The 54610-nt window shown below is 44.8% G+C and overlaps 3 protein-coding genes across 3 annotated transcripts; all 3 read right to left on the reverse strand.

Annotated features, from left to right (window-relative positions):
* Positions 1-16384: 16384 nt before the first annotated feature.
* LOC123996515 (ictacalcin-like) lies at positions 16385-20356 on the reverse strand. The gene is made up of 3 exons (XM_046299910.1): positions 20262-20356; positions 17070-17212; positions 16385-16817 (listed from the first exon to the last, which is right to left on the reverse strand). The coding sequence occupies exons 2-3, from the start codon at positions 17205-17207 to the stop codon at positions 16677-16679; spliced, it is 279 nt and encodes a 92-aa protein (XP_046155866.1). The 5' UTR covers positions 17208-17212; positions 20262-20356; the 3' UTR covers positions 16385-16676.
* Positions 20357-25145: 4789 nt separating this feature from the next.
* Positions 25146-34250, reverse strand: LOC123998218 (ictacalcin-like). The gene is made up of 3 exons (XM_046303250.1): positions 34202-34250; positions 25836-25978; positions 25146-25583 (listed from the first exon to the last, which is right to left on the reverse strand). The coding sequence occupies exons 2-3, from the start codon at positions 25971-25973 to the stop codon at positions 25443-25445; spliced, it is 279 nt and encodes a 92-aa protein (XP_046159206.1). The 5' UTR covers positions 25974-25978; positions 34202-34250; the 3' UTR covers positions 25146-25442.
* Positions 34251-49508: 15258 nt separating this feature from the next.
* On the reverse strand, positions 49509-50341 carry LOC123996811 (ictacalcin-like). The gene is made up of 2 exons (XM_046300538.1): positions 50199-50341; positions 49509-49946 (listed from the first exon to the last, which is right to left on the reverse strand). Exons 1-2 carry the CDS (start codon positions 50334-50336, stop codon positions 49806-49808), a joined length of 279 nt encoding a protein of 92 aa, XP_046156494.1. The 5' UTR covers positions 50337-50341; the 3' UTR covers positions 49509-49805.
* Positions 50342-54610: the final 4269 nt, after the last annotated feature.

The following is a 54610-nucleotide window of genomic DNA, read 5'->3' on the forward strand; positions in this document are numbered from 1 at the left end:
TCCCTTGGCTCCCCTAATCACATTGAGATATGGATAAAGTTGCTGATCCCCAACAATGATGGATGGTCTATACAACTGTCCTTGTCGATCCAATTGGAGTCAGAGAATGATGCGTGGTGAGTGTCAGAGTGCCAGGACAACAACCTCTCCTCAATGTGAGCAAGACAAAGGAGCTGATCGTGGACTAGGAAAAGGCCCAGGCCCCCATTAACATCGATGTGGCTGTAGTGGAGCGGGTTATAAGTTCATTGGTGTCCACATAACCAACGAACTATCATGGTCCAAACATATCAAGAAGGTTGTGAAGTGGGCATGGCAAAACCTTTTCCCCCTCAGGAGACTGAAAATATTTGGCATGGGTCCCCAAATCCTCAAAAGTTTCTAGTGCTGCACCATCGAGAGCATCCTGGCGGGTTGCATCACCGCCTGGTATGGCAACTGCTCGGCATCTGACAATAAGACGCTACAGAGGGTAGTGCGAATGGCCCAGTATATCACTGGGGCCGAGCTTCCTGCCATTCAGGACCTATATAATAGGCGGTGTCAGAGGAAAGCCCATAACATTGTCAGAGACTCCAGTCACCTTAGTTATAGACTGTTTTCTCTGCTACCGCACGGCAGCGGTACCGGAGCGCCAAGTCTAGGACCAAAAACAGGCTCCTGAATAGCGTGCCCAGAGTGAACTGCCTGCTACTCAGTCCCAGTTGGTAATATGTGCATAGTATTAGTAGATTTGGATAGAAAACACTCTGAAGTTTCTAAAACTGTTTGAATGATGTCTATGAGTATAACAGAACTTATATGGCAGGTTAAAACCTGAGAAAAATCCAACCAGGAAGTGGGAAATCTGAGGTTTGTAGTTTTTCAATGCTTGGCCTATCATAAAACACAGTGTCTATGGGGTAGAATTGCACTTCCTAAGGCTTCCACTAGATGTCAACAGTCTTTAGAACCTTGTTTGATGCTTCCACTGTAAAGGAGGGGCTCATAAGGGCTCTTTGAGTCAGTGGTCTGGCAGAGTGCCACAAGCTCGCGACGCTCGTTCACGTGAGAGATAGCTAGCATTCCATTGCATTTCTGAAAACAAAGGAATTCACCGGTTGGAACATTATTAAAGATTTATGTTAAAAACATCCTAAAGATTGATTCTATACATCGTTTGACATGTTTCTACAGTCCGTACAGAACTTTTGGACTTTTCGTCTGCACCTAGTGATCGCACGTCATGAAGTTGGATTACTGGGCTGTTCTGCCTTACTATTATTCAACCATGCTGGTCATTTATGAACATTTGAACATCTTGGCCACGTTCTGTTATAATCTCCACCCGGCACCGCCAGAAGAGGACTGGCCACCCCACATATGCTCTCTCTAATTCTCTCTTTCTTTCTCTCTCTCGGAGGACCTGAGCCCTAGGACCGTGCCCCAGGACTACCTGACATGATGGCTCCTTGCTGTCCCCAGTCCACCTGACTGTGCTGCTGCTCCAGTTTCAACTGTTCTGCCTTATTGTTATTTGACCATGCTGGTCATTTATGAACATTTGAACATCTTGGTCATGTTCTGTTATAATCTCTACCCGGCACAGCCAGAAGAGGACTGGCCACCCCACATAGCCCGGTTCCTCTCTAGGTTTCTTCCTAGGTTTTGGCCTTTCTAGGGAGTTTTTCCTAGCCACCGTGCTTTTACACCTGCATTGTTTGCTGTTTGGGGTTTTAGGCTGGGTTTCTGTACAGCACTTTGAGATATCAGCTGATGTACGAAGGGCTATATAAATACATTTGATTTGATTTGATTTGATTTGAACGCGCTAAAAACAAGGAGAAATTTGGACATAAATTATTAACTTTATCAAACAAATCAAACATTTATTGTGGAACTGGGATTCCTGGGAGTGCATTCTGATGAAGATCATCAAAGGTAAGTGAATATTTATAATGCTATTTCTGACTTCTGTTGACTCCAACATGGCGGATATCTCTTTGGCTTGTTTTGTCGTCTGAGCGCCGTAGTCAGATTATTGCATGGTTTGCTTTTTCTGTAAAGTTTTTTTGAAATCTGACACAGTGGTTGCATTAAGGAGAAGTCTATCTTTAATTCTCTGAATAACACTTGCATCTTTTATCAATGTTTATTATGAGTATTTCTGTAAATTGATGTGGCTCTCCGCAATATCACCGGATGTTTACTGAACGTAAAACTCCAATGTAAACTGAGATTTTTGGATATAAATATGCACTTTATCGAACAAAACATACATGTATTGTGTAACATGATGTCCTATGAGTGTCATCTGAGGAAGATCATCCAAGGTTAGTGATGAATTTGATCTATATTTCTGCTTTTTGTGACTCCTCACTTTGGCTGGAAAAATGGCTGTGTGTGTTTTTGTGATTTGGCTCTGACCTAACATAATCATATGTTGTGCTTTCGCTGTAAAGCCTTTTTGAAATCGGACACGATGGGTAGATTAAGCGCTTGTAAGTAAGCATTTTATGGTAAAGTCTACACTTGTTGTATTCGGCGCATGTGACAAATAAAGTTTGATTTGATTCACAACTATCACCACTTCCTGGAACCCATCTCAGCTCTAGCCCTTTCACATGTACCATCACACGGGTGTGATCATTCTACAGTTGTCCCTGAAGCCTACGATCACACCTGGGTGATTAGAATACTAATTTAGAATGGACAGTTTCGAATGACGCAGCAATCAGCATTTGAGCTGGCCACACTTTTTTTCAGAAACTATTTACACAAACACAGTCCTTACAAAGTTATGTCCAGAATGTGAGCAGTTTATTTTTGGATACAATGTTCAGATATTCACAGAAGTATCTATAGCATAACACAATCATCCAAACCGGAAAAATGTAGGCTACATTTGTCTTATCGCTAACTGAGGAAAGATTGACTCAACAACACAAGAGGTCATATTTTTACATCTCTCAGCTGACATAAACTACAATATGAATTAGCTAATAGCAATTACTATTTATAGTTAATCACATCACGGGTGAGCTCACCATTGATCTAAATAATTGCGTTAAACACTTTCTAGAAATCGAAAGCAACCCGAGGAGGCTTTTTTCCCCTCACAGAAACCAAAGATAATTAGAGAAGACATGATGAGTTTGGTCTGTGTATATGCACTTCCTGAAATTAGTGAACCCTTACTCACCTCATTTTGTTATAGCATATTTGGTCCGACAGACGATTATGTGAAACCCAGAATGCATTGTATGTCAACAAACATGGCTCCACACACATAGCTGGAATTAGCTTAGCTCATCATAAAAGTGTTTTACACACATAATATGTGCCCATTATAATCTATGCAAGAATCGGAATGCATGGTTTATCACCGTTACTTGAAAACGTGAGTAAAACAGTAAATATATATCAATAATTACCACACAAAACATTTTCTGATAGTGATTTATTGATACAAATGGCATGTGCCGGCAGTCAATCACATAACCTCTCACTCCCTCTCTGAACCGTTCAGTGTTGTTTATGTATGTAGTTAGTGAGATAAGCTGTAGCATTAGCAATGTCTTTCTAAAGGAGACAACTCACAAATGCAGAAATTCTGGATATTTTTTACAATTCTGACAATGAGTCTGAGTATGAAAGTCAGGAATCAGATTCTGACAGTGACAGTGAGGAGCTGCCCCCCAGCCATTGAGCACCCTGAATCTGAGGACCCCTTGTCCACTGACAAAGTTCCAGTTCCCTTTGAAGATGCTGGTGGTGATGGAGGCAGACTGACAGTGGATGAAGTACAGGAGCTCTGTGGTAGCTGGAAGGCTGCCAGTCATTTCACCCCTCCTGGCCCTGCTGTTTGCTTTGATGAGACCCAGTCTGGAGTGCAATGCCCCTTGCCACTTCCATCTGAGGCAGAGTGCTTAATGTTGTTTCTGACAGAGGAGCTGGTGGGAGACTGTTATGAATTTGATGAATAATGACTAAATGATGTATACATTTAACGTAGAACTATAACTAACAGAATTCTACCCTGTCTCTGTATAATGATGAAGAATGTTTGTCCATAAGAGAAGAGACTCTGTGGCAGAGAACTTGTGACCTCTGTGAAACTGATAACAGGGAAGGAAGTCTCCCCACACAAAGAGGGGAGAAACTGTTGGGTTTGCAGGAGATGGTGCCACCTGTTGCAGGATGTGATAAGCAATGTATGAAGACTTGTAAACTATATTGTCATTGTCTTATAGGAGGAGGGACAGTTATGATGAAATGAGAGGTATATTAACAAATGTACATGTAAGGATGGGCAGAGCTCTCGTGAATCAACATTGCTGACTATTGTAGACTGGCCTCTGTCTGTTTCATTTCAACAAGAACCTTACAAATTCTTGGTAACAGACCGAGTAGTTTAATTGAAGTTCAGTTTATGAACATTGAGAACATAATTATCTTAACAGAGACACAGTAGAGACCAATCACTATGCCTTGTAGCTACAGGAGAAGAGAAAGCCAAGAGTGGGGGGGACAACCACAATTTGTGAAATGTATACTATCCTGGTGACAGTCCTTCTCATGGGGAAAGCAAAGAAAAACTCCATAAGACAATACTGGAGCATAGATCCTATGTTTGCAACTCCCTACTTTGCCACCTTCTTTTCCCAAGACTGCTTCCTAGTTCTGCTGTGATGACTGCATTTTATCAACAATGCTACTGCCATCCTAATTGACCCGTTGTCATGAGAATGTTCAATCCCAATGATGTTAACTAAACAATTTTTTAAGCTTTGACCAATCCCTGAGGTTTGTAAGACCCTGGGTTTAATAATAATTAGACAAAGGTTCGTAAGCTTTATTCAGAGAACGTTCTAAAGTCAACCAAAACTTGAACAGTCTTTATAACCCCCTCTACGCACACACACACACACACACACACACACACACACACACACACACACACACACACACACACACACACACACACACACACACACACACACACACACACACACACACACACACACACACACACACACACACACACACACACACACACACACACACACACACACACACTGTGACGACCCTCCCACTCTGTCTGCCGTATTCTCTCTTTGTTCTTGTTTCCTTATTAGGATGCCGGTGGGCGGAGTTGGGAGGGTCGTCAGCTACACCTGGGCCAGGTGTGTCCCAGGATAAATAGACCTCTTTCACATTCATGGGAGAGACTCTCTCCATGCAGACACCTTTCTAGATTTTGTTGTGTTTCTTGATGGCTTTTTGGTTGTTTGCTTTGGCACCTTTCAACACCCTGCATTATCACATTCATGCATGCAAAACACTCACTTGCACTACTGATTACACACACCATTGTATATTATACTTAGTTACTTATTTGATAAATATATATTTTGTTACTCCTTTTCTTGATACTACCCACCCCGCATGCGGGAGCGTAATCATAGCCTCAAACTAATTAGCATAACGCAGCGGCCATAAATATCCCTAGAAAATGTTCCTATTCATGAAAATCACATTGAGACACAGCTTAGCCTTTTGTTAATCACAGATTGTCAAAATATGCTTTACAGCCAACGCTAGACAAGCATTTGTGTAAGTTTATCATGGCATAATGCTATTCTAGGTTCTGCTACCAGCAGGCAACATTTTCACAAATAAGAAAAGCAATCAAATTAAATCATTTACCTTTGAAGAACTTTGGATGTTCTCACTCCGGAGACTCCCAGTTAGTTAGCAAATGTTCCTTTTTTCCAAAAATATTATTTTTGTAGGCGAAAAAGCTCTGTTTGTTCACGTTTGGCTGAGAAATCGACCGGAAAATGCAGTCATTTACAACGCCAAACTTTTTTCCAAATTAGCTCCATAATATCAACAGAAACATGGCAAACGTTGTTTAGAATTAATCCTCAAGGTGTTTTTCGCATATCTATTCGATAAAATATCCACCGGGACAATTGGTTTCTCATAAGAAGCGATTGGAAAAATGGCTACTTGTGTACTTTACGCAAGATTTTCAGCGGGAGCCATCATGTGACCACTTGCTCAATGTGGTCCCTTACGGCTATTCTTCAACATAAATGCGTAAAAAGATGTCACAATGCTGTAGACACCTTGGGGAATACTTAGAAAGCGTAAACTCATTCGTAGCGCATTCACAGCCATATAAGGAGTCATTGGCATGCAGGGCTTTCAAAATATGGGGCACTTCCTGGTTGGATGTTTATCTGGGTTTCACCTGTAACATCAGTTCTGTTGCACTCACAGACAATATCTTTGCAGTTTTGGAAACGTCAGTGTTTTCTATCCAAAGCTGTCAATTATATGCATAGTCGAGCATCTTGTCGTGACAAAATATCCCATTTAAAACGGGAACGTTTTTTATCCAAAAATGAAAATACTGCCCCTATTTACAAAAGGTTAATAAATATATATTTTGTTACTCCTTATCTCCACGTTGTCTCCCTTTTGTTACGGGCTTTAAGCCGGTTTGTGACACACACACACACACACACACACAGGTTTATCACTTTTCTATCATCCTTGGCAGTTTCTCGCCTTTCTTTTCCTCCCCAGATAAGAGGGGCCTCTTTCCTGTTGTCCTTTGATTTCTCAACTCTCACACCACTACACAACAACAATGTTCTAGTCACACATTTTATGGAATTATGATTACTGACACATTTCATACAATACGATTTCAGGGTGGAATCCTTGAGTCATTACTTTAAACATATAAATTCCCTTATGAATCCACCCTTTGACTAAATATTACACACTTTTTCGTCAACCTTCTTTTGGAATTATAAATGTCACACACAAGCAAACAAAACCAATACATGTATTTACATCATATACTCATCAACGACTGTTCTAGGCCTATATCCAATCTTTATTAAATAGTCTGTCTAAACATTGAAGATAGTCTCATCCAACATGGGCTCCTCATGGTTGAAAGAATCGGAGCCATCTACTTGGCCTGGAGGCATGTAGTTCTCATCCCACCGGTCGGAGCTCAGAATCGGTCCGTACCTCATCATTTGTTGCGTCATTGATCTCTCTAGAGTCCTGGTAATGAAACCTTTCACACACGGAATCACACAGCAACCACACAACACCAACACACTCATACAGGTGAAGCAGCTCATAACACGGTAATTCTAACATTTTTGCAAACATACTGTCGAAACACCCAGTTAGTGAGGTATCCACCCCAGAGTTCTCCGCTAACTCGTTAGCCAATGTGGTTAAACCGGCCAGGGCCTTGGTCACGATCCATCTGGAGCTGTATTATTAGGAGTAACCGACAACAATGAACCCCTATCATTCTACATTCATAAGTCCTCCTGTGCCTACTTTAGCCTTCTATAACTGGCCTCTGATGACTAACTGGAACTGGTTGGACCAATAACACCGGGGCGCAAGTTCCTAACCACCCTTTTGGTAGTGTCTATCTTTGCTGGTACAAGCCCACCATACATCCGTTATAGGTGCTGTGAGGTTGAGAATCTTCTCCTGTACTTCCAAACCTAAGTCAGTCACATTAACTATTGCCTTACAGCCATTAAAATCAACTAAGTTCTTGGTGCCATTATTGTATCTATAACACTGGTACTCATCAGGAGACCAAGGTGCAGCGTGGTAGACTTTCATGGTTTTGAATAAACTGAAACACCGCAACATAATAACAAAGTAGAAAAACGAAAGACCACAGTTCAGTCAGGCAACTAAACAGATAAACAGGAAATAACTCCCCACAAAACCCTAACGGAAAATCACAACTTAGATATGATCCCCAATCAGAGACAACGCTAGACAGCTGCCTCTGATTGGGAACCACACTAGGCAAAAACAACAAAGAAATAGATAACATAGATTCTCCCACCCGAGTCACACCCTGACCTAACCAAACATGGAGAATAAATAAGGATATCTAAGGTCGGGGCGTGACACACGGGCTCTTTCTCACTCACTCTCCAAGATCATAGCCCCAGGAAACATTTCAAAGAGAGACAAGCACACACACACACACACACACACACACACACACACACACACACACACACACACACACACACACACACACACACACACACACACACACACACACACACACACACACACACACACACACACACACACACACACACACACACACACACGCAAGCAGACACACAGAAACACACATGCAAGCAGACACACAGAAACACACACGCACACGCATTCAGGACATTCATGTGATTTGGGGTTGAGACTGGTTGATGTTTAGACATGAAACAGCAAGGATTTGAATTCCAGGGTGGGACCCTTCTGGGCTGCCAGGAACGTAACAGTAGTGGAATACCGTAGTACAGTACCACCCATGAAGTGGTGAAATCCATGGGTTAAACACTTTATGGGTTAAACACATTGAAAACACATATTCCAGCTGAGTTTGTCATGCAGGTGAAAGAGGACCCAAAAGCGACTTAACAGAAACAGAGTTTATTCAAGTCCAAACAGAAAACGACAAATCCTGAATCCTTAACAGGAAATGTCCAAACAGGGAATAACAGAAATCCTCTAGTCTGTAGAGGGGAATAACAGGAGAAGCGGCCACAGACTGCAGGTCGCCTCGGGTAGGCGCAGGCCGTAGCTGACAGAGACACCTGCTCACACGCAGCATCTGATGAAGGCAAAAACACGACAGGACAGGGCGATACACAATCACAGCACGGTGAATTCTAAACAAGGAACCGACAGGACAGGAACGGAACACAAAGGAAGAAATAGGGACTCTAATCAGGGGAAAGGATCGGGAACAGGTGTGGGAAGACTAAATGATGATTAGGGGAATAGGAACAGCTGGGAGCAGGAACGGAACGATAGAGAGAAGAGAGAGCGAGAGAGTGAGAGAGGGAGGGGAGAGAGAGGGATAGAAAGAGGGAAAGAACCTAATAAGACCAGCAGAGGGAAACGAATAGAATGGGGAGCACAGGGACAAGACATGATAATAAATGACAAACATGACAGTACCCCCACTCACCGAGCGCCTCCTGGCGCACTCGAGGAGGAATCCTGGCGGCAACGGAGGAAATCATCGATGAGTGAACGGTCCAGCACGTCCCGAGACGGAACCCAACTCCTCTCCTCAGGACCGTAACCCTCCCAATCCACTAAGTATTGGTGACCCCGTCCCCGAGAACGCATGTCCATGATCTTATGTACCTTGTAAATAGGTGCGCTCTCGACAAGGACGGGAGGGGGAGGGAAGACGAACGGGGTGCGAAGAAAGGGCTTAACACAGGAGACATGGAAGACAGGATGGACGCGACGAAGATGTCGCGGAAGAAGCAGTCGCACAGCGACAGGATTGACGACCTGGGAGACACGGAACGGACCAATGAACCGCGGAGTCAACTTACGAGAAGCTGTCGTAAGAGGAAGGTTGCGAGTGGAAAGCCACACTCTCTGGCCGCAACAATACCTTGGACTCTTAATCCTGCGTTTATTGGCGGCTCTCACCGTCTGTGCCCTGTAACGGCAAAGTGCAGACCTCACCCTCCTCCAGGTGCGCTCACAACGTTGGACAAACGCTTGAGCGGAGGGAACGCTGGACTCGGCAAGCTGGGATGAGAACAGAGGAGGCTGGTAACCCAGACTACTCTGAAACGGAGATAACCCGGTAGCAGACGAAGGAAGCGAATTGTGAGCGTATTCTGCCCAGGGGAGCTGTTCTGCCCAAGACGCAGGGTTTCTGAAAGAAAGGCTGCGTAGTATGCGACCAATCGTCTGATTGGCCCTCTCTGCTTGACCGTTAGACTGGGGATGAAACCCGGAAGAGAGACTGACGGACGCACCAATCAAACGACAGAACTCCCTCCAAAACTGTGACGTGAATTGCGGGCCTCTGTCTGAAACGGCGTCTAACGGGAGGCCATGAATTCTGAATACATTCTCAATAATGATTTGTGCCGTCTCCTTAGCGGAAGGAAGTTTAGCGAGGGGAATGAAATGTGCCGCCTTAGAGAACCTATCGACAACCGTAAGAATCACAGTCTTCCCCGCAGACAAAGGCAGACCGGTAATGAAGTCTAAGGCGATGTGAGACCATGGTCGAGAAGGAATGGGGAGCGGTCTGAGACGACCGGCAGGAGGAGAGTTACCCGACTTAGTCTGCGCGCAGTCCGAACAAGCAGCCACGAAACGGCGCGTGTCACGCTCCTGAGTCGGCCACCAAAAGCGCTGGCGAATAGACGCAAGAGTGCCTCGAACACCGGGATGACCAGCTAACTTGGCAGAGTGAGCCCACTGAAGAACAGCCAGACGAGTGGAAACAGGAACGAAAAGGAGGTTACTAGGACAAGCGCGCGACGCAGTGTGCGTGAGTGCTTGCTTAACCTGTCTTTCAATTCCCCAGACTGTTAACCCGACAACACGCCCATAAGGAAGAATCCCCTCGGGATCAGTAGAAGCCACAGAAGAACTAAACAGACGGGATAAGGCATCAGGCTTGGTGTTCTTGCTACCCGGACGGTAAGAAATCACAAACTCGAAACGAGCGAAAAACAACGCCCAACGAGCTTGACGGGCATTAAGTCGTTTGGCAGAACGGATGTACTCAAGGTTCTTATGGTCTGTCCAAACGACAAAAGGAACGGTCGCCCCTCCAACCACTGTCGCCATTCGCCTAGGGCTAAGCGGATGGCGAGCAGTTCACGGTTACCCACATCATAGTTGCGCTCAGATGGCGACAGGCGATGAGAAAAATAAGCGCAAGGATGAACCTTATCGTCAGACTGGAAGCGCTGGGATAGAATGGCTCCCACGCCTACCTCTGAAGCGTCAACCTCGACAATGAATTGTCTAGTGACGTCAGGAGTAACGAGGATAGGAGCGGACGTAAAACGTTCTTTAGAAGATCAAAAGCTCCCTGGGCGGAACCGGACCACTTAAAACACGTCTTGACAGAAGTAAGAGCTGTGAGAGGGGCAGCAACTTGACCGAAATTACGAATGAAACGCCGATAGAAATTAGCGAAACCTAAAAGCGCTGCAACTCGACACGTGACCTTGGAACGGGCCAATCACTGACAGCTTGGACCTTAGCGGAATCCATCTGAATGCCTTCAGCGGAAATAACGGAACCGAGAAAAGTAACGGAGGAGACATGAAAAGAGCACTTCTCAGCCTTTACGTAGAGACAATTCTCTAAAAGGCGCTGTAGAACACGTCGAACGTGCTGAACATGAATCTCGAGTGACGGAGAAAAAATCAGGATATCGTCAAGATAGACAAAAACAAAGATGTTCAGCATGTCTCTCAGAACATCATTAACTAATGCCTGAAAAACAGCTGGCGCATTGGCGAGACCGAACGGCAGAACCCGGTACTCAAAATGCCCTAACGGAGTGTTAAACGCCGTTTTCCACTCGTCCCCCTCTCTGATGCGCACGAGATGGTAAGCGTTACGAAGGTCCAACTTAGTAAAGCACCTGGCTCCCTGCAGAATCTCGAAGGCTGATGACATAAGGGGAAGCGGATAACGATTCTTAACCGTTATGTCATTCAGCCCTCGATAATCCACGCAGGGGCAGAGTACCGTCCTTCTTCTTAACAAAAAGAACCCCGCCCCGGCCGGAGAGGAAGAAGGCACTATGGTACCGGCGTCAAGAGACACAGACAAATAATCCTCGAGAGCCTTACGTTCGGGAGCCGACAGAGAGTATAGTCTACCTCGAGGAGGAGTGGTCCCCGGAAGGAGATCAATACTACAATCATACGACCGGTGAGGAGGAAGGGAGTTGGCTCGGGACCGACTGAAGACCGTGCGCAGATCATGATATTCCTCCGGCACTCCTGTCAAATCGCCAGGTTCCTCCTGAGAAGTAGGGACAGAAGAAACGGGAGGGATGGCAGACATTAAACACTTCACATGACAAGAAACGTTCCAGGATAGGATAGAATTACTAGACCAATTAATAGAAGGATTATGACATACTAGCCAGGGATGACCCAAAACAACAGGTGTAAACGGTGAACGGAAAATCAAAAAAGAAATAGTCTCACTGTGGTTACCAGATACTGTGAGGGTTAAAGGTAGTGTCTCAAATCTGATACTGGGAAGATGACTACCATCTAAGGCGAACATGGGCGTAGGCTTCTCTAACTCTCTGAAAGGAATGTCATGTTTCCGAACCCATGCTTCGTCCATGAAACAACCCTCAGCCCCAGAGTCTATCAAGGCACTACATGTAGCACCCGAACCGGTCCAGCGTAGATGGACCGACAAAGTAGTACAGGATTTTGATGGAGAGACTTGAGTAGTTGCGCTCACCTGTAGCCCTCCGCTTACAGATGAGCTCTGGCTTTTACTGGACATGAATTAACAAAATGTCCAGCAACTCCGCAATAGAGGCACAGGCGGTTGGTGATCCTCCGTTCCCTCTCCTTAGTCGAGATGCGAATCCCTCCCAGCTGCATGGGCTCAGTCTCAAAGCCAGAGGAGGGAGATGGTTGCGATGCGGAGCAGGGAAACACCGTTGATGCGAGCTCTCTTCCACGAGCCCGGTGACGAAGATCTACCCGTCGTTCTATGCGGATGGCGAGAGCAATCAAAGAGTCCACATCTGAAGGAACCTCCCGGGAGAGAATCTCATCCTTAACCACTGCGTGGAGTCCCTCCAGAAAACGAGCGAGCAGCGCCGGCTCGTTCCACTCACTAGAGGCAGCAAGAGTGCGAAACTCAATAGAATAATCCGTTATGGACCGTTCACCTTGGCATAAGGAAGCCAGGGCCCTAGAAGCCTCCCTACCAAAAACTGAACGGTCAAAACCCGAATCATCTCCTCTTTAAAGTTCTGGAACTTGTTAGAGCAATCAGCCCTTGCCTCCCAGATAGCTGTGCCCCATTCTCGAGCCCGGCCAGTAAGGAGTGAAATGACATAAGCAACCCGAGCTCTCTCTCTAGAGTATGTGTTGGGTTGGAGAGAGAACACAATCTCACACTGCGTGAGAAAGGAGCGGCACTCAGTGGGCTGCCCGGAGTAGCAAGGTGGGTTATTAACCCTAGGTTCTGGAGGCTCGGCAGGCCAGGAAGTAACAGGTGGCACGAGACGTAGACTCTGGAACTGTCCAGAGAGGTCGGAAACCTGAGCGGCCAGGTTCTCCACGGCATGGCGAGCAGCAGACAATTCCTGCTCGTGTCTGCCGAGCATGGCTCCTTGGATCTCGACGGCAGTGTAACGAGCGTCTGAAGTCGCTGGGTCCATTCCTTGGTCGGTTCCTTCTGTCATGCAGGTGAAAGAGGACCCAAAAGCGACTTAACAGAAACAGAGTTTATTCAAGTCCAAACAGAAAACGACAAATCCTGAATCCTTAACAGGAAATGTCCAAACAGGGAATAACAGAAATCCTCTAGTCTGTAGAGGGGAATAACAGGAGAAGCGGCCACAGACTGCAGGTCGCCGGGTAGGCGCAGGCCGTAGCTGACAGAGACACCTGCTCACACGCAGCATCTGATGAAGGCAAAAACACGACAGGACAGGGCGATACACAATCACAGCACGGTGAATTCTAAACAAGGAACCGACAGGACAGGAACGGAACACAAAGGAAGAAATAGGGACTCTAATCAGGGGAAAGGATCGGGAACAGGTGTGGGAAGACTAAATGATGATTAGGGGAATAGGAACAGCTGGGAGCAGGAACGGAACGATAGAGAGAAGAGAGAGCGAGAGAGTGAGAGAGGGAGGGGGAGAGAGAGGGATAGAAAGAGGGAAAGAACCTAATAAGACCAGCAGAGGGAAACGAATAGAATGGGGAGCACAGGGACAAGACATGATAATAAATGACAAACATGACAGAGTTTCCCTGGCACTCAGAAACTATCAACGACATTTCTGTACCATTAAAACAAAAACAACATGTTACAAACAGAAAACATAGATCCTTCCTGTCAAAGATAGAACCCAGGTAGGGTAGCCATGGTAGCTGTACAGAAGGGAAACAAGCAGAAAGCAAATAATCCAACTGCCACCCACCACAGCATAGAACTACAATGAACTAAAAGAGTATGACTGGAACACAGCTGACCACAGGAATGCTGTAAACACTACCAGTCTGGTCTGCTGCTCTGTTCAGGCTGTTACCCTGTACAACTTTCTCAGACAACTAGCACTGACAGTCAGATATCCTAGACTGGTCTTGGTTTCATCAGTAGAAAAATACGACATGGTAACATTACTGTTAACTGCTGTCAATGGACATGGTTTACTAAACATCCACTACACATGGGATGTGTTGTGGGAAAATGCTCCTCTACAACCAGTCTGGTGCCAATCTCAGGACCGTGTGTGTGTGTGTGTGTGTGTGTGTGTGTGTGTGTGTGTGTGTGTGTGTGTGTGTGTGTGTGTGTGTGTGTGCGTGCGTGCGTGCGTGCGTGCGTGCGTGTGTGTGTGTGTGTGTGCGCGTGAGTGTGTGCTTCGTGCTGCTAAATGGCATATATTATAGTGTGTTTGTGTGTATACCTGCCTGCAATGTGCCGTGGTGAACAGTATACAGTGGGGCAAAAAAGTATTTAGTCAGCCACCAATTGTGCAAGTTCTCCCACTTAAAAAGATGAGAGAGGCCTGTAATTTTCATCACAGGTACACTTCAACTATGACAGACAAATACTTTGTTATATACCCTTTGTTGGCAATGACAGAGGTCAAACGTTTTCTGTAAGTCTTCACAAGGTTTTCACACACTATTGCTGGTATTTTGGCCCATTCCGCCATGCAGGTCTCCTCTAGAGCAGTGATGTTTTGGGGCTGTTGCCGGGCAACACGGACATTCAACTCCCTCCAAAGATGACATATAAAATACAATACTCTGTATAATGAACACACACACACACACACACACACACACACACACACACACACACACACACACACACACACACACACACACACACACACACACACACACACACACACACACACACACACACACACACACACACACACACACACACACACACACACACACACACACACACACACACACACACACACACACACACACACACAGACAGTAATGAGAACCCACTGGTGGTTCTGCTCAGATGTTCTGGCCGAAACCTTGATGGATGAGAGAACAGCCAAGAGCTCAGCTCAGAACAGCCTCACTCTTTCCTGGCCTCACTCGGCCCTGTCGGTCTCCTCTGCTCCGGCTCCCTGCACTGAGCTGGAGCACAACAACATCCACCTTCTAGTCTCACACTCACATATCAAGTACCCTGGATTACTGTAGGCCTAAATGTTATTTTTAATGACACCAGAGTTGTGTCAGTCAGTTTCAATTCTCATCAGTTGAATTTGACATGGACGTTCTCCATAGTAGTGGTGGACATAGTAGACTCTACGGCAGATTTAATCTAAAACTAGGCGATTGCTGGACTATGGCTAATCTTAATTTTCATCTTCTGTATTGTCCAATATGTTCTCTATGGAGACCTGCGATACAGTATCATTCTTTCGATATTATCTTTGTTGTTTCATGTTGCTGGGTAGGAGGCTTCATCTTGGAGATGGTTCTATATGTGGCTCTATTTAACCTTCACAGTAACAGTTGACTTCCTGTATTCTTACTGCCTCTGGAGTAGATAACAATATTGTGACGTAATTAAGTAATCAAATATAGGGTATGCCGTAAACCCCTCATTTATTTAATGTTTTGGGTTACATTGACATAATCAACAATTTTATTATTTCACCAGGTGTCTGAAAACAAAGGTTCATGTTTGATTCATGTTGCTTGCTGTATCCTATTTAGGACATACACAGCCAATCACACATGCACAAACACAATCACACATGCACAAACACAATCACACATGCACAAACACAATCACACATGCACAAACACAATCACACATACACAGCCAATCACACATGCACAAACACAATCACACATACACAGCCAATCACACATGCACAAACACAATCACACATGCACAAACACAATCACACATGCACAAACACAATCACACATGCACAAACACAATCACACATGCACAAACACAATCACACATGCACAAACACAATCACACATGCACAAACACAATCACACATGCACAAACACAATCACACATGCACAAACACAATCACACATGCACAAACACAATCACACATGCACAAACACAATCACACATGCACAAACACAATCACACATGCACAAACACAATCACACATGCACAAACACAATCACACATGCACAAACACAATCACACATGCACAAACACAATCACACATGCACAAACACAATCACACATGCACAAACACAATCACACATGCACAAACACAATCACACATGCACAAACACAATCACACATGCACAAATGATAAGTCAGCTTTCTTCCAAACATATTAAAATAGTTTATTTTGTTTTTCACTTTAAACAAAACAAAGAGCTTCCTCTCCATCTCATGAGATTGTAGCCTATATGTCTGTATGTGTACAGGTCAGTGTCGGTGTCCTTCACCTGTCTGTCTATGTGTGGTGTGTATAATCAACCCAACCCTTTTCTGTGTATGTGTGTAAACCTGCATCTCTGTCCCTCTGAACCTGCATTGAGGATCTTGCTAATCTTATCATGAATTCACTCATGGAGCAAGAGCTGCTGTTCTGTGGAGAGTGGGCAGGGGGAGCCGTTTCACTTCTTGGTGAAGAACTCATTGCACATCATGGTCAGGCAGGCCACCAGTGTGACGTACTCCTGGAAGTCCACACTGCCATCTGAGTTATCGTCCAGATCTTTGAAGATCTTGTCAACCTTTGCCTGGTCAGTGTTTTTCTGTTATAATGATCAGAGAGAGAGGTAATAGGTGAGACTTTGATTTCAGCAGTTCAAACTAGAATCCATACAGTTGTTATGTGTTTATAAAGGTGTGAGAGATTAAGTTATTCTATTGGATGAGGTGGGCCATGTGTTTGTGATGTTCCAAGCAATTCAATATTTCAATAGTGTCTGTCTTTAGCAGTATTGTATTTGGTTGTGCTGCTAATAAAGCATGATTGAACTGAACTGTTCCCAGGATCCACTCACCCCCATGATCTCTCCAAGCTCAGCGTTGAGCAGATCTTTGAGTTCTCCCTTGCTCAGGGTCGTCTTGTCGCCCTCCTTGCCAGAGTACTTGTGGAAGGCTGAGATGAGCAGTGCCATACCCTGCTGGACCTTTGACATGGTGACTATGAGAGAGAGAGAGAGTGAGAGAGAGTGAGAGAGAGAGAGAGAGAGAGAGAGAGAGAGAGAGAGAGAGAGAGAGAGAGTGTGAGAGAGCAGAGAGAGAGAGAGAGAGAGAGAGAGAGAGAGAGAGAGAGAGAGAGAGAGAGAGAGAGAGAGGGAGAGAGAGGGAGAGAGGGAGAGAGAGAGAGAGAGAGAGAGAGAGAGAGAGAGAGAGAGAGAGAGAGAGAGAGAGAGAGAGAGAATTACTATTATGATAGCAGGATGCTAGTGGACATGCGCAGAGAGAGGAATGTTTGCTTACTCTGTATTCACAGTATAATACATCTGATATTATCAACATTAGTTGAATTATTTGACTTTTTGAAATTTGAAATCACAGAAACTAAGTTAAATGGATAAATGTCTCATTGTTGACTGAAAAATCCAATTCAAATCTATGTTATCTTACATCCAGGTCACCATTCCATAAATGTCTGGGAAATAAAGTCATGTTGGCACTGGTTTAATCATGTTTAAACATAAGGTTCAGGTTGAATAGAGGGTTTAAAGAATATTAACGGTTGTTGCACACGAAGCAAAGACTTAACTACACACACACCACACCCCACTTCTGCAAACAGGTTCTACATCTCTACCACAAAGGAAGAGAAAGAGAGGGGGAGGAGAGATGGAGAGCAACGCAACAGAGGCAATTAGAGAGGGAGAGAGGTAAGAGATGGAGTCATAGGGAGAGAGGTAAGAGATGGAGTCATAGGGAGAGAGGTAAGAGATGGAGTCATAGGGAGAGAGGTAAGAGATGGAGTCATAGGGAGAGAGGTAAGAGATGGAGTCATAGGGAGAGAGGTAAGAGATGGAGTCATAGGGAGAGAGGTAAGAGATGGAGTCATAGGGAGAGAGGTAAGAGATGGAGTCATAGGGAGAGAGGCGGTAAATCTCTCATTTAGAGAGAAGGAAGAGAGAGAGAGGGAGAGAGAGAGAGAGAGAGGGAGAGAGAGAGAGAGAGAGAGAGAGAGAGAGAGAGAGAGAGAGAGAGAGAGAGAGAGAGAGAGAGAGAGAGAGAGAGAGAGAATTACTATTATGATAGCAGGATGCTAGTGGACATGCGCAGAGAGAGGAATGTTGCAAAGCACACCCTTTGCTTACTCTGTATTCACAGTATAATACATCTGATATTATCAACATTAGTTGAATTATTTGACTTTTTTTTAAACATTGAAATTTGAAATCACAGAAACTAAGTTAAATGGATAAATGTCTCATTGTTGACTGAAAAATCCAATTCAAATCTATGTTATCTTACATCCAGGTCACCATTCCATAAATGTCTGGGAAATAAAGTCATGTTGGCACTGGTTTAATCATGTTTAAACATAAGGTTCAGGTTGAATAGAGGGTTTAAAGAATATTAACGGTTGTTGCACACGAAGCAAAGACTTAACTACACACACACCACACCCCACTTCTGCCAACAGGTTCTACATCTCTACCACAAAGGAAGAGAAAGAGAGGGGATGAGGAGAGATGGAGAGCAACGCAACAGAGGCAATTAGAGAGGGAGAGAGGTAAGAGATGGAGTCATAGGGAGAGAGGTAAGAGATGGAGTCATAGGGAGAGAGGTAAGAGATGGAGTCATAGGGAGAGAGGTCTACCACCCGGCCAGAGATGGAGTCATAGGGAGAGAGGTAAGAGATGGAGTCATAGGGAGAGAGGTAAGAGATGGAGTCATAGGGAGAGAGGTAAGAGATGGAGTCATAGGGAGAGAGGTAAGAGATGGAGTCATAGGGAGAGAGGTAAGAGATGGAGTCATAGGGAGAGAGGCGGTTGGTCAGTAGAGAAGGAAGAGAGAGAGATGCGGATATGGAGGGGAGAAAGGAAGAGAAGAGGGGCTGAGTTGTTTAAACACAAACAGACATGGCTCTAGCCAACGCCCTTGCATGTCTGTCTCATTAACTCTGGGGGATTTTAAGGAGAGAAAGAGAGAAGTATATATATATATATAGAGAGAGAGGGACAGACACATAGACAAAAATACAGATTGTAGGAAATTGGTGGATCGGCTGAAAGGTGCGTTGATAATTTCAGGCAAACGATAACATAAACATCCCAGCACCTCCCCACCCTCACCTGTCTCCACCCTCTATCTATCTTGTTTGCTTAAGGTGTGTATCTTCACTCTGTCCCTTCACATATCTCGCCACTATGTAGGGAGGTTGCCCTCTCTCTTCTCTCTTTCTCTGCCTCGTAGTCAAGGTGGTGAGTTTAAGGAAGTGTCTGTAATGTAAATCTCTCATTTAGCTGAACCCCTCTCCAGTGTGACTTGCAGTAAGTGCGGTCAAAGAAGGACGTTGAAGCAACCACACAGTACGAACATGGTAAGCACAACATTATAGTTGTAAGGAACAACCCCAGTCACTGTGGTGTACTCCACTGATCTCTCTCTGAGTCACTGTCAGCTGCCCCAGGACCAGCAGGCATCCAACCAGACACACCTTCTTACCACCCCTCTGACTGCCCATCTGATAACTAGAAACACACTCTACTCACAGAATGGTCAGAGCGAGGGGAGAGAGAGTTTATGGTAAGGACAGAGAGAGCGAAAGAGAGAGAGGGGTGTGGAGGATAGAAAGAGGTAGTGTTCTGCACTATGGAAGGATTGAGGGAGGAAGAGAGAGGGGAGGAGGAGGAAGAGAAGAGAGATTCTTTCATCTAAACTGCGTAGTGCTCTGAGTAGCACCACACATGTTTGAATGGAAAGGCAGACAGAGTTACGCCCTCCGCAGAGCTTGGCTCAAGATCATAAACAGTGTGGACAGGCACTTACTAACTGTTGCAAAGCACACCCTGAAGTCATTCATACTTTTGCAGTCATGTATTAATCACTATACAACATTAAACTACACACAATTAGAAATAAATGTTGTAAACCACCAGATGAGAAAGTATAATTTGGCACATCTAACACATCATAAATAAACACAGCTAAAACAAACTGAAGGTTTTTATCAGCGAGGCACTCAGATACATGTTTTACTAGGTTTAGTTTTCACTCACCGAAGTTGTGCGAGGAGTTGGACAGTCAGAGAAAGAGAGAGAGAGGAAGTGAGGAAGAGCGGGATGGGCTGTTGGTTTTAAACATTGATTACCACACCCTACTCTCCCCTCCGTCTGCTAATCCTTAACACTGATGAGATGTTCACCCACAACTGTCCTTTCCTCTCCTTGTCCCTCTTTATCTGATGGAAATGGAAACTGCAATGTTCTGTTCTCTTCTTCATGTGAACTAGTTACTGAACTAATTATAATAGTCATATATATTATCTAAAGTTAATAATTACTTCACATGAATGTATCACCATTGTAACCAATCCACCATTTTGCTCTGGTTCTTCCTGGACTTCCCTTATAAAAAACAACAACAGAAAACATACAGAGAGGAGAAATCCCTGCATATGTCTAATGTCTTTGAATGAGCATAAATACTCCCCTCTTATTCTGACTGGAGTTATTCATTTAACAACTTTTCAGTGAAGAAGAATGTGGTAAAACTGCAGCGCTTCTCCAAACTGCCCAAACTAACCTGTAGGGCTACCTTATTGGCTGACTGGCTCCATACACCCCCTCAGGGAAATTGTGAACATTACTATTCTGAAGTAGACAATCAAACTTTTTATTTATTTTTTTGAGGTTTTGATTGAATAAATAAATCAAATTAAATTCTCTCTCCCAACCCAACATACTCAAGTTTATTTGTCACGTGCGCCGAATATCACACGTGGATGAGACCTTACAGTGAAATGCTTTCGCATTGACAGGCTCTAACCAATAGTGCAAAAAAGGTATTAGGTGAACAATAGGTAGGTAAAGAAATAAAACAGCAGTAAAAAGACAGGCTATATACAGTAGCTGGAGGCTATTAAAGTAGCGAGGCTACATACAGACACCGGTTAGTCAGGTTGATTGAGGTAGTATGTGCATGTAGATATGGTTAAAGTGACTATGCATATATGATGAACAGAGTAGCAGTAGCGTAAAGAGGGGTTGGCGGGTGGTGGGTGGCGGGTGGCGGGACACAATGCAGATAGCCCGGTTAGCCAATGTGGCGGGAGCAATGGTTGGTCGGGCCAATTGAGGTAGTATGTACATGAATGTATAGTTAAAGTGACTGTGCATATATGATAAACAGAGAGTAGGAGCAGCCTAAAAGATGGGTTGGGGGCACATAATGCAAATAGTCCAGGTAGCCATTTGATTACCTGTTCAGGAGTCTTATGGCTTGGGGGTAAAACTGTTGAGAATGCCTTTTTGTCCTAGACTTGGCACTCCGGTACCGCTATTTTGCCATGCGGTAGTAGAGAGAACAGTCTATGACTGGGGTGGCTGGGGTCTTTGACAATTCTTAGGGCCTTCCTCTGACACCGCCTGGTGTAGAGGTCCTGGATGGCAGGCAGCTTAGCCCCAGTGATGTACTGGGCCGTGTCTACGCACTACCCTCTGTAGTGCCTTGCGGTCGGAGGCTGAGCAATTGCCGTTTCTGACTAGGCAGTGATGCAACCAGTCAGGATGCTCTCGATATTGCAGCTGTAGAACCTTTTGAAGATCTCAGGACCCATACCAAATCTTTTTCTTTCTCTCTCGGAGTTTCCTGAGGGGCTGTCCCCAATAGGCTTTGTCGTGCCTTATTGTTGACTCTTCATGATTGTCTTGGTGTGTTTGGACCACTCCACCCCCACATAGTTTGTTGGTGAAGTGGACACCTGCAAGGAACTTGAAATCAGCTGATGTACTGAACCTGCTCCACTACAGCCCCGTCGATGAGAATGGGGTGTACTCTGGTCCTCCTTTTCCTGTAGTCCACAATCATCTCCATAGTCTTGATTTGTTGAGGGATAGGTTGTTATTCTGGCACCACCCGAGTGTCCAGGTCTCTGACCTCCTCCCTATAGGCTGTTTCATATGTCATCAGGCTACTGTTGTGTAATTTGGAGTCGTGCCAGGCCATGCAGCCGTGGGTGAACAGGGAGTACAGGAGGGGACTGAGCACGCACCCTTGGGGGGATCCAGTGTTGAGCATTAGCGTGGCAGATGTGTTGCTACCTACCCTCACCACCTTTGGGCGGCCTGTCAGGAAGTCCAGGTTCCATTTGCAGAGGGAGGTGTTTAGCCACAGGATCCTTAGCTTAGTCATGAGCTTTGAGGGTACTATGGCATTGAACGCTGATCTGTAGTCAATGAATAGCATTCTCACATAAGTGTTCCTTTTGTCCAGGTGGGAATGGGCTGTAGCATTAGTGGAGTGCAATAGAGATTGCATCATCTGTGGATCTGTTTGTATCAACGACATTTCTGTACCATTAAAACAAAAACAACATGTTACAAACAGAAAACATAGATCCTTCCTGTCAAAGATAGAACCCAGGTAGGGTAGCCATGGTAGCTGTACAGAAGGGAAACAAGCAGAAAGCAAATAATCCAACTGCCACCCACCACAGCATAGAACTACAATGAACTAAAAGAGTATGACTGGAACACAGCTGACCACAGGAATGCTGTAAACACTACCAGTCTGGTCTGCTGCTCTGTTCAGGCTGTTACCCTGTACAACTTTCTCAGACAACTAGCACTGACAGTCAGATATCCTAGACTGGTCTTGGTTTCATCAGTAGAAAAATACGACATGGTAACATTACTGTTAACTGCTGTCAATGGACATGGTTTACTAAACATCCACTACACATGGGATGTGTTGTGGGAAAATGCTCCTCTACAACCAGTCTGGTGCCAATCTCAGGACCGTGTGTGTGTGTGTGTGTGTGTGTGTGTGTGTGTGTGTGTGTGTGTGTGTGTGTGTGTGTGTGTGTGTGTGTGTGTGTGCGTGCGTGCGTGCGTGCGTGCGTGTGTGTGTGTGTGTGTGCGCGTGAGTGTGTGCTTCGTGCTGCTAAATGGCATATATTATAGTGTGTTTGTGTGTATACCTGCCTGCAATGTGCCGTGGTGAACAGTATACAGTGGGGCAAAAAAGTATTTAGTCAGCCACCAATTGTGCAAGTTCTCCCACTTAAAAAGATGAGAGAGGCCTGTAATTTTCATCACAGGTACACTTCAACTATGACAGACAAATACTTTGTTATATACCCTTTGTTGGCAATGACAGAGGTCAAACGTTTTCTGTAAGTCTTCACAAGGTTTTCACACACTATTGCTGGTATTTTGGCCCATTCCGCCATGCAGGTCTCCTCTAGAGCAGTGATGTTTTGGGGCTGTTGCCGGGCAACACGGACATTCAACTCCCTCCAAAGATGACATATAAAATACAATACTCTGTATAATGAACACACACACACACACACACACACACACACACACACACACACACACACACACACACACACACACACACACACACACACACACACACACACACACACACACACACACACACACACACACACACACACACACACACACACACACACACACAGTAATGAGAACCCACTGGTGGTTCTGCTCAGATGTTCTGGCCGAAACCTTGATGGATGAGAGAACAGCCAAGAGCTCAGCTCAGAACAGCCTCACTCTTTCCTGGCCTCACTCGGCCCTGTCGGTCTCCTCTGCTCCGGCTCCCTGCACTGAGCTGGAGCACAACAACATCCACCTTCTAGTCTCACACTCACATATCAAGTACCCTGGATTACTGTAGGCCTAAATGTTATTTTTAATGACACCAGAGTTGTGTCAGTCAGTTTCAATTCTCATCAGTTGAATTTGACATGGACGTTCTCCATAGTAGTGGTGGACATAGTAGACTCTACGGCAGATTTAATCTAAAACTAGGCGATTGCTGGACTATGGCTAATCTTAATTTTCATCTTCTGTATTGTCCAATATGTTCTCTATGGAGACCTGCGATACAGTATCATTCTTTCGATATTATCTTTGTTGTTTCATGTTGCTGGGTAGGAGGCTTCATCTTGGAGATGGTTCTATATGTGGCTCTATTTAACCTTCACAGTAACAGTTGACTTCCTGTATTCTTACTGCCTCTGGAGTAGATAACAATATTGTGACGTAATTAAGTAATCAAATATAGGGTACGCCGTAAACCCCTCATTTATTTAATGTTTTGGGTTACATTGACATAATCAACAATTTTATTATTTCACCAGGTGTCTGAAAACAAAGGTTCATGTTTGATTCATGTTGCTTGCTGTATCCTATTTAGGACATACACAGCCAATCACACATGCACAAACACAATCACACATGCACAAACACAATCACACATGCACAAACACAATCACACATGCACAAACACAATCACACATGCACAAACACAATCACACATGCACAAACACAATCACACATGCACAAACACAATCACACATGCACAAACACAATCACACATGCACAAACACAATCACACATGCACAAACACAATCACACATGCACAAACACAATCACACATGCACAAACACAATCACACATGCACAAACACAATCACACATGCACAAACACAATCACACATGCACAAACACAATCACACATGCACAAACACAATCACACAAACACAATCACACATGCACAAACACAATGCACAAACACAATGCACAAACACAATCACACATGCACAAACACAATCACACATGCACAAACACAATCACACATGCACAAACACAATCACACATGCACAAACAATCACACATGCACAAACACAATCACACATGCACAAACACAATCACAAACACAATCACACATGCACAAACACAATCACACATGCACAAACACAATCACACATGCACAAACACAATCACACATGCACAAACACAATCACACATGCACAAACACAATCACACATGCACAAACACAATCACACATGCACAAACACAATCACACATGCACAAACACAATCACACATGCACAAATGATAAGTCAGCTTTCTTCCAAACATATTAAAATAGTTTATTTTGTTTTTCACTTTAAACAAAACAAATAGCTTCCTCTCCATCTCATGAGATTGTAGCCTATATGTCTGTATGTGTACAGGTCAGTGTCGGTGTCCTTCACCTGTCTGTCTATGTGTGGTGTGTATAATCAACCCAACCCTTTTCTGTGTATGTGTGTAAACCTGCATCTCTGTCCCTCTGAACCTGCATTGAGGATCTTGCTAATCTTATCATGAATTCACTCATGGAGCAAGAGCTGCTGTTCTGTGGAGAGTGGGCAGGGGGAGCCGTTTCACTTCTTGGTGAAGAACTCATTGCACATCATGGTCAGGCAGGCCACCAGTGTGACGTACTCCTGGAAGTCCACACTGCCATCTGAGTTATCGTCCAGATCTTTGAAGATCTTGTCAACCTTTGCCTGGTCAGTGTTTTTCTGTTATAATGATCAGAGAGAGAGGTAATAGGTGAGACTTTGATTTCAGCAGTTCAAACTAGAATCCATACAGTTGTTATGTGTTTATAAAGGTGTGAGAGATTAAGTTATTCTATTGGATGAGGTGGGCCATGTGTTTGTGATGTTCCAAGCAATTCAATATTTCAATAGTGTCTGTCTTTAGCAGTATTGTATTTGGTTGTGCTGCTAATAAAGCATGATTGAACTGAACTGTTCCCAGGATCCACTCACCCCCATGATCTCTCCAAGCTCAGCGTTGAGCAGATCTTTGAGTTCTCCCTTGCTCAGGGTCGTCTTGTCGCCCTCCTTGCCAGAGTACTTGTGGAAGGCTGAGATGAGCAGTGCCATACCCTGCTGGACCTTTGACATGGTGACTATGAGAGAGAGAGTGTGAGAGAGTGAGAGAGAGAGAGAGAGAGAGAGAGAGAGAGAGAGAGAGAATTACTATTATGATAGCAGGATGCTAGTGGACATGCGCAGAGAGAGGAATGTTTGCTTACTCTGTATTCACAGTATAATACATCTGATATTATCAACATTAGTTGAATTATTTGACTTTTTGAAATTTGAAATCACAGAAACTAAGTTAAATGGATAAATGTCTCATTGTTGACTGAAAAATCCAATTCAAATCTATGTTATCTTACATCCAGGTCACCATTCCATAAATGTCTGGGAAATAAAGTCATGTTGGCACTGGTTTAATCATGTTTAAACATAAGGTTCAGGTTGAATAGAGGGTTTAAAGAATATTAACGGTTGTTGCACACGAAGCAAAGACTTAACTACACACACACCACACCCCACTTCTGCAAACAGGTTCTACATCTCTACCACAAAGGAAGAGAAAGAGAGGGGGAGGAGAGATGGAGAGCAACGCAACAGAGGCAATTAGAGAGGGAGAGAGGTAAGAGATGGAGTCATAGGGAGAGAGGTAAGAGATGGAGTCATAGGGAGAGAGGTAAGAGATGGAGTCATAGGGAGAGAGGTAAGAGATGGAGTCATAGGGAGAGAGGTAAGAGATGGAGTCATAGGGAGAGAGGTAAGAGATGGAGTCATAGGGAGAGAGGTAAGAGATGGAGTCATAGGGAGAGAGGTAAGAGATGGAGTCATAGGGAGAGAGGTAAGAGATGGAGTCATAGGGAGAGAGGTAAGAGATGGAGTCATAGGGAGAGAGGCGGCGAGAGAAGGAAGAGAGAGAGATGCGGATATGGAGGGGAGACAGGAAGAGAAGAGGGGCTGAGTTGTTTAAACACAAACAGACATGGCTCTAGCCAACGCCCTTGCATGTCTGTCTCATTAACTCTGGGGGATTTTAAGGAGAGAAAGAGAGAAGTATATATATATATATATATATATATATATATATATATATATATATATATATATAGAGAGAGAGAGAGAGAGAGAGAGAGAGAGAGAGAGAGAGAGAGAGAGAGAGAGAGAGAGAGAGAGAGAGAGAGAGAGAGAGAGAGAGAGAGAGAGAGAGGGAGAGAGAGAGAGAGGGACAGACACATAGACAAAAATACAGATTGTAGGAAATTGGTGGATCGGCTGAAAGGTGCGTTGATAATTTCAGGCAAACGATAACATAAACATCCCAGCACCTCCCCCACCCCTCACCTGTCTCCACCCTCTATCTATCTTGTTTGCTTAAGGTGTGTATCTTCACTCTGTCCCTTCACTGTCATGCAGGTGATAGAGGACCCAAAAGCGACTTAACAGAAACAGAGTTTATTCAAGTCCAAACAGGGAATAACAGAAATCCTCTAGTCTGTAGAGGGGAATAACAAGAGAAGCGGCCACAGACTGCAGGTCGCTTCGGGTAGGCGCAGGCCGTAGTAGACAGAGACACCTGCTCACACGCAGCATCTGATGAAGGCAAAAAACACGACAGGACAGGGCGAAACACAATCACAGCATGGTGAATACAAAACAAGGAACCGACGGGACAGGAACGGAACACAAAGGAATAAATAGGGACTCTAATCAGGGGAAAGGATGGGGAACAGGTGTGGGAAGACTAAATGATGATTAGGGGAATAGGAACAGCTGGGAGCAGGAACGGAACGATAGAGAGAGGAGAGAGAGGGAGGGGGAGAGAGAGGGATAGAAAAAGGGAACGAACCTAATAAGACCAGCAGGGGGAAACGAACAGAAGGAAAAGCAAAATGACAAGATGATATAAGACAAAACATGACAGTACCCCCCCACTCACCGAGCGCCTCCTGGCGCTCTCGAGGAGGAACACTGGCGGCAACGGAGGAAATCATAGATCAAACGGTCCAGCACGTCCCGAGAAAGAACCCAACTCCTCTCCTCAGGACCGTAACGAAAAACGATAAAAAGGGAAACTAGGGTACTACTCTAAAAAAAAAATGAGAACTAGGGACAGACTGAGACACAGCAAGGGCAGGAACAAGAACAGGAGAGATGCGATGGCAGGGAACAGACTGAGACCCAGCAAGACCAGGAGCAGAAGCAGAAAAAAAATTACCAGACTTCTTCTGCGCGCAGTCTGAACACGCAGCCACGAAACGGCGCGTGTCACGCTCCTGAGTCGGCCACCAAAAGCGCTGGCGAATAGACGCAAGAGTGCCTCGAACACCGGGATGACCAGCTAACTTGGCAGAGTGAGCCCACTGAAGAACAGCCAGACGAGTGGAAACAGGAATGAAAAGGAGGTTACTAGGACAAGCGCGCGGCGACGCAGTGTGCGTGAGTGCTTGCTTAACCTGTCTTTCAATTCCCCAGACTGTCAACCCGACAACACGCCCATAAGGAAGAATCCCCTCGAGATCAGTAGAAGCCACAGAAGAACTAAACAGACGGGATAAGGCATCAGGCTTGGTGTTCTTGCTACCCGGACGGTAAGAAATCACAAACTCGAAACGAGCGAAAAACAACGCCCAACGAGCTTGACGGGCATTAAGTCGTTTGGCAGAACGGATGTACTCAAGGTTCTTATGGTCTGTCCAAACGACAAAAGGAACGGTCGCCCCCTCCAACCACTGTCGCCATTCGCCTAGGGCTAAGCGGATGGCGAGCAGTTCACGGTTACCCACATCATAGTTGCGCTCAGATGGCGACAGGCGATGAGAAAAATAAGCGCAAGGATGAACCTTATCGTCAGACTGGAAGCGCTGGGATAGAATGGCTCCCACGCCTACCTCTGAAGCGTCAACCTCGACAATGAATTGTCTAGTGACGTCAGGAGTAACGAGGATAGGAGCGGACGTAAAACGTTCTTTTAGAAGATCAAAAGCTCCCTGGGCGGAACCGGACCACTTAAAACACGTCTTGACAGAAGTAAGAGCTGTGAGAGGGGCAGCAACTTGACCGAAATCACGAATGAAACGCCGATAGAAATTAGCGAAACCTAAAAAGCGCTGCAACTCGACACGTGACCTTGGAACGGGCCAATCACTGACAGCTTGGACCTTAGCGGAATCCATCTGAATGCCTTCAGCGGAAATAACGGAACCGAGAAAAGTAACGGAGGAGACATGAAAAGAGCACTTCTCAGCCTTTACGTAGAGACAATTCTCTAAAAGGCGCTGTAGAACACGTCGAACGTGCTGAACATGAATCTCGAGTGACGGAGAAAAAATCAGGATATCGTCAAGATAGACAAAAACAAAAATGTTCAGCATGTCTCTCAGAACATCATTAACTAATGCCTGAAAAACAGCTGGCGCATTGGCGAGACCGAACGGCAGAACCCGGTACTCAAAATGCCCTAACGGAGTGTTAAACGCCGTTTTCCACTCGTCCCCCTCTCTGATGCGCACGAGATGGTAAGCGTTACGAAGGTCCAACTTAGTAAAGCACCTGGCTCCCTGCAGAATCTCGAAGGCTGATGACATAAGGGGAAGCGGATAACGATTCTTAACCGTTATGTCATTCAGCCCTCGATAATCCACGCAGGGGCGCAGAGTACCGTCCTTCTTCTTAACAAAAAGAACCCCGCCCCGGCCGGAGAAGAAGAAGGCACTATGGTACCGGCGTCAAGAGACACAGACAAATAATCCTCAAGAGCCTTACGTTCGGGAGCCGACAGAGAGTATAGTCTACCTCGAGGAGGAGTGGTCCCCGGAAGGAGATCAATACTACAATCATACGACCGGTGAGGAGGAAGGGAGTTGGCTCGGGACCGACTGAAGACCGTGCGCAGATCATGATATTCCTCCGGCACTCCTGTCAAATCGCCAGGTTCCTCCTGGGAAGTAGGGACAGAAGAAACGGGAGGGATGGCAGACATTAAACACTTCACATGACAAGAAACGTTCCAGGATAGGATAGAATTACTAGACCAATTAATAGAAGGATTATGACATACTAGCCAGGGATGACCCAAAACAACAGGTGTAAACGGTGAACGGAAAATCAAAAAAGAAATAGTCTCACTGTGGTTACCAGATACTGTGAGGGTTAAAGGTAGTGTCTCAAATCTGATACTGGGAAGATGACTACCATCTAAGGCAAACATGGGCGTAGGCTTGTCTAACGGTCTGAAAGGAATGTTATGTTTCCGAACCCATGCTTCGTCCATGAAACAACCCTCAGCCCCAGAGTCAATCAAGGCACTGCATGTAGCACCCGAACCGGTCCAGCGTAGATGGACCGACATAGTAGTACAAGATCTAGATGAAGAGACCAGAGTAGTAGCGCTCACCAGTAGCCCTCCGCTTACTGATGGGCTCTGGCCTCTTACTGGACATGAATTAACAAAATGTCCAGCAACTCCGCAATAGAGGCACAGGCGGTTGGTGATCCTCCGTTCCCTCTCCTTAGTCGAGATGCGAATCCCTCCCAGCTGCATGGGCTCAGTCTCAAAGCCAGAGGAGGGAGATGGTTGCGATGCGGAGCAGGGAAACACCGTTGATGCGAGCTCTCTTCCACGAGCCCGGTGACGAAGATCTACCCGTCGTTCTATGCGGATGGCGAGAGCAATCAAAGAGTCCACATCTGAAGGAACCTCCCGGGAGAGAATTTCATCCTTAACCACTGCGTGGAGTCCCTCCAGAAAACGAGCGAGCAGCGCCGGCTCGTTCCACTCACTAGAGGCAGCAAGAGTGCGAAACTCAATAGAATAATCCGTTATGGACCGTTCACCTTGGCATAAGGAAGCCAGGGCCCTAGAAGCCTCCCTACCAAAAACTGAACGGTCAAAAACCCGAATCATCTCCTCTTTAAAGTTCTGGAACTTGTTAGAGCAATCAGCCCTTGCCTCCCAGATAGCTGTGCCCCATTCTCGAGCCCGGCCAGTAAGGAGTGAAATGACGTAAGCAACCCGAGCTCTCTCTCTAGAGTATGTGTTGGGTTGGAGAGAGAACACAATCTCACACTGCGTGAGAAAGGAGCGGCACTCAGTGGGCTGCCCGGAGTAGCAAGGTGGGTTATTAACCCTAGGTTCTGGAGGCTCGGCAGGCCAGGAAGTAACAGGTGGCACGAGACGTAGACTCTGGAACTGTCCAGAGAGGTCGGAAACCTGAGCGGCCAGGTTCTCCACGGCATGGCGAGCAGCAGACAATTCCTGCTCGTGTCTGCCGAGCATGGCTCCTTGGATCTCGACGGCAGTGTAACGAGCGTCTGAAGTCGCTGGGTCCATTACTTGGTCGGTTCCTTCTGTCATGCAGGTGATAGAGGACCCAAAAGCGACTTAACAGAAACAGAGTTTATTCAAGTCCAAACAGGGAATAACAGAAATCCTCTAGTCTGTAGAGGGGAATAACAAGAGAAGCGGCCACAGACTGCAGGTCGCTTCGGGTAGGCGCAGGCCGTAGTAGACAGAGACACCTGCTCACACGCAGCATCTGATGAAGGCAAAAAACACGACAGGACAGGGCGAAACACAATCACAGCATGGTGAATACAAAACAAGGAACCGACGGGACAGGAACGGAACACAAAGGAATAAATAGGGACTCTAATCAGGGGAAAGGATCGGGAACAGGTGTGGGAAGACTAAATGATGATTAGGGGAATAGGAACAGCTGGGAGCAGGAACGGAACGATAGAGAGAGGAGAGAGAGGGAGGGGGGAGAGAGAGGGATAGAAAAAGGGAACGAACCTAATAAGACCAGCAGGGGGGAAACGAACAGAAGGAAAAGCAAAATGACAAGATGATATAAGACAAAACATGACATTCACATATCTCGCCACTATGTAGGGAGGTTGCCCTCTCTCTTCTCTCTTTCTCTGCCTCGTAGTCAAGGTGGTGAGTTTAAGGAAGTGTCTGTAATGTAAATCTCTCATTTAGCTGAACCCCTCTCCAGTGTGACTTGCAGTAAGTGCGGTCAAAGAAGGACGTTGAAGCAACCACACAGTACGAACATGGTAAGCACAACATTATAGTTGTAAGGAACAACCCCAGTCACTGTGGTGTACTCCACTGATCTCTCTCTGAGTCACTGTCAGCTGCCCCAGGACCAGCAGGCATCCAACCAGACACACCTTCTTACCACCCCTCTGACTGCCCATCTGATAACTAGAAACACACTCTACTCACAGAATGGTCAGAGCAAGGGGAGAGAGAGTTTATGGTAAGGACAGAGAGAGCGAAAGAGAGAGAGGGGGTGTGGAGGATAGAAAGGATAGAAAGTTGAATTATTTGACTTTTTGAAATTTGAAATCACAGAAACTAAGTTAAATGGATAAATGTCTCATTGTTGACTGAAAAATCCAATTAAAATCTATGTTATCTTACATCCAGGTCACCATTCCATAAATGTCTGGGAAATAAAGTCATGTTGGCACTGGTTTAATCATGTTTAAACATAAGGTTCAGGTTGAATAGAGGGTTTAAAGAATATTAACGGTTGTTGCACACGAAGCAAAGACTTAACTACACACACACCACACCCCACTTCTGCAAACAGGTTCTACATCTCTACCACAAAGGAAGAGAAAGAGAGGGGGAGGAGAGATGGAGAGCAACGCAACAGAGGCAATTAGAGAGGGAGAGAGGTAAGAGATGGAGTCATAGGGAGAGAGGTAAGAGATGGAGTCATAGGGAGAGAGGTAAGAGATGGAGTCATAGGGAGAGAGGTAAGAGATGGAGTCATAGGGAGAGAGGTAAGAGATGGAGTCATAGGGAGAGAGGTAAGAGATGGAGTCATAGGGAGAGAGGTAAGAGATGGAGTCATAGGGAGAGAGGTAAGAGATGGAGTCATAGGGAGAGAGGTAAGAGATGGAGTCATAGGGAGAGAGGTAAGAGATGGAGTCATAGGGAGAGAGGCGGCGAGAGAAGGAAGAGAGAGAGATGCGGATATGGAGGGGAGACAGGAAGAGAAGAGGGGCTGAGTTGTTTAAACACAAACAGACATGGCTCTAGCCAACGCCCTTGCATGTCTGTCTCATTAACTCTGGGGGATTTTAAGGAGAGAAAGAGAGAAGTATATATATATATATATATATATATATATATATATATATATATATATATATATATATAGAGAGAGAGAGAGAGAGAGAGAGAGAGAGAGAGAGAGAGAGAGAGAGAGAGAGAGAGAGAGAGAGAGAGAGAGAGAGAGAGAGAGAGAGAGAGAGAGAGACACATAGACAAAAATACAGATTGTAGGAAATTGGTGGATCGGCTGAAAGGTGCGTTGATAATTTCAGGCAAACGATAACATAAACATCCCAGCACCTCCCCCACCCCTCACCTGTCTCCACCCTCTATCTATCTTGTTTGCTTAAGGTGTGTATCTTCACTCTGTCCCTTCACATATCTCGCCATTATGTAGGGAGGTTGCCCTCTCTCTTCTCTCTTTCTCTGCCTCGTAGTCAAGGTGGTGAGTTTAAGGAAGTGTCTGTAATGTAAATCTCTCATTTAGCTGAACCCCTCTCCAGTGTGACTTGCAGTAAGTGCGGTCAAAGAAGGACGTTGAAGCAACCACACAGTACGAACATGGTAAGCACAACATTATAGTTGTAAGGAACAACCCCAGTCACTGTGGTGGACTCCACTGATCTCTCTCTGAGTCACTGTCAGCTGCCCCAGGACCAGCAGGCATCCAACCAGACACACCTTCTTACCACCCCTCTGACTGCCCATCTGATAACTAGAAACACACTCTACTCACAGAATGGTCAGAGCGAGGGGAGAGAGAGTTTATGGTAAGGACAGAGAGAGCGAAAGAGAGAGAGGGGGTGTGGAGGATAGAAAGAGGTAGTGTTCTGCACTATGGAAGGATTGAGGGAGGAAGAGAGAGAGGGGAGGAGGAGGAAGAGAAGAGAGATTCTTTCATCTAAACTGCGTAGTGCTCTGAGTAGCACCACACATGTTTGAATGGAAAGGCAGACAGAGTTACGCCCTCCGCAGAGCTTGGCTCAAGATCATAAACAGTGTGGACAGGCACTTACTAACTGTTGCAAAGCACACCCTGAAGTCATTCATACTTTTGCAGTCATGTATTAATCACTATACAACATTAAACTACACACAATTAGAAATAAATGTTGTAAACCACCAGATGAGAAAGTATAATTTGGCACATCTAACACATCATAAATAAACACAGCTAAAACAAACTGAAGGTTTTTATCAGCGAGGCACTCAGATACATGTTTTACTAGGTTTAGTTTTCACTCACCGAAGTTGTGCGAGGAGTTGGACAGTCAGAGAAAGAGAGAGAGAGGAAGTGAGGAAGAGCGGGATGGGCTGTTGGTTTTAAACATTGATTACCACACCCCACTCTCCCCTCCCCTTTCCTCTCCTTGTCCCTCTTTATCTGATGGAAATGGAAACTGCAATGTTCTGTTCTCTTCTTCATGTGAACTAGTTACTGAACTAATTATAATAGTCATATATATTATCTAAAGTTAATAATTACTTCACATGAATGTATCACCATTGTAACCAATCCACCATTTTGCTCTGGTTCTTCCTGGACTTCCCTTATAAAAAACAACAACAGAAAACATACAGAGAGGAGAAATCCCTGCATATGTCTAATGTCTTTGAATGAGCATAAATACCTCTTATTCTGACTGGAGTTATTCATTTAACAACTTTTCAGTGAAGAAGAATGTGGTAAAACTGCAGCGTTCTCCAAACTGCCCAAACTAACCTGTAGGGCTACCTTATTGGCTGACTGGCTCCATACACCCCTCAGGGAAATTGTGAACATTACTATTCTGAAGTAGACAATCAAACTTTTTTTCTTTTTTTGAGGTTTTGATTGAATAAATAAATCAAATTAAAGTTTATTTGTCACGTGCGCCGAATATCACACGTGTAGACCTTACAGTGAAATGCTTACTTACAGGCTCTAACCAATAGTGCAAAAAAGGTATTAGGTGAACAATAGGTAGGTAAAGAAATAAAAACAGCAGTAAAAAGACAGGCTATATACAGTAGCGAGGCTATTAAAGTAGCGAGGCTACATACAGACACCGGTTAGTCAGGTTGATTGAGGTAGTATGTGCATGTAGATATGGTTAAAGTGACTATGCATATATGATGAACAGAGAGTAGCAGTAGCGTAAAGAGGGGTTGGCGGGTGGTGGGTGGCGGGTGGCGGGACACAATGCAGATAGCCCGGTTAGCCAATGTGCGGGAGCAATGGTTGGTCGGGCCAATTGAGGTAGTATGTACATGAATGTATAGTTAAAGTGACTGTGCATATATGATAAACAGAGAGTAGGAGCAGCCTAAAAGATGGGTTGGGGGGCACATAATGCAAATAGTCCAGGTAGCCATTTGATTACCTGTTCAGGAGTCTTATGGCTTGGGGGTAAAAACTGTTGAGAAGCCTTTTTGTCCTAGACTTGGCACTCCGGTACCGCTTGCCATGCGGTAGTAGAGAGAACAGTCTATGACTGGGGTGGCTGGGGTCTTTGACAATTCTTAGGGCCTTCCTCTGACACCGCCTGGTGTAGAGGTCCTGGATGGCAGGCAGCTTAGCCCCAGTGATGTACTGGGCCGTACGCACTACCCTCTGTAGTGCCTTGCGGTCGGAGGCTGAGCAATTGCCGTACTAGGCAGTGATGCAACCAGTCAGGATGCTCTCGATATTGCAGCTGTAGAACCTTTTGAAGATCTCAGGACCCATACCAAATCTTTTTAGTTTCCTGAGGGGGAATAGGCTTTGTCGTGCCCTCTTCATGATTGTCTTGGTGTGTTTGGACCACTCTAGTTTGTTGGTGAAGTGGACACCAAGGAACTTGAAACTCTGAACCTGCTCCACTACAGCCCCGTCGATGAGAATGGGGGTGTACTCGGTCCTCCTTTTCCTGTAGTCCACAATCATCTCCATAGTCTTGATTTGTTGAGGGATAGGTTGTTATTCTGGCACCACCCGGCCAGGTCTCTGACCTCCTCCCTATAGGCTGTCTCGTCATCAGGCTACTGTTGTGTAATTTGGAGTCGTGCCAGGCCATGCAGCCGTGGGTGAACAGGGAGTACAGGAGGGGACTGAGCACGCACCCTTGGGGGGATCCAGTGTTGAGCATTAGCGTGGCAGATGTGTTGCTACCTACCCTCACCACCTTTGGGCGACCTGTCAGGAAGTCCAGGTTCCATTTGCAGAGGGAGGTGTTTAGCCACAGGATCCTTAGCTTAGTCATGAGCTTTGAGGGTACTATGGCATTGAACGCTGATCTGTAGTCAATTAATAGCATTCTCACATAAGTGTTCCTTTTGTCCAGGTGGGAATGGGCAGTGTGGAGTGCAATAGAGATTGCATCATCTGTGGATCTGTTTGGGTGGTATGCAAATTGGAGTGGGTCTAAGGTTTCTGGGATAATGGTGTTGATGTGAGCCATTACCAGCCTTTCAAAGCACTTCATGGCTACGGACGTGAGTGCTACGAGTCTGTAGTCATTTAGGCAGGTTGCCTTTGTGTTCTTGGGCACAGGGACTATGGTGCTCTGCTTGAAACATGTTGGTATTAATGACTCAATCAGGGACATGTTGAAAATGTCAGTGAAGACACCAGCCAGTTGGTCAGTACATGCCCGGAGCACATGTCCTGGTAATCCATCTGACCCGCAGCCTTGTGTATGTGGACCTGTTTAAAGGTCTTACTCATGTCAGCTACGGAGAGCGTGATCACGCAGTCGTCCGGAACAGCTGATGCTCTCATGCATGCCTCAGTGTTGCTTGCCTCGAAGAGAGTATGGTAGGGTCGTGTCACTGGGCAGCTCGCGGCTGTGCTTCCCTTTGTAGTCTGTAATAGTTTGCAAGCCCTGCCACATCTGACGAGCGCCGGAGCCGGTGTATTGTGATTCAAACTTAGCCCTGTATTGACGCTTTGCCTGTTTGATGGTTCGTCGCAGGCAATAGCAGGATTTCTTGTAAGCTTCTGGGTTAGAGTCCCGCACCTTGAAAGTGGCAGCTCTGCCCTTTAGCTCAGTGCGAATCATGATTGTAATCCATGGCTTCTGGTTGAGGTATGTACGTACAGTCACTGTGGGGACGACGTCCTTGATGCACTTACTGACAAAGCCAGTGACTGATGTGATGTATTCCTCAATGTCATCAGAAGAATCCCGGGACATGTTCCAGTCTGTGATAGCAAAACAGTCCTGTAGTTTAGCATCTGCTTCATCTGACCACTTTTTTTATAGACTGAGTCTGTGGTGGTAAATAAACAGCCATGAAAAGTATAGCTGAAAACTCTCTAGGCAAGTAGTGTGGCCTACAGTTTATCACCATATACTCTACTTCAGGCAAGCAAAATCTCGAGACTTCCTCAGATTTCATGCACCAGCTGTTGTTTACAAATATGCACAGACTGCCCCCCTAGTCTTACCAGAGTGTGCTGTTCTATCCTGCCGGTGCAGTTTATATCCTGTTAGCTGAATATCCATGTCGTCATTCAGCCACAATTCCTTGAAACATAGGATATTACCGTTTTTGATGTCCCGTTGGTAGGATATTCGTGATCGTACCTCGTCTAATTTACTGTCCAATGATTTGCACGTTGGCGATTATTATTGACGGTAACGGCAACTTTCCCACTTGCCGTCTGCGGGTCCTCACGAGGCATCCCGCTCTGTGTCCCCTGGACCTGCGTTTCTTCCTCTTGCAAATAACGGGATGTTTGCCCTGAGTTATTTAATAACAATGAACGAAACTTACTCCAAACACTGAATGTAACAAATAACAAAAATGGGTACGAGGACCCGATGCGCACCAATACAAAAATATATACAACACTGAAATACAAACAATCTCTGACAAAGGCATGAGGGGAAACAGAGACAATGGACAATCTAGAGCTAGCGGGATTTTCCATGCACCGTCAGAACAGAGACGCTACCTCTGGTAAGATGAGGGGTGGGCGTGTGTGTCTTTTTGGCAATAACAGCTAGTGCACGATGTCTAATTTTAAAGAAGTCTAGAGGTATTGCTCGTCTGAGTACCTTAACCTTTTTGGGATAGGAAGCAGCATTTTCACTTTTGGATGAATAGCGTGCCAATTGTGAACCGCCTCCTACTCTGTCCCAGATGCTAATATATGCATATTATTATTAGTATTGGATAGAAAACACTATGAAGTGTCTAAAACTGTTTGAATGATATCTGTGAGTATAACAGAACTCATATGGCAGACGAAAACTTGAGAGAAATCAGGTTTGTAGTTTTTCAAAGCTTGGCCTACCGAATACACATTGAGATATGGATAAAGTTGCTGGACTTCCTGACTGGCCTCCCCAGGTGGTAAGATTAGGCAACAACACGTCTGCTACGCTGATCCTTAACACTGGGGCCCCTGAGGGGTGTGTACTTAATCCCCTCCTTTATTCCCTGTTCACCCACAACTGCATGGCCAATTGCGACTCCAACACCATCATTAAGTTTGCTGACGACACAACAGTGGTAGGCCTGATCCCCAACAATGATGAGATGGTCTATAGGGAGGAGGTCAGAGAACTGGTAGTGTGGTGCCAGGACAACAACCTCTCCCTCAATGTGAGCAAGACAAAGGAGCTGATCGTGGACTACAGGAAAAGGCGGGCCGAACAGGCCCCCATTAACATCGATGTGGCTGTAGTGGAGCGGGTTATAAGTTCATTGGTGTCCACATAACCAACGAACTATCATGGTCCAAACATATCAAGAAGGTTGTGAAGTGGGCATGGCAAAACCTTTTCCCCCTCAGGAGACTGAAAATATTTGGCATGGGTCCCCAAATCCTCAAAAGTTTCTAGTGCTGCACCATCGAGAGCATCCTGGCGGGTTGCATCACCGCCTGGTATGGCAACTGCTCGGCATCTGACAATAAGACGCTACAGAGGGTAGTGCGAATGGCCCAGTATATCACTGGGGCCGAGCTTCCTGCCATTCAGGACCTATATAATAGGCGGTGTCAGAGGAAAGCCCATAACATTGTCAGAGACTCCAGTCACCTTAGTTATAGACTGTTTTCTCTGCTACCGCACGGCAAGCGGTACCGGAGCGCCAAGTCTAGGACCAAAAGGCTCCTCAACAGCTTCTACCCCCAAGCCATAAGACTGCTGAACAATTCGGACAATTTACATTGACCCACCCCCTCCCTTTTGTACACTGCTGCTACTCTCTGTTAGCTTGTTACCTATGCCTAGTAACTTCGCCCCCACCTACATGTACAGATTACCTCAATTAGCCTGTAGCCCCGCAACACTGACTTAGTACCGGTGCCCCCTGTATATAACCTTGTTATGTTATTCTTATTGTGTTACTTTTTATTATTACTTTTTTTTGTCTACTTGGTAAATTATTTATTCTTCTTGAACTGCACTGTTGGTTAACCTGTTTGGGATAGGGGGCAGCATTTTCACTTTTGGATGAATAGCGTGCCCAGAGTGAACTGCCTGCTACTCAGTCCCAGTTGGTAATATGTGCATAGTATTAGTAGATTTGGATAGAAAACACTCTGAAGTTTCTAAAACTGTTTGAATGATGTCTATGAGTATAACAGAACTTATATGGCAGGTTAAAACCTGAGAAAAATCCAACCAGGAAGTGGGAAATCTGAGGTTTGTAGTTTTTCAATGCTTGGCCTATCATAAAACACAGTGTCTATGGGGTAGAATTGCACTTCCTAAGGCTTCCACTAGATGTCAACAGTCTTTAGAACCTTGTTTGATGCTTCCACTGTAAAGGAGGGGCTCATAAGGGCTCTTTGAGTCAGTGGTCTGGCAGAGTGCCACAAGCTCGCGACGCTCGTTCACGTGAGAGATAGCTAGCATTCCATTGCATTTCTGAAAACAAAGGAATTCACCGGTTGGAACATTATTAAAGATTTATGTTAAAAACATCCTAAAGATTGATTCTATACATCGTTTGACATGTTTCTACAGTCCGTACAGAACTTTTGGACTTTTCGTCTGCACCTAGTGATCGCACGTCATGAAGTTGGATTACTGGGCTGTTCTGCCTTACTATTATTCAACCATGCTGGTCATTTATGAACATTTGAACATCTTGGCCACGTTCTGTTATAATCTCCACCCGGCACAGCCAGAAGAGGACTGGCCACCCCACATATGCTCTCTCTAATTCTCTCTTTCTTTCTCTCTCTCGGAGGACCTGAGCCCTAGGACCGTGCCCCAGGACTACCTGACATGATGGCTCCTTGCTGTCCCCAGTCCACCTGACTGTGCTGCTGCTCCAGTTTCAACTGTTCTGCCTTATTGTTATTTGACCATGCTGGTCATTTATGAACATTTGAACATCTTGGTCATGTTCTGTTATAATCTCTACCCGGCACAGCCAGAAGAGGACTGGCCACCCCACATAGCCCGGTTCCTCTCTAGGTTTCTTCCTAGGTTTTGGCCTTTCTAGGGAGTTTTTCCTAGCCACCGTGCTTTTACACCTGCATTGTTTGCTGTTTGGGGTTTTAGGCTGGGTTTCTGTACAGCACTTTGAGATATCAGCTGATGTACGAAGGGCTATATAAATACATTTGATTTGATTTGATTTGATTTGAACGCGCTAAAAACAAGGAGAAATTTGGACATAAATTATTAACTTTATCGAACAAATCAAACATTTATTGTGGAACTGGGATTCCTGGGAGTGCATTCTGATGAAGATCATCAAAGGTAAGTGAATATTTATAATGCTATTTCTGACTTCTGTTGACTCCAACATGGCGGATATCTCTTTGGCTTGTTTTGTCGTCTGAGCGCCGTAGTCAGATTATTGCATGGTTTGCTTTTTCTGTAAAGTTTTTTTGAAATCTGACACAGTGGTTGCATTAAGGAGAAGTCTATCTTTAATTCTCTGAATAACACTTGTATCTTTTATCAATGTTTATTATGAGTATTTCTGTAAATTGATGTGGCTCTCCGCAATATCACCGGATGTTTACTGAACGTAAAACTCCAATGTAAACTGAGATTTTTGGATATAAATATGCACTTTATCGAACAAAACATACATGTATTGTGTAACATGATGTCCTATGAGTGTCATCTGAGGAAGATCATCCAAGGTTAGTGATGAATTTGATCTATATTTCTGCTTTTTGTGACTCCTCACTTTGGCTGGAAAAATGGCTGTGTGTGTTTTTGTGATTTGGCTCTGACCTAACATAATCATATGTTGTGCTTTCGCTGTAAAGCCTTTTTGAAATCGGACACGATGGGTAGATTAAGCGCTTGTAAGTAAGCATTTTATGGTAAAGTCTACACTTGTTGTATTCGGCGCATGTGACAAATAAAGTTTGATTTGATTCACAACTATCACCACTTCCTGGAACCCATCTCAGCTCTAGCCCTTTCACATGTACCATCACACGGGTGTGATCATTCTACAGTTGTCCCTGAAGCCTACGATCACACCTGGGTGATTAGAATACTAATTTAGAATGGACAGTTTCGAATGACGCAGCAATCAGCATTTGAGCTGGCCACACTTTTTTCAGAAACTATTTACACAAACACAGTCCTTACAAAGTTATGTCCAGAATGTGAGCAGTTTATTTTTGGATACAATGTTCAGATATTCACAGAAGTATCTATAGCATAACACAATCATCCAAACCGGAAAAATGTAGGCTACATTTGTCTTATCGCTAACTGAGGAAAGATTGACTCAACAACACAAGAGGTCATATTTTTACATCTCTCAGCTGACATAAACTACAATATGAATGAGCTAATAGCAATTACTATTTATAGTTAATCACATCACGGGTGAGCTCACCATTGATCTAAATAATTGCGTTAAACACTTTCTAGAAATCGAAAGCAACCCGAGGAGGCTTTTTTCCCCTCACAGAAACCAAAGATAATTAGAGAAGACATGATGAGTTTGGTCTGTGTATATGCACTTCCTGAAATTAGTGAACCCTTACTCACCTCATTTTGTTATAGCATATTTGGTCCGACAGACGATTATGTGAAACCCAGAATGCATTGTATGTCAACAAACATGGCTCCACACACATAGCTGGAATTAGCTTAGCTCATCATAAAAGTGTTTTACACACATAATATGTGCCCATTATAATCTATGCAAGAATCGGAATGCATGGTTTATCACCGTTACTTGAAAACGTGAGTAAAACAGTAAATATATATCAATAATTACCACACAAAACATTTTCTGATAGTGATTTATTGATACAAATGGCATGTGCCGGCAGTCAATCACATAACCTCTCACTCCCTCTCTGAACCGTTCAGTGTTGTTTATGTATGTAGTTAGTGAGATAAGCTGTAGCATTAGCAATGTCTTTCTAAAGGAGACAACTCACAAATGCAGAAATTCTGGATATTTTTTACAATTCTGACAATGAGTCTGAGTATGAAAGTCAGGAATCAGATTCTGACAGTGACAGTGAGGAGCTGCCCCCCAGCCATTGAGCACCCTGAATCTGAGGACCCCTTGTCCACTGACAAAGTTCCAGTTCCCTTTGAAGATGCTGGTGGTGATGGAGGCAGACTGACAGTGGATGAAGTACAGGAGCTCTGTGGTAGCTGGAAGGCTGCCAGTCATTTCACCCCTCCTGGCCCTGCTGTTTGCTTTGATGAGACCCAGTCTGGAGTGCAATGCCCCTTGCCACTTCCATCTGAGGCAGAGTGCTTAATGTTGTTTCTGACAGAGGAGCTGGTGGGAGACTGTTATGAATTTGATGAATAATGACTAAATGATGTATACATTTAACGTAGAACTATAACTAACAGAATTCTACCCTGTCTCTGTATAATGATGAAGAATGTTTGTCCATAAGAGAAGAGACTCTGTGGCAGAGAACTTGTGACCTCTGTGAAACTGATAACAGGGAAGGAAGTCTCCCCACACAAAGAGGGGAGAAACTGTTGGGTTTGCAGGAGATGGTGCCACCTGTTGCAGGATGTGATAAGCAATGTATGAAGACTTGTAAACTATATTGTCATTGTCTTATAGGAGGAGGGACAGTTATGATGAAATGAGAGGTATATTAACAAATGTACATGTAAGGATGGGCAGAGCTCTCGTGAATCAACATTGCTGACTATTGTAGACTGGCCTCTGTCTGTTTCATTTCAACAAGAACCTTACAAATTCTTGGTAACAGACCGAGTAGTTTAATTGAAGTTCAGTTTATGAACATTGAGAACATAATTATCTTAACAGAGACACAGTAGAGACCAATCACTATGCCTTGTAGCTACAGGAGAAGAGAAAGCCAAGAGTGGGGGGGACAACCACAATTTGTGAAATGTATACTATCCTGGTGACAGTCCTTCTCATGGGGAAAGCAAAGAAAAACTCCATAAGACAATACTGGAGCATAGATCCTATGTTTGCAACTCCCTACTTTGCCACCTTCTTTTCCCAAGACTGCTTCCTAGTTCTGCTGTGATGACTGCATTTTATCAACAATGCTACTGCCATCCTAATTGACCCGTTGTCATGAGAATGTTCAATCCCAATGATGTTAACTAAACAATTTTTTAAGCTTTGACCAATCCCTGAGGTTTGTAAGACCCTGGGTTTAATAATAATTAGACAAAGGTTCGTAAGCTTTATTCAGAGAACGTTCTAAAGTCAACCAAAACTTGAACAGTCTTTATAACCCCCTCTACGCACACACACACACACACACACACACACACACACACACACACACACACACACACACACACACACACACACACACACACACACACACACACACACACACACACACACACACACACACACACACACACACACACACACACACACACACACACACACACACACACACACACACACACACTGTGACCCCTCCCATTCTGTCTGCCGTATTCTCTCTTTGTTCTTGTTTCCTTATTAGGATGCCGGTGGGCGGAGTTGGGAGGGTCGTCAGCTACACCTGGGCCAGGTGTGTCCCAGGATAAATAGACCTCTTTCACATTCATGGGAGAGACTCTCTCCATGCAGACACCTTTCTAGATTTTGTTGTGTTTCTTGATGGCTTTTTGGTTGTTTGCTTTGGCACCTTTCAACACCCTGCATTATCACATTCATGCATGCAAAACACTCACTTGCACTACTGATTACACACACCATTGTATATTATACTTAGTTACTTATTTGATAAATATATATTTTGTTACTCCTTTTCTTGATACTACCCACCCCGCATGCGGGAGCGTAATCATAGCCTCAAACTAATTAGCATAACGCAGCGGCCATAAATATCCCTAGAAAATGTTCCTATTCATGAAAATCACATTGAGACACAGCTTAGCCTTTTGTTAATCACAGATTGTCAAAATATGCTTTACAGCCAACGCTAGACAAGCATTTGTGTAAGTTTATCATGGCATAATGCTATTCTAGGTTCTGCTACCAGCAGGCAACATTTTCACAAATAAGAAAAGCAATCAAATTAAATAATTTACCTTTGAAGAACTTTGGATGTTCTCACTCCGGAGACTCCCAGTTAGTTAGCAAATGTTCCTTTTTTCCAAAAATATTATTTTTGTAGGCGAAAAAGCTCTGTTTGTTCACGTTTGGCTGAGAAATCGACCGGAAAATGCAGTCATTTACAACGCCAAACTTTTTTCCAAATTAGCTCCATAATATCAACAGAAACATGGCAAACGTTGTTTAGAATTAATCCTCAAGGTGTTTTTCGCATATCTATTCGATAAAATATCCACCGGGACAATTGGTTTCTCATAAGAAGCGATTGGAAAAATGGCTACTTGTGTACTTTACGCAAGATTTTCAGCGGGAGCCATCATGTGACCACTTGCTCAATGTGGTCCCTTACGGCTATTCTTCAACATAAATGCGTAAAAAGATGTCACAATGCTGTAGACACCTTGGGGAATACTTAGAAAGCGTAAACTCATTCGTAGCGCATTCACAGCCATATAAGGAGTCATTGGCATGCAGGGCTTTCAAAATATGGGGCACTTCCTGGTTGGATGTTTATCTGGGTTTCACCTGTAACATCAGTTCTGTTGCACTCACAGACAATATCTTTGCAGTTTTGGAAACGTCAGTGTTTTCTATCCAAAGCTGTCAATTATATGCATAGTCGAGCATCTTGTCGTGACAAAATATCCCATTTAAAACGGGAACGTTTTTTATCCAAAAATGAAAATACTGCCCCTATTTACAAAAGGTTAATAAATATATATTTTGTTACTCCTTATCTCCACGTTGTCTCCCTTTTGTTACGGGCTTTGAGCCGGTTTGTGACACACACACACACACACACACACAGGTTTATCACTTTTCTATCATCCTTGGCAGTTTCTCGCCTTTCTTTTCCTCCCCAGATAAGAGGGGCCTCTTTCCTGTTGTCCTTTGATTTCTCAACTCTCACACCACTACACAACAACAATGTTCTAGTCACACATTTTATGGAATTATGATTACTGACACATTTCATACAATACGATTTCAGGGTGGAATCCTTGAGTCATTACTTTAAACATATAAATTCCCTTATGAATCCACCCTTTGACTAAATATTACACACTTTTTCGTCAACCTTCTTTTGGAATTATAAATGTCACACACAAGCAAACAAAACCAATACATGTATTTACATCATATACTCATCAACGACTGTTCTAGGCCTATATCCAATCTTTATTAAATAGTCTGTCTAAACATTGAAGATAGTCTCATCCAACATGGGCTCCTCATGGTTGAAAGAATCGGAGCCATCTACTTGGCCTGGAGGCATGTAGTTCTCATCCCACCGGTCGGAGCTCAGAATCGGTCCGTACCTCATCATTTGTTGCGTCATTGATCTCTCTAGAGTCCTGGTAATGAAACCTTTCACACACGGAATCACACAGCAACCACACAACACCAACACACTCATACAGGTGAAGCAGCTCATAACACGGTAATTCTAACATTTTTGCAAACATACTGTCGAAACACCCAGTTAGTGAGGTATCCACCCCAGAGTTCTCCGCTAACTCGTTAGCCAATGTGGTTAAACCGGCCAGGGCCTTGGTCACGATCCATCTGGAGCTGTATTATTAGGAGTAACCGACAACAATGAACCCCTATCATTCTACATTCATAAGTCCTCCTGTGCCTACTTTAGCCTTCTATAACTGGCCTCTGATGACTAACTGGAACTGGTTGGACCAATAACACCGGGCGCAAGTTCCTAACCACCCTTTTGGTAGTGTCTATCTTTGCTGGTACAAGCCCACCATACATCCGTTATAGGTGCTGTGAGGTTGAGAATCTTCTCCTGTACTTCCAAACCTAAGTCAGTCACATTAACTATTGCCTTACAGCCATTAAAATCAACTAAGTTCTTGGTGCCATTATTGTATCTATAACACTGGTACTCATCAGGAGACCAAGGTGCAGCGTGGTAGACTTTCATGGTTTTGAATAAACTGAAACACCGCAACATAATAACAAAGTAGAAAAACGAAAGACCACAGTTCAGTCAGGCAACTAAACAGATAAACAGGAAATAACTCCCCACAAAACCCTAACGGAAAATCACAACTTAGATATGATCCCCAATCAGAGACAACGCTAGACAGCTGCCTCTGATTGGGAACCACACTAGGCAAAAACAACAAAGAAATAGATAACATAGATTCTCCCACCCGAGTCACACCCTGACCTAACCAAACATGGAGAATAAATAAGGATATCTAAGGTCGGGCGTGACACACGGGCTCTTTCTCACTCACTCTCCAAGATCATAGCCCCAGGAAACATTTCAACAGAGACAAGCACACACACACACACACACACACACACACACACACACACACACACACACACACACACACACACACACACACACACACACACACACACACACACACACACACACACACACACACACACACACACACACACACACACACACACACACACACACACACACACACACACACACACACACACACACAAGCAGACACACAGAAACACACATGCAAGCAGACACACAGAAACACACACGCACACGCATTCAGGACATTCATGTGATTTGGGGTTGAGACTGGTTGATGTTTAGACATGAAACAGCAAGGATTTGAATTCCAGGGTGGGACCCTTCTGGGCTGCCAGGAACGTAACAGTAGTGGAATACCGTAGTACAGTACCACCCATGAAGTGGTGAAATCCATGGGTTAAACACTGTATGGGTTAAACACATTGAAAACACATATTCCAGCTGAGTTTCCCTGGCACTCAGAAACTATCAACGACATTTCTGTACCATTAAAACAAAAACAACATGTTACAAACAGAAAACATAGATCCTTCCTGTCAAAGATAGAACCCAGGTAGGGTAGCCATGGTAGCTGTACAGAAGGGAAACAAGCAGAAAGCAAATAATCCAACTGCCACCCACCACAGCATAGAACTACAATGAACTAAAAGAGTATGACTGGAACACAGCTGACCACAGGAATGCTGTAAACACTACCAGTCTGGTCTGCTGCTCTGTTCAGGCTGTTACCCTGTACAACTTTCTCAGACAACTAGCACTGACAGTCAGATATCCTAGACTGGTCTTGGTTTCATCAGTAGAAAAATACGACATGGTAACATTACTGTTAACTGCTGTCAATGGACATGGTTTACTAAACATCCACTACACATGGGATGTGTTGTGGGAAAATGCTCCTCTACAACCAGTCTGGTGCTAATCTCAGGACCGTGTGTGTGTGTGTGTGTGTGTGTGTGTGTGTGTGTGTGTGTGTGTGTGTGTGTGTGTGTGTGTGTGTGTGTGTGTGTGTGTGTGTGTGTGCGTGCGTGCGTGCGTGCGTGCGTGTGTGTGTGTGTGTGTGTGTGTGTGTGTGTGTGTGTGTGTGTGTGTGTGTGTGTGTGTGTGTGTGTGTGTGTGTGTGCGCGTGAGTGTGTGCTTCGTGCTGCTAAATGGCATATATTATAGTGTGTTTGTGTGTATACCTGCCTGCAATGTGCCGTGGTGAACAGTATACAGTGGGGCAAAAAAGTATTTAGTCAGCCACCAATTGTGCAAGTTCTCCCACTTAAAAAGATGAGAGAGGCCTGTAATTTTCATCACAGGTACACTTCAACTATGACAGACAAATACTTTGTTATATACCCTTTGTTGGCAATGACAGAGGTCAAACGTTTTCTGTAAGTCTTCACAAGGTTTTCACACACTATTGCTGGTATTTTGGCCCATTCCGCCATGCAGGTCTCCTCTAGAGCAGTGATGTTTTGGGGCTGTTGCCGGGCAACACGGACATTCAACTCCCTCCAAAGATGACATATAAAATACAATACTCTGTATAATGAACACACACACACACACACACACACACACACACACACACACACACACACACACACACACACACACCACACACACACACACACACACACACACACACACACACACACACACACACACACACACACACACACACACACACACACACACACACACAGACAGTAATGAGAACCCACTGGTGGTTCTGCTCAGATGTTCTGGCCGAAACCTTGATGGATGAGAGAACAGCCAAGAGCTCAGCTCAGAACAGCCTCACTCTTTCCTGGCCTCACTCGGCCCTGTCGGTCTCCTCTGCTCCGGCTCCCTGCACTGAGCTGGAGCACAACAACATCCACCTTCTAGTCTCACACTCACATATCAAGTACCCTGGATTACTGTAGGACTAAATGTTATTTTTAATGACACCAGAGTTGTGTCAGTCAGTTTCAATTCTCATCAGTTGAATTTGACATGGACGTTCTCCATAGTAGTGGTGGACATAGTAGACTCTACGGCAGATTTAATCTAAAACTAGGCGATTGCTGGACTATGGCTAATCTTAATTTTCATCTTCTGTATTGTCCAATATGTTCTCTATGGAGACCTGCGATACAGTATCATTCTTTCGATATTATCTTTGTTGTTTCATGTTGCTGGGTAGGAGGCTTCATCTTGGAGATGGTTCTATATGTGGCTCTATTTAACCTTCACAGTAACAGTTGACTTCCTGTATTCTTACTGCCTCTGGAGTAGATAACAATATTGTGACTTAATTAAGTAATCAAATATAGGGTACGCCGTAAACCCCTCATTTATTTAATGTTTTGGGTTACATTGACATAATCAACAATTTTATTATTTCACCAGGTGTCTGAAAACAAAGGTTCATGTTTGATTCATGTTGCTTGCTATATCCTATTTAGGACATACACAGCCAATCACACATGCACAAACACAATCACACATGCACAAACACAATCACACATGCACAAACACAATCACACATGCACAAACACAATCACACATGCACAAACACAATCACACATGCACAAACACAATCACACATGCACAAACACAATCACACATGCACAAACACAATCACACATGCACAAACACAATCACACATGCACAAACACAATCACACATGCACAAACACAATCACACATGCACAAACACAATCACACATGCACAAACACAATCACACATGCACAAACACAATCACACATGCACAAATGATAAGTCAGCTTTCTTCCAAACATATTAAAATAGTTTATTTTGTTTTTCACTTTAAACAAAACAAACAGCTTCCTCTCCATCTCATGAGATTGTAGCCTATATGTCTGTATGTGTACAGGTCAGTGTCGGTGTCCTTCACCTGTCTGTCTATGTGTGGTGTGTATAATCAACCCAACCCTTTTCTGTGTATGTGTGTAAACCTGCATCTCTGACCCTCTGAACCTGCATTGAGGATCTTGCTAATCTTATCATGAATTCACTCATGGAGCAAGAGCTGCTGTTCTGTGGAGAGTGGGCAGGGGGAGCCGTTTCACTTCTTGGTGAAGAACTCATTGCACATCATGGTCAGGCAGGCCACCAGTGTGACGTACTCCTGGAAGTCCACACTGCCATCTGAGTTAGCGTCCAGATCTTTGAAGATCTTGTCAACCTTTGCCTGGTCAGTGTTTTTCTGTTATAATGATCAGAGAGAGAGGTAATAGGTGAGACTTTGATTTCAGCAGTTCAAACTAGAATCCATACAGTTGTTATGTGTTTATAAAGGTGTGAGAGATTAAGTTATTCTATTGGATGAGGTGGGCCATGTGTTTGTGATGTTCCAAGCAATTCAATATTTCAATAGTGTCTGTCTTTAGCAGTATTGTATTTGGTTGTGCTGCTAATAAAGCATGATTGAACTGAACTGTTCCCAGGATCCACTCACCCCCATGATCTCTCCAAGCTCAGCGTTGAGCAGATCTTTGAGTTCTCCCTTGCTCAGGGTCGTCTTGTCGCCCTCCTTGCCAGAGTACTTGTGGAAGGCTGAGATGAGCAATGCCATACCCTGCTGGACCTTTGACATGGTGACTACGAGAGAGAGAGTGTGAGAGAGTGAGAGAGAGAGAGAGAGAGCGAGAGAGAGAGAGAGAGAGAGAGAGAGAGAGAGAGAGAGAGAGAGAGAGAGAGAGAGAGAGAGAGAGAGAGAGAGAGAGAGAGAGAGAGAGAGAGAGAGAGAGAGAGAGAGAGAGAGAGAGAGAGAGAGAGAGAGAGAGAGAGAGAGAGAATTACTATCATGATAGCAGGATGCTAGTGGACATGCGCAGAGAGAGGAATGTTTGCTTACTCTGTATTCACAGTATAATACATCTGATATTATCAACATTAGTTGAATTATTTGACTTTTTGAAATTTGAAATCACAGAAACTAAGTTAAATGGATAAATGTCTCATTGTTGACTGAAAAATCCAATTAAAATCTATGTTATCTTACATCCAGGTCACCATTCCATAAATGTCTGGGAAATAAAGTCATGTTGGCACTGGTTTAATCATGTTTAAACATAAGGTTCAGGTTGAATAGAGGGTTTAAAGAATATTAACGGTTGTTGCACACGAAGCAAAGACTTAACTACACACACACCACACCCCACTTCTGCAAACAGGTTCTACATCTCTACCACAAAGGAAGAGAAAGAGAGGGGGAGGAGAGATGGAGAGCAACGCAACAGAGGCAATTAGAGAGGGAGAGAGGTAAGAGATGGAGTCATAGGGAGAGAGGTAAGAGATGGAGTCATAGGGAGAGAGGTAAGAGATGGAGTCATAGGGAGAGAGGTAAGAGATGGAGTCATAGGGAGAGAGGTAAGAGATGGAGTCATAGGGAGAGAGGTAAGAGATGGAGTCATAGGGAGAGAGGTAAGAGATGGAGTCATAGGGAGAGAGGTAAGAGATGGAGTCATAGGGAGAGAGGTAAGAGATGGAGTCATAGGGAGAGAGGTAAGAGATGGAGTCATAGGGAGAGAGGCGGCGAGAGAAGGAAGAGAGAGAGATGCGGATATGGAGGGGAGACAGGAAGAGAAGAGGGGCTGAGTTGTTTAAACACAAACAGACATGGCTCTAGCCAACGCCCTTGCATGTCTGTCTCATTAACTCTGGGGGATTTTAAGGAGAGAAAGAGAGAAGTATATATATATATATATATATATATATATATATATATATATATATAGAGAGAGAGAGAGAGAGAGAGAGAGAGAGAGAGAGAGAGAGAGAGAGAGAGAGAGAGAGAGAGAGAGAGAGAGAGAGAGAGAGAGACACATAGACAAAAATACAGATTGTAGGAAATTGGTGGATCGGCTGAAAGGTGCGTTGATAATTTCAGGCAAACGATAACATAAACATCCCAGCACCTCCCCCACCCCTCACCTGTCTCCACCCTCTATCTATCTTGTTTGCTTAAGGTGTGTATCTTCACTCTGTCCCTTCACATATCTCGCCATTATGTAGGGAGGTTGCCCTCTCTCTTCTCTCTTTCTCTGCCTCGTAGTCAAGGTGGTGAGTTTAAGGAAGTGTCTGTAATGTAAATCTCTCATTTAGCTGAACCCCTCTCCAGTGTGACTTGCAGTAAGTGCGGTCAAAGAAGGACGTTGAAGCAACCACACAGTACGAACATGGTAAGCACAACATTATAGTTGTAAGGAACAACCCCAGTCACTGTGGTGGACTCCACTGATCTCTCTCTGAGTCACTGTCAGCTGCCCCAGGACCAGCAGGCATCCAACCAGACACACCTTCTTACCACCCCTCTGACTGCCCATCTGATAACTAGAAACACACTCTACTCACAGAATGGTCAGAGCGAGGGGAGAGAGAGTTTATGGTAAGGACAGAGAGAGCGAAAGAGAGAGAGGGGGTGTGGAGGATAGAAAGAGGTAGTGTTCTGCACTATGGAAGGATTGAGGGAGGAAGAGAGAGAGGGGAGGAGGAGGAAGAGAAGAGAGATTCTTTCATCTAAACTGCGTAGTGCTCTGAGTAGCACCACACATGTTTGAATGGAAAGGCAGACAGAGTTACGCCCTCCGCAGAGCTTGGCTCAAGATAATATAATAATAATATATGCCATTTAGCAGACGCTTTTATCCAAAGCGACTTACAGTCATGTGTGCATACATTCTACGTATGGGTGGTCCCGGGGATTGAACCCACTACCCTGGCGTTACAAACGCCATGCTCTACCAACTGAGCTACAGAAGGACCACATAAACAGTGTGGACAGGCACTTACTAACTGTTGCAAAGCACACCCTGAAGTCATTCATACTTTTGCAGTCATGTATTAATCACTATACAACATTAAACTACACACAATTAGAAATAAATGTTGTAAACCACCAGATGAGAAAGTATAATTTGGCACATCTAACACATCATAAATAAACACAGCTAAAACAAACTGAAGGTTTTTATCAGCGAGTTCATTAGAACGTGCGTTGAAGATGTCGTTCCCATAGCAACGATTTAAACATTCCCTAACCAGAAACCGTGGATTGATGGCAGCATTCGCGTGAAACTGAAAGCGTGAACCACTGCTTTTAATCAGGGCAAGGTGACTGGTAACACAACCGAATACAAACAGTGCAGCTATTCCCTCCGCAAGGCTATCAAACAAGCTAAGCGTCAGGACAGAGACAAAGTAGAATCTCAATTCAACGGCTCAGACACAAGAGGTATGTGGCAGGGTCTACAGTCAATCACCGACTACAAGAAGAAAACCAGCCCAGTCACGGACCAGGATGTCTTGCTCCCAGGCAGACTAAATAACTTTTTTGCCCGCTTTGAGGACAATACAGTGCCACTGACACGGCCTGCAACGAAAACATGCGGACTCTCCTTCACTGCAGCCGAGGTGAGTAAGATATTTAAACGTGTTAACCCTCGCAAGGCTGCAGGCCCAGACGGCATCCCCAGCCGCGTCCTCAGAGCATGCGCAGACCAGCTGTCCGGTGTGTTTACGGACATATTCAATCAATCCCTATACCAGTCTGCTGTTCCCACATGCTTCAAGAGGGCCACCATTGTTCCTGTTCCCAAGAAAGCTAAGGTAACTGAGCTAAACGACTACCGCCCCGTAGCACTCACTTCCGTCATCATGAAGTACTTTGAGAGACTAGTCAAGGACCATATCACCTCCACCCTACCTGACACCCTCGACCCACTCCAATTTGCTTACCGCCCAAATAGGTCCACAGACGATGCAATCTCAACCACACTGCACACTGCCCTAACCCATCTGGACAAGAGGAATACCTATGTGAGAATGCTGTTCATCGATTACAGCTCGGCATTCAACACCATAGTACCCTCCAAGCTCGTCATCAAGCTCGAGACCCTGGGTCTCGACCCCGCCCTGTGCAACTGGGTACTGGACTTCCTGACGTGCTGCCCCCAGGTGGTGAGGGTAGGCAACAACATCTCCACCCCGCTGATCCTCAACACTGGGGCCCCACAAGGGTGCGTTCTGAGCCCTCTCCTGTACTCCCTGTTCACCCACGCCTCCAACTCAATCATCAAGTTTGCGGACGACACAACAGTGGTAGGCTTGATTACCAACAATGACGAGACGGCCTACAGGGAGGAGGTGAGGGCCCTCGGAGTGTGGTGTCAGGAAAATAACCTCACACTCAACGTCAACAAAACTAAGGAGATGATTGTGGACTTCAGGAAACAGCAGAGGGAACACCCCCTATCCACATCGATGGAACAGTAGTGGAGAGGGTAGCAAGTTTTAAGTTCCTCGGCATACACATCACAGACAAACTGAATTGGTCCACTCACACAGACAGCATCGTGAAGAACAACCTCAGGAGGCTGAAGAAATTCAGATTGTCACCAAAAGCACTCACAAACTTCTACAGATGCACAATCGAGAGCATCCTGGCGGGCTGCATCACCGCCTGGTACGGCAACTGCTCCGCCCACAACCGTAAGGCTCTCACCGGGGGCAAACTACCTGCCCTCCAGGACACCTACACCACCCGATGTTACAGGAAGGCCATAAAGATCATCAAGGACAACAACCACCCGAGCCACTGCCTGTTCACCCCGCTATCATCCAGAAGGTGAGGTCAGTACAGGTGCACCAAAGCTGGGACCGAGAGACTGAAAAACAGCTTCTATCTCAAGGCCATCAGACTGTTAAACAGCCACCACTAACATTGAGTGGCTGCTGCCAACACACTGACACTGACACTGACTCAACTCCAGCCACTTTAATAATGGGAATTGATGGGAAATGATGTAAAATATATCACTAGCCACTTTAAACAATGCTACCTAATATAATGTTACATACCCTACATTA

This window comes from Oncorhynchus gorbuscha, linkage group LG15, assembly GCF_021184085.1.
Source record: "Oncorhynchus gorbuscha isolate QuinsamMale2020 ecotype Even-year linkage group LG15, OgorEven_v1.0, whole genome shotgun sequence".
Taxonomy (NCBI): domain Eukaryota; kingdom Metazoa; phylum Chordata; class Actinopteri; order Salmoniformes; family Salmonidae; genus Oncorhynchus; species Oncorhynchus gorbuscha.

Excerpts from the sequence above, each read along its gene's own strand:
- LOC123996515 (XM_046299910.1), bottom strand. The coding sequence starts at position 17,207 with ATGTCAAAGGTCCAGCAGGGTATGGCACTGCTCATCTCAGCCTTCCAC. Across the intron at positions 16,818-17,069 it reads AGCTTGGAGAGATCATGGGG|AAAAACACTGACCAGGCAAA; the intron begins GTGAGTGGATCC and ends TCATTATAACAG.
- LOC123998218 (XM_046303250.1), bottom strand. The coding sequence starts at position 25,973 with ATGTCAAAGGTCCAGCAGGGTATGGCACTGCTCATCTCAGCCTTCCAC. Across the intron at positions 25,584-25,835 it reads AGCTTGGAGAGATCATGGGG|AAAAACACTGACCAGGCAAA; the intron begins GTGAGTGGATCC and ends TCATTATAACAG.
- LOC123996811 (XM_046300538.1), bottom strand. The coding sequence starts at position 50,336 with ATGTCAAAGGTCCAGCAGGGTATGGCATTGCTCATCTCAGCCTTCCAC. Across the intron at positions 49,947-50,198 it reads AGCTTGGAGAGATCATGGGG|AAAAACACTGACCAGGCAAA; the intron begins GTGAGTGGATCC and ends TCATTATAACAG.